A 72,089-nucleotide genomic window follows, 5' to 3' on the forward strand; every position below is an offset into this window, starting at 1 on the left:
TCCTAAACATCCTGGACCCGAACGGCAGTCTCCGAGATGTACTAATTTGCTAAGCCAATCTTGGGCCAATGGGCCTTGTAATGCCTGTTTTTAAGTCTATAGTTGGAAGTGAAAACTACTGACATACCCATTTTGCAGATTCTTCGCACTGTGAAATCCACGCTCAGAAATTCTCAGGCGCGCACCCATTCTCGGTGATAAAATTATGCACATGCCCATAATTTTGAGAAATTATGTTTTTGTTTTTCTTCTTTCCAAACTAACCTAAAATCACCCAATTTATCTCAGATCTCATCTTCTCTGTTCATCTCTTGATCTCGACAGCTTCATCACCATCTTAATCTTCGATTTTCCAGTAAATCGATGAAGAAGAATTCGAGCACCTGCTGATGATGAAATTGAATCGAGTTATGGGTTCTTAAAAGTTACATACTGCGGCTTTGAAGTTTTCAGATTTATTGTTAAAACCTTGCCATTTGTTTGCTTCCATAATCATGGCTATTGCTGCTGGTACTGCAACTTCATCATTAATTCTTCAATCCACACATAGAAAAACACTATTTCAATCAAAACCCATCAGTTCAATTAGCTTCCCATCTTCAAAATTCTTCAAGGAGAATACAAATATGAGATTACATGGAACGCCTTTGCTTTCAACAAGATTTGAGGTCAAGAAACAGTTGAAGGGTTCTCGAAATAGGGCTTGTGGTGGATCTGAAATGGAAGAATTTCTGTTGTTGTTAATATGAGAAGGGGATCTGATGCATAGAAGAACAACAAGTTGTTACCGTGATTTAATGGGTGTTGTGGTTGCAGGGAGGAGATAACTGTTGTTGTTGACCTGAGAAATTATGGTGTTTGGTGGTACAAGAAGCTACAAATGCAGTGACTATTGGTGTTGATTGAACTGTGACTGAAATGAATTCAAATGGCATTGGATTGTGGTGATTATCATGGGTCCTGGTAGATTTCAAAGGAAAAAGGGAGGAGATAGTGATGTTGTTGTTGTTGCTAGTGATGAAGTTGCATCTATGGAGATGCAAGCATGAATTGGAACTGATGTTGATATTGGTTGCAATGGGGTATCAATGAGGTGGGATTTGCACTGGTGCTTATAAAGATGCAAGTAACTGAAGTCACTGCAGCTGGATTTGCAGCTTAACTGAAGCTATAATTGATATGGTGCTGCGGTAATTGAAGCCGCATAGATGGAGGTTTGTTGTTGATTTTTGGAAGTGACAGAGAAGTGGTGGCAGTGGCTCTGGAGATTGTTACAAGGGTAGCTAGCTAGATTGCAGTCGTTAAGACTGATGTTGTGGCTACAGAAATTGCAGGTGGTACTGATGAGGATTGTTGAAGCTTATGGCACTGTTTAGATGAATGTTAGGACTTACAGGTGGAGTTATGGCCGAATTCTGATGCTACCGGTGAGAGTATGAAAGAAGTAGGAAAAAGCGTAGCTAAGTTGCAATGACAATTGCGCAAGAATGGTTAGTTTGGAGGTATTGCAGCTGAGGTGGTGATGCAGTGTGCATCTGGTGTTGGTTGGATGTATTGTGTGCAGTATTGCGAAAATGGAGGTGTGAATAGTGATACATAGCAGGTTATGCATCTACAAAATTTATTGCATAACTTGTTATGCATTCTCGAAATTGGTTGCATAACACGTTCTGCAACTTTTTTTTTTTTTGCATAACTTGTTATGCAGTCCAGAAAACGGTTGCATAACACGTTATGCAACTACTTTTTTCTTAGTATTGAAACCAACAAAAAATAAGGCTGCATAACTTGTCATGCACCTACAATAATATCTACATAACATGTTATGCAGTCGTGAAAAATGGATGCATAACCTGTTATGCGTCCGAAAATATGACTGCATAATGCATTATGCATCGAGAAAATTGTTGCACAATCTTTTATGCATCGAGAAAATAGATACATAACCTGATATTCATCCGTAAATATGGGATGCATACTGCATTATGCATCAATTTTTTTATGAACGCACTAAAATCAACCAAAACAATGGTTACATAACTTGTTATGGATGCATAACTTTGTTATCCAAATGCATAATTTTTTATGCAGTGGAGAAAATGGTTGCATAATTCGTTATGCGTCTGCAGAATGTGTTATGCATCTTTTTTGGGGCTGCATAATAGTTATGTATCAAGTTTTCGAAAATTTTGCCTAAAATGATGATCACCTCCGATTTTTTTGTGAAAAACAAAAAACTTGTTAGTACTCGTTGCGTAGCTCTCTTAAAAAAATTTCCAACGATATAAATTTGTAAAATTCTAAGGAGCGGAGCGGATTTTTAGATATGTTATATCCAAGTTGCGTTGCCAATTATACCCCTGATGCATAACCCGTCATGCAGATGCATAATCCGTCATGCAGACATTTTTAATAATTTCATATAATTATGGGTGTCACAGAAATAATGATGGGTGTCACGGTACCTAAAATTAATTGTGGGTCTGACAATGAGAATATTATTTTTTTTGGGCTTGTGCCTAATTTTCCCGGGTAGGAATTGTGTTCGGGAAATTTCCTGGTTAGTCCAAAAACCCGTTACCAGTTTTTCTATAATCTAGAGGGTAAAAGCTTTTAACCGGAGGTCCAAAAACTTCTTGAAAACTGAAAATTACTTCCCTGTCCAAGATACGGTTTTCCCCAAACCTCTTTATTCTCCTTCTTTCTTCTAGTTTCTTCTTTAGTCAAAAATTCACGAAAACCTAGTTCTTCAATCAAATCATGTGATGATTATCAAAACCTAGATTTTTTTTTTGAGAAGAATCAAAACCTACATCTACAATGAAGACATTATATGAAATCCTCGAAAACCTTATCTTTTAAAGTATCACAAGCAACACGACCTTAGTTTGCTAAGAAGAGTTAGCATAATACGAGATTCTTCTCCCAAAAATTAGTAAAAAAATTAGCATAACATATTTTGATGCCGTTTTAACAGGTATTTGCTGTAATTTTGATCTGCTTCAGTTTTTATTTCTAGGATTTCATATATTTTTGAGAATTTCTATTACAATTTTTTTTTTTAATTTATTTGAGGATTTTGCAATTACGACATACTTTTGTTCTATTTTGGATTTAATTTTAGGATTTTTCAGTTTCATTTTAATTTTTGCTGTTTTTGTGAATGTACTGTATAAACCCCTAGTTTATGCTTGAATACGATCGTACAGTACATATAAATATGTACTTGGGGAACGAGTGATTATTTGATGCAGTACATATCATTATGTACTGTATAACCTAGACTGGTTTATACTTGAATATGATCATATAGTATAGTATGTACGGACATGTACTTAGGGAAAAGTGACGTGTTAATGCATTACATATCGGTATGTACTGTAGCCTATGCCTGAATATGATCCTAAAGTTTATATCAATATATACTTGGGGAAAATTGATTGTTTTATGTAATACGTATCATTATGTATCCTTGAATACCAAAAAAATAATATGTAGTATGTATTAATACGATATATATATCAATATGTATTGTATTATTGAATACAAGTAGAATCCGTAGCGATATAATATGTGATGTTGAATACTTGAATTACATATGTATTAGGTACATATATATAAATATATTTTTATAATCCTACCATACATATCGATATGTACTTATGGAAATAGTGATTCGTTTGTGCATATGATTATGTACTATATAAATCCTAGTTCTAGTTTATGCTTGAATATTATCCTACAATACATCTCAATATATTTTTGGAGAAAAAGTGGATTTTGATGATTAAATACAACAATATATATCAGATTGTATGAACATCTATTGTTGGAAAGGCTACAAATGTATTAGGTACGTACCAAATGTACTGTTGGATAGGTTTCGTATGTATTTTGGACACCTTTATTTATATATCACCCATGCCGATAAAGGATGGTGTTCAATATAGTAAGTCATTTCATGATTTTTTTCTTTTAACATTATTTCAAACCGACTAAAAATGTACCATTTCCAATGACATTTCTTTTACCTTTTGAAGGTAACCATATGAGGAAAGGTGTCAATCCACCATCTGTGGTACATATTTACTTCACTAGTAAATAACTTACCACTGGAATCAGGATCAATGCAATGGCTGGTATGGTAGCGTTGGCGGTAGGCGCCAATTTCACATTTCCCTTACAATTGTTTTGACAATAACTTCCTTTATATTTCATATTAGATTGTACGTACTAATACTGCAGTACATATTTAAATGTACTAGCAGAAGATGGATGGTTTTAGACAGTGTCAAGTGTCAGTACATATTTGGCTATACTTGTAAAAACTGCAGTAGGTATTCCAAACACTATCATCTTGCATGTTTAAAGTTTATTTAATTATATTTTATTTTGGAAGTTGACTTGCAATATCTAATCATCATGGATTATATATGTACTGCATTATGCGAAATTTGTTTTTTGATATCTCAAGCTTGTTGTTAATGTTAGATTATCAAAAATATTTTTTGATTTCTAGTCTACTAAGTCAAGTCTCGGACTAGGTTAGAATTTGGTAGTTGAGTATCAGACACCACCCTCGAAGACTGAAGATCGGCGAAGACATTTGAAGAAAATCTGTATCAGGTATGTGAATACTTAACCATTCTATTTTACTCACTATCTTACCATTCTATCTGTTGAAACTATGTCATATGACTTCTAGTAGATTTACAGAGAAGAAATTTCGAGCCAAGCTTGTCTTGTTAAAAATCTCGAAATATGATTCTAGCATAGATGTTCAAAGGTCTTTAAAAATATTAGTATGAAACAACTTATTATTTGAGAATTAATTTATGGATCAACTGAAATAACCCATACAATTGATTTTAACATTTGTGAATGTTTCAAACATCATAAGAGAGAAATTCATGAACTTCTGATATTTCTGCTAAGGGTAGGTTGGCAAACCACTAACCATGGATATTTGATTTTCATAACTACAAGGAAGGTTGGCGAACTATTTCGCAAACCACAAGTTTAGTTGGGAACAGTTCACCAGCCGTTGGGAACAGTTCACCAGCCGTGGTGAACTGAATTTTTGGTATTGGTATAAAAGGCTTGAGGTTGGCGAACCCGGTTGGAGAACTGTGTCCATCTGAGTTTATAAGCCAAGTATGGTTGGAGAACCCAGTTCGGGAACAGTGTACATCTAAGTTCTCTAGCCGAGTATGGTTGGCAAACCCGGTTTCCTGTAGGCTAGTGTCTGTAGCTGTTTAATACAATTTGGTGTTCAAATATGGACAAGGTCTTGGGGATTTTCTGTAGGTGTGGTTTCATCGTTAACAAAATTTCTGGTATCTTGTGTTTTTCCTTTTCCGCGTTTTATTGTTTATCTTTATAATTGAATTTACGCAAATTGTACGTATTCAATCTTAGTAGAATTCGTATCTTGAAATATAGATAACAAGTGTAATTACTTGGTAGAATTCCGATTGGATTATTTAAACACGATTAGATTGATCTTGGATATTGATTTTTGAGATCATCCAAGTACTCTTCTTAATAATCAGGTTCACAGACTCATTTCTTATATATACTGATTGAGAAGAGGCAAAGATATAAACTCTATATACATATTTTCAAGGATCATTAAGTTGATCTACTCGCAATTGTATTAGGTATCGTCCATACTGGTTACCGAACGAAAAAGTTGGTGGTGTATTTGGTACCCCGTATTTTTACAAATATGCTATAGTAGAATACAACTAAGTATTTCTCCTTCTTTTTTGTCAGCAGAATTGGCAAATACGAAAAATAAGGGATCATAATGAACTATACAAAAGAGTTATCATGACTAGAGATAAACATACCAACTTTTTACCTAGGCGATTTCACCAAGTAAGATTAGCATCTTCATCAAGGAGAATAAAGGTACACTCATCTCCTACAATTCCACTGTCGCACTCCCTACAAAGATATATCAATTAAGCACAATTTCAAGTTGAGTTCTCCCCCATTTGATGTCATTCTCAAAACAACAATACGAGCGACCATTCTCTAACTACAAAAAAAGGATTTTCTTGGACATTAACAAATGTACTCACCAGTTAAGAATAACAACTTAAAAACAATATTAAAGGGTCTATGGATGAGTTCTTAATAAATATAATTTATGATTAATAATGAACATATTTTTGTGTTTTTAGTTATGTCTCGAGATGTGTTAATATTTATGATGTATTATCCGAGGGCTAAAAGGCGCACCCTTATGTTGGTTTCCACGGGGGTGTCCTCGTCACAACAGGACTCTTGATGAATTGTGATACTCAACTACCATACTCTTATATTGGTCCCAGACTAATTTTAGTAGACTATAAATCATGAGATAGTTCTTGTACAACTATATATCATCAAAAACAAGCTTGAAATCCAAAACTTGTGAGTTTGACTGAGCTATGATCTAACAAGAACAATGATTTCTTGAGAAGTATTATTCAATCTTAGTGCATTGCATAAAGGGAATAACGTTTTGTTTTGTTTTCTATTTAATCAAAAACATGAAAATCATCAAAGGAAGATTTTTAGATTTACCTTTGGGAGTCTTCTTTTTCAGGGGAATTTTTTATTTCTTGATTTCTGTTTGATGATGAAATGAATTAGTTTAGGTTATGAAGGGATTGAATTTGAATGTAAATGCTAATTTTTTATGTTCGGGTTCTTTTGAGTTTTAACCGTGTTCATGATTTTCACTGAATATTTGTTGAAGGAAAAATTGGTAATCACGGACTTGTTAGGTTTGAACGAGGAGGAAGAAGAAGAAAATTTTGGGTCATATGTTAACTGTCAGATCGATTCCTAACAACATGATTAAACCGTAATAAATCACATGTTATTTGATTGCTCACTACGGGAAAAACATCGATCAACTGTTAGAGCATAGGTCGGTCAACCTGGCATGTGTTAGAGCATAGCTCGGTCAACTTCGCATGCGTTGCTATCTCAAGCATGTTTGTCAAAGTTAGTGATCAAAATTGTAAGTCTTGATTTCTAGCCTACATAGCTAAGTCTCGGACTAGGATATAAAAGTGTAGTTGAGTTCAAGGACTTCATGGAGATTCATCATACAACGACGAAGATCTATACAAGGAACCGTGGAACTTCATCAACAAAAAGGTATGTGGAGACTTGAACTTATCTATCACTCAAAAGTCTATCTCTTATATCTCCTACTTCTTATGAGACAAAAGTCGTATGCTATATAGACTAGATCATACACATTTGATATTTCGAGCTGAGCATTCATTCCTTTTATAGACTTTTCTGTGTGACACAGATTTGTTTATTATCAAGTCTGTGATTTTGGGTTACAACAACTCTTGGTTGTGAGTGAGATCAGCTAAGGGAATCAAGTGTGCAGTATCCTGCTGGGATCAGAGGCGTAGGAGTACAATTGTACCTTGGATCGGTAGGAGACTGATTGGGGTTCAACTATAGTCCAGTCCGAAGTTAGTTTGCAGTAGGCTAGTGTCTGTAGCGGCTTAATTAATACAGTGTGTATTCAATCTGGACTAGGTCCTGGGGTTTTTATGCATTTGCGGTTTCCTCGTTAACAAAATTTCTGGTGTCTGTGTTATTTCTTTTCCACATTATATTTTATATAATTGAAATAATACAGGTTGTGCGTTCGTGATCATCAATTGGAAATCCAACCTTTGGTTGTTGATTGATATTGATTGATCCTTGGACATTGGTCTTTGGTACCGTCCAAGTATTCCTTGTATTGGATAAAGACTCGCTATTGTTTTTAGCTTGAGTAAAAATCAAATCAAGAGAGAGATATTAACTCCTTGAGATACTTTTATCTAGATTGAGTCTGACTTTCTAGTTGATTCTCTAGCAAAGTAATTCGGAGTTAGTCCATACATATTGCTAATCGAAATATTGGGTGATGTTGTTAGACCCCCGCTTTTTCAGCATGCGTTTCTATCTCAAACATGTTTGTCAATGTTAGTGATCAAAACTATAAGTCTTGATTTCTAGCCTACATAGCTAAGTCTCGGATTAGGATAGAAAAGTGTAGTTGAGCTCAAGGACTTCATGGCGATTCATCATACAACGACGAAGATCTATACAAGGAACCGTGGAACTTCATCAACAAAAAGGTATGTGGAGACTTGAACTTATCTATCACTCAAAAGTCTATCTCTTCTATCTCCTACTTTTTATGAGACAAAAGTTGTATGCTATATAGACTAGATCATACACACTTGACATTTCGAGATGAGCATTCATTGCTTATATTTTATCTCGAAACCGTGTGTTGGTAAAGCGTTTCGCTTTGATCAAGTTTATGTTCACCTAGTGACGAAAGTTATGAAAAGTTTCAATCACTTTGAGAATTGCTCTGACGTGAATCGGTCTGTGAATAACGGCTACATAGTGTCCTCTGAGAATGTCTCAATGATTGAAATGAGAGTTTAGATTACATAACCATGTATTCCTTGAACCGAAGTTTTCGAACTTTGTTGATCAAGAGAAATCGGGAGGATTGTGGAATTGGCTTTCCAAGTCCGCGAACTGCCGGAAGTTCTTGACCGATAATTTCTGCTGGGATTTTCCAAAACTCGTTTGTGTGCTAAGTCCGCGAACTCAGTCTGCGAACCCAGTCTGCGAACTGGCGGAAGTTCTCTTCCGGGGAATTTTTGCTGAGTTTGGAAAACTCAACCGATTAACTTAAGTCCGCGAACTTGTTTGTGAACTTAAGATGTTATGACCTAAAGATGTGCTCTGAACATGAAACATTAAATTACTAAGGAATGCTTTATGCAAACCGTGGCTATAATGTTCATGAGCCAATTCAATCGAATGGAATCATCTTTGTTTCAATTGTGTCTTGTGTAGTTACATAAGATCTCATAGCAATTGAACAACTCTTTAACTAGTTCATTTGAGTCAATTGCACTAGTTATGGTGAAGAAGAACAAGGTTAACATGAAATGCTCATATGGTTAACCTTTTGGGTTACTATGTTGAACCAACATACACGTACACGTTTGGGCATGGTTTTCACGAACCCAGTAAACGTCTACCCAAGTGTGTGTGACAAGCTAAGTTTTCAATCTAACGGTTGAGAAATATTAGCTTGAATCTAAATCAGGTTTTCATCTAACGGTGAATAAGGATTGCTTTATAACTAAGGCAAAACCCTGATTTGAAGGCTAAATAAAGGAGACATCTAGCATTGTGCAAAACTAATCCCCACACGTCAGTGTGCTACTAGTGCGCCCGCTAGAGTCGATCTCCATTAACCTTTGATTTTCTTCTCTAAAATCAGGTTAACGACTTAAAGACTTCATTGGGATTGTGAAGCCAGACCGATACTACTTTATCGTAGTTGTGTGATCTGATCTTGCATCTTCTATCGTACGAGTAAAGTCGGTTGATTGGCTTGAGATCGTGAGAGTTCTCCGATAGGCAAGATAAAGAAGTCAGAAACATCTTCGTCTCACTGTTTATGATTCCTCGACAATCCGCTTGTGTAGTCAGGAAGGGTTGTAGAGAGGTGATTGATTAATCTAAGTTGTTCTTCGGGAATATAAGACCGGATTATCAATTGGTTCATGTTACCTTGATTTTATATCTAAAGACGGAACAAAACCTAGGGTTTATCTGATGGAGACAAATTTATCCTCTTATAGACTTTTCTGTGTGAGACAGATCTGTTTATTATCAAGTCTGTGATTTTGGGTTACAACAACTCTTGGTTGTGGGTGAGATCAGCTAAGGGAATCAAGTGCGCAGTATCCTGCTGGGATCAGAGGCGTAGGGGTACAAATGTACCTTGGATCAGTGGGAGACTGATTTGGATTCAACTATAGTCCAGTCCGAAGTTAGTTTGTAGTAGGCTAGTGTCTGTAGCGGCTTAATACAGTGTGTATCCAATCTGGACTAGGTCCCGGGTTTTTTTTGCATTTGCGGTTTCCTCGTTAATAAAATTTTTGGTGTATGATGTTATTTCTTTTCCGCATTATATTTTATATAATTGAAATAATACAGGTTGTGCGTTAAGATCATCAACTTTTCTAATCCAACCTTTGGTTGTTGATTGTAGTTGATTGATCCTTGGACATTGGTCTTTGGTACCGTCCAAGTATTCCTTGGATTTGATAAAAACTCGCTATTGTTTTTAGCTTGAGTAAAAATCAAATCAAGAGAGAGATATTAACTGCTTGAGATACTTTTATCTAGATTGAGTATGACTGTCTAGTTGATTCTCTAGCAAAGTATTTCGGAGTTAGTCCATACAGATTGCTAATCGAAATATTTGGTGGTGTTGTTAGACCCCCGCTTTTCCAGGTTCAATTAGAGAAAATTGTTTGATCAAGACGCATTTATCTGATCTAGACAGACTTCGTGTTGAGAAGGAGAAACTTGAAGCATCGCTTGTCTTATCCCATTGACAGTGCGAATCCTTGGAAAAGGAAAACTCTGTCTTAAAAAAAATTCTTCTGAACAATCTAATTCTCACGAGTTACTGTACAGAATGAAATTTTCTCCAGAAGAAGATTGTGTCAAGAAAAGTTTTAATAACTTACAATATTCTCCGGTGGATATGAAGTTTAAACAAGTACCAGTTATTGCTTCTCCTCCACGAATTTGTACCTTCTGTGGAAAAGGAAATCATTATGCTATCCATTGTTTTGCTAGAAAGAAACGTGTTTCTGAACTTCACAAGTTGCTTCTTTCTACTGTCAATGGAGCAAATAGTCGGATGACTACTACAGTGAAGGTCTCGTTCTAAGGAAACCACGCATCTTATAAAAATGATCTCTCTCCTAGAAATCATTACAGGACATTTGTAAATCCACGTGTTACCAATGAAAGTATGTCCTGTACTTATAAGAACACATCTGATAAATCTAAGTCTAGTGTGTGGAGACGAATTTCAGAATATCCCCTAGAACCTATTTCTAGAGGTCCTAGACTTTGTCATCAGAAGGGTTTCTCTCCTGTGATTCCCATAAGAACTGCTAGACGCACCCTTTTTCCTGGAAGCTGCAGTGAAAGGACTAGAAATGTTGTAATAAGACATCCTGAAAGAAATTACATCTACTCTCTCAGAACCTATGGTGAGACTACGTCTCCCTTTGCTACTTAGCAGCAGAATGGTCCATTCTTGTGTCTAACTTGAGAGATACAAGGATGAGGATTTGAGAGATGCTCAAGTATTGTGATATATTTTTCTTGTCTTTGATGTTTTACCCTCTTCGCTTTGTCTCTATGATTTTGGAATGGAGGATTTTTGAAAGCTACATAGTGTGCAATATCAATTTTAGGGAAAATGGTTTTTGGTCGACCCACGAACGCCCGTATCTCCTCAAAGAACTCCAGGGTTTCTAGCCAGGTCATTCACGAACATATATAAATCTTATGTGTGTTTCATTTTTCTTTAGAAAGGAGTCCAATGGAATTTGTTCCCAAAGAAGAAGTTGACCCCTTGGTTGAGGATGATCTCAAAGGATGTGATTCTGATCAAGAGTTTATACGGAAGAAGATGCTTGAAAGAAAAGATTATAACACTTGGATTGGTGAATCTGTCAAGGATTTGATTAGTGTTCAGAATGAAGTTAAGAACGAACTGGCTAACCTTCAATTGCAGATAAACCAGCTGATTGATGGACAAGCGAAAATCCTTGGTACTCAGAATATCTTGATCAGAAATCAGAAGAAAGTTATCCTTGACTGTGCAAAGGCTCGTCATTATGCTCGCACTATTGATCGAAAAGTCAACGTTCTAACTTTTAAATATGGTGTCTCTACGGTCAACATGGCCAAGGATATCAGTGACTCCTACTTTGATGGACCATTTCATAGGTATGAAATCATCAAGGAAAACTGAGTCTTATATGCATAATATGTCTTCTTTTTGGATTAGTTGGAAGAATAACTAGTGCTTTGAATAGCGATGATTGTGACTACACATAACTATTTTTTTTTTCATCTTCTTATGTTATTTTTTAGGTTTATTGTTTTTAAATTCTAAAAATATTTGGAGGATGATGTTTATTGCAGTATTTTAATGGTTTGTGATATTGCAATATTTTTATGGGATATGTATTGTTTACGTCCGTGAACTTGAAGGTCCCATATTGCAGTCAAAAGTAAAGTCGTTCATGATGAAAGGACGAATGGACTTTTGACATATACAAAAGTTATGCCTATGCAGTCATGTATTTGATGGAAAATAGGATAAAATCTTTTGTTCAACAAGGATAAAGTCTATTATGTCGTTATGATGGAAAATATAATAGATCCTTGTATGTTATCCACGGTATTGATCTTCATTGATCCATTTATTATGTTTTACCATGAAGGCTCCATTGTGTGTCTTATGTTGAGCACCTTACAACTAAGTTGATTTACCTTGGATTTGTTGGTTGTTCCATAAGATGCTATATGTCGAGCATTATGAACTAATTTAATCAACTAGTTTGGTTATTTAGTTAGTACTCCATAAGTCTTCCTTCTTATGTTGAGTACATGTACGGTTAAGGTTGATATATTCTATGATGAACTTAGTCGGGGTTCCATAAGTTCTCTTATGTTGAGCCCAAAATAATTAAATTGATTACTTCGGTGATTAGTTTGGTTGTTTGTATTCCAATTAGATTAATTATAGGTTCTCTTGTAATTAATCTAGTTGAGTTTTCATATATTCCACAAGTTCTTTTGTTGAGTATATGAAAGGCTACACTATCATGTTCTTTGGTTAATGTAGTCATATATTCCGTAAGGTTTTCCTTATGTTGAGTATTTGAAAGGTTAAGTTAGTCATCTCCGTGTGATTGACTTAGTCGTAGCTCCGTGAGTTTACTTTTTTGAGCACTTTCAATTAAATTGATCACTTTTGTGGTTTGATTTAGTTGCGTATTTAAATTGAATTAATCATTGGTTTACTTGTGATTAATTTGGTTGAGCCTTGGATATATAACATCATTCCTATGGTTTTTGGTGTCCAATTAAAAAATCCTTATTTTCCTTCGAAATTAAGGTCGCTCTTGTTGTTCTTTCGGGAATGACATCAAATGGGGGAGAGTTCTTTTGAACTTGTGCTTAATGGTAATATCTTGCGGGTAGTGCGGCTGTGGAATTTTATAGGGGTTATCTTGTATCTTAAAACTCCTTGATGAATGATGTTAGCTTCAGCTATTAGATTGCATCTAAATTAAGATGGTATGTATTTTTCTTTTGGTCATGAAATGTCTCTTGTGGAAATTTCATTATGATCCCATTCTTGTACCTTTGCCAATTTTATTGACAAAAAGGGGGAGAAATATTGTAGTTCACACTACAAATACATATGGTTTTCGGATCATTGTGTAAGGGGGAGTGGTTTCCATGATCGAGATGGAGTATTGACTAAGGGGGAGTGATACATATCACCGTATGTTTATGGGTGAAAACTATTTCTGCTGGTTTTGGTAATTTTGGGGTGTGTGTGGATGAGAAATGAATCTAAACCCTAAACAAATGCATTGCACGGGAATGCTTTCTGATTCGAGAGATCAATCTGTACAATTCTGGCCTAAACCAAGAAATGGTCGTTCCAGACTTGCTTCGGTCACAAAGTGAAGGAGATGGGGTTGATCTTAGGGAGGGAAACGAAGAAGGTGTTGCAATTTGTGAAGGTGTTGGCTGTTTATGACTTGTATCAGAATACCGAACTGTCTTGCAAGATGTAAGCAATCAACTCTGTGTGTTTGAATACGAATTGTATCAACACTTGGTTTCTATCTTGTCTCTCTTGGAAATAGGGAGGAGAACCTATTTATACAAGTCATTGAGCCTAACCCACGTCTCTCGTGGGAAGTGGAGGAAGTAGAGTGATGGAGTAGTGGAGTCATGTTAGTGATTGTCACACGATCAGGTATGAGCCCACTCCTCCCATCATCACTAACCGTCCATGTCTTCCTAACACGTTCTTGTGATGGCGCGTTGCACGCTGCACGCTATAAACCGCCATACCAATACCCCAGTATGTATCCCCCAATTTGTGACATGCTTGATGTCTCGATTGTGTGGATCGTGGGACCCACAGAAGGTAGCATACGGTTCTAGGTTAAATAACTAAGTTATTTAGGAAGACGATATTCATGAAATATCGTGTGTATTCTATACATGTAACGCATCAAATATAATCAATGTGTATGAAGCATCGTTGTTTTAAGGCTTAATGGAGTAAGTCGCGGATTAAGCGTCTTAGAACAGATGCATGATTAGCTATCTTCGAATGATAGTTTGGAGGTTGCACAGGCAAGCCCTCTCTTGTCCGATCACATGATGTGGTAGGGTGACGGATGGTAATCACCATGACACCTTATTGGCCATTTAACTCCTAGCCTGGGCTGCCTAACCAAGCTGGTAGAGTTGGACGGATGAGATGATATATGACGCTCCTCTGCGACCGTTGATGAAGTTTTAGGGTTTTGAAGAGGTGCAAGCATCACTCTTCAGCTTGGTCGAAACCAAGCATGGGAGGTGTTCTTGGGAGGACTGACCGGGCTGGCGTGTAGACGGCTTATCGGTGTGTATGTCCATACTTCACTTCCCCATGAAGATGCGATCTAGGCCACTCAAGTTTACTGGTAAAGAGGAGTGTCTGAGATCGATTAGCGACAAGAATCCTGTGCCGCAAAGGATTTCCAAAGGGGCGCGACATGCCATCTTTAGGGCGCACGAACCGAGGCATCTGGTCCTTCCTTGCTCTGGTCGGTCGGACATAGAGGTAGACGGGCCCACGGTGATCATCTAGATACTCTCTGAACCTCCTTAGTCTATTCTTGCACCCTTCATCCAGGCTGGCGAAGATGGACGCTCGTGATCGATTTACGACACACGTAATATGCCGCAAAACCCTAGTTAGGTTTTTATGTTGGTCGCGCGCATGCTACTTTAGCCGGACGAATTTGCATGTTATGCTCTTCATTTGGATTGGCCGACCACTGGGACCAACATTGGGCCGGTGGTGAACATGGTGATACCTGGATGATGGTCATAGGCCTGATCTAAGCCATCCAAACATGCTGGTGAAGTTGGATGGTCGTGATCAATCTGAGACCCTTAGTGGAATTTCCTGCGACCCTTTAAGCCTCACGCCGGCCCAACTTCAGGAAACCGCACGTCATTCCGTGGCTAAGTCAGGGAAGGATCGATTAAGCAAGTAGGAAGGGGGCCCGTTGGTGTGCACCACGGTACTTGTCCGACCGGAATTGGAACAATCTACGACGTCCAACCGTGCCGGTGAAGTTGGACGGCCATGACTGTTTTTAAGTCTGGTTTGGCCGGCCCTTGTCGCGCGATCCTTTTTAGCTGCTCCACACCAGCCTGGACATCCAACTCTGGGCTGGTGTTCGGTGGCCATTTGAAGGGTGTGGTATGTATTCGACCAGCCAGGGCATAACCGGGCCCGCTGGTGGTCATTCTGGTGATAGCCTGCTCCTACTGAGGATCGGCTAGGCTATCGAATCATGCGGCCAACCTGCGTGGCCATGATTATTTATGAGACTGGCACGGGCAGTCCAGATTATACTTAATCGGGCTAGTATAACACGCCGAGAGGAATGCTCAATCGGGATAGTATAACACACCGAGAGACTTTACTCAATCGAGATAGTATACCACATCGAGAGATAGCTTGTACAGGCATTTCGTGCATGCCTCACTATTGACACTCGGAGATTCGTGTTACCTTGCTAGGAGCAACACTCAGTCCTCATGCCGCATCAACAGTGAGGGTTCCCGAGAACAACACAGGAAATACAAGGCTAATAAAGCATTATTTAATAATGTTATAAATCCACAGAAAATTGGGATTGTTGCTACACGCTCCGTTCCGGGTGTATTTAATTCACAGAGATTGTTGCCACATGCTTAATTCTGGGTGAATTAATAAAGTGAAGAAGTATTCATCACTCAAATGAATTTATCCTTTACAAAATGTCAGCCTATTAAAATTCGGCTTTTACAATTTTAGCCTTAAACAAAAATCCACCATCAACATTAAGTTCCTTGCCTAGCACACAATGGTTACACTATTGCGGGGTAGGCATGAGATGGTGACAATTGACATATCGAAATGACCAAGCTAAAGTAAATATATATTTACTACGAGAGAGAAGACTGTCATATGCCCCAAGCGTCCCGGAGCTGGTTGAGCCGTTCCTCCTCAACGGTCTTTTCCGATCTTAATTAGGGTTTGGAAAAGAGTACGACTTGGTTAGTCGAGCCGCTTTGACTTTTTTGGACTCCCTCCGCATGTCCCTGGACGGAACTCGGCCCGCTTCTTGGAATGGGTGTGCTTACTCTCATTATACGTCAACTTTTCCCAAACACGTCCGACAAGCATTATCTGATAAGTATTGTTGATCACTATCCCGGATCAGATTAGAGGTGGGAAGCAAAGACTCCTTTTTGTCCTGGGATCCTGTTGGATCGTGAAATATAAAGAAGACTCCGAGGACCTTCTTCATATCAAGTAATGCTTTCTTCGATATCTCAGGTGCTGCTCCGTGTCTATCTGATCCTCTGATTGACCACGATGATTTTTTTTTGACATGCAACTGTAACCTCTTTTTTGCAGTACATCATGGAAGCAGTTGGTGATGACCACTCTGTAACTTCTCCAGAAAAACGTTTCGAAGTCAACAAGCCTGAGGCTAATGCGCACGAGGAGGTGATGGCTAAAATCGACCTCCCACTTCGCGAAGTTGGTCGTGCTATACAGGGGATGTCTATTCTGCATATGCGTATTGTCAGGGGACGTATTTGTGCCCTTTCAGCTGCAATCGATATGGAGGAGCAATGGAGACATGATGAAGCGTCGCGAGTACCAGTGAGCGCGAGAGCTGAGAGGTTTGCAGCACGGATAAAGAGGCGGAGGGTTGAACACAAACGGCCTCTAGGTGATGTAAAGTGTGATTATCCAATCCACGACGGTGTGATAATCCTTGATTCCGACACGGATGAGCCCGAACGTCTGAAAGTGATTGGCACAATCTCCAATGTTGCAGTGAGTTCTGAGGAAGATACAGAGGTTGTCCCTGCTGAGGATGTTGAAGCGGAAAATGTTGCTGCAGAAATACCCGAAAAGAAGAGCGAAGCGTCTCCGAAGGAAGTGACCCACAGTGATGGTGTTGAAGCGGGTTATAATGGCGGTGAAGACACAATCAATCTTCTTGATGACTAGATCTCCCTGTTTTTTTTTTTTTTCGAATATATTTCCGTAACTTGCGAACATTTTCCTTGCACTCAGTGGCGGCTGAGTTTAAGGTCCTTTTTTGCTTGCTTGATTGAATAAGGGTTTCACACTGTTTCTTGATGTAAATCTTCCAACATGGCCATATCGGGTGCGATCATATGTTGTTCTTGCAATGAAAAAGAGAATGACATAATAAAATACCACAGACCTGTCTATGCTCCTGACCCGAGATCTCCCTGGTCTTGCTGGGATAAACGGCCCAAAACGCCTTCTTTCTTCTGCACATATCCTGTTTCCCGGACATCTTCCAGAGAATGAAAAAAATTTGTTTAGGTTTTCTTTCCAGACATGCTCTAGTGAGTAATGATGATTTAGGTTGACTCAGAATTCTGTTTCTTCTTTTAGGGTTAAAGAATTCCTAGATGGAAATAATATTTGATTAATTTGAAAATTGAAAATGGAAACCCTAATTATGAATGCAAGCAGTGCAATCATATTCTGGAGGAATTACAAATACGGCATGAAAAGGAAATTGCGGAAGAAATACGCTGGAAAAAAGAAAAGCACATCGTTTCAAATATGGAGGACGCTGGAAAAAATGGTAGCACAACGTCTTAAGTACTGTAAGGTTTGAGCCACCGTGAGTGAACTGTCACGCCTTCCAATTTGTCAGCGTTGATGAGCTTGCAGTAGCCGCCTAAGGAAACATCTTCTACCAGGTATGGTTCATCCTCCTTTTCGGTGGGTGAATCAGGCTGAGTGGTAACTCTCACCGTCATGCTCCCAACTTTGAACGCGGTTGTCTTCGTCACCAGATCTCCGATGCGAAATGGGTTTGGGTGTTTTACATATACCCGGTCCTTGGCCTTGTCGCCTTTGATCGAGACAGCTTCTAAACTCTTGATGAAACGTTTAAAGGGACCGGCCTCCCATTCACATCTCCTAGCGAGGGTTGGGTCTTCGGTTGGAGCGAGTCCCCAGGACTTACCAGAAGGAGGAGTGATTGGTTGCAGAAAAGGTTGTGTGATGAGACTTACTTGAGATCGGAACCTTTTAATGTATGCTGATGGGATCTCTCTGGGAAGTTGCGTCACACCGGTAAGCTGCAGATACGGAAACAAACAGTCTTCTTCAGGTTCAGACGGCTTGTTGGAGATTCTTTCGGGTATCGAAACCGGTAAAGGACGCGTCCCCATCACTGCTTTGTTGTTGTGTATCCACGGGCGTCCCAGGACCATCTCGTAATTCGAACATTCCTTGACTATGTGAAATTTGGCATGTCTTGGAGCATCACCGATTCTGACGTCAAGATCAGCATCCATAGGCGTCCATGAATTCTCCTTCTAATCTCATGATCACGGTCGGACTACGAGTAGCTTCTTGCTTTGAAATTTTTGCGGCCCTCAGAGTCTTGACAGTGATGATGTTGAATTCGGAGGCTGCATCGATCAATGTGCTATCGAACTTGACGTCTTTCAAATGAGTGACGGTCAAGAGTCCCCAGTTTCCCTTGCTGGAGGTGTCTTCCGGGAAAGACCGAGGTTCCGAGACAGCTTCCTTTTCTGGATACTAACGCATGCCTGATACGATATGATTGAGGGCTGCGAATATATCCTGACGTTGTGCCATGGAGAGATATAAGATTTCGCACAAATGCTCCATCATAGATTTTACAGTCTTGCAAACAGAGTTCCCAGAAATCATGAAGCTCCTGATGGGAAGAGGATCTCTATGAACACCTTCGTTCCCCAGCTGGAGTTCTCCTGCCTCTATTTTTCTCTGAAGATTTGTTTCAACTTGTTGAAGTACTTGTTCGGGTGATTGACAAACCTATGATAGCGGCAGTACTTGGGGTCCGTCATGTCCTTCTCAGTCGGCGGGCGCCTGACAGGGGGCAGCTTGATAGCGTCGTCTTGAATCCATGCCTCCAAGATTTCCATTACCTCATTCATCGGAAATGGGAAGCATGTATCTTCAACGTCTTGCGCAGGAGTTTTGCTCGTTCCTTTTCGAGACGAAGTTGTGTGCGTTGGAGCCGAACGCTTGGGTTGTTGTTTGGTTGCCGGAGCTTTCATTTTTCCGCCTTCGCCCACCACGCTCACAGAAGGACCAGTGTTATATTGCTTGTTGATAAGACACCTGCTTCCTTGATTCTCATGTGGATCCTCGCTTCGAACAACTCTGGTTCTTTCCAACAACGCTGGGGCGGTTGTGGCTGAACGCTTGGCAGCTTCATGGATCTCAGAGAATGTTTGGAAACCCAGGTTTTCTAACAAGGAACGGTATATGGGTACCATCCCGTTAATGCACAGCTCCACCAACTGACGTTCGGTAACACTCGGATCATGACAATCCAAAGCTTGAGTCCTGAAACTCTTAACGAAGTCGTTCAGATGTTCATTGTTCCGCTGAGAGACCCTCCCAAGATCTGAAAAGGTGATCTGCTCAGACACAAAGAAATATTTCCTGTAGAAAGCGTTGACCATCTCTCCCCAATTGGATATGCTGTTAGGTGCAATGTTGTTGTACCAGGTGTACTCCCTTCCCGTAAATGATTCGAGAACTCTTTCGGAGAACATGATTGTATTCGTGTTCCCCCAAGGATTCCAAAAATCGAGAGATGTGTTCACGAGCGTTACCAGTACCGTCGTAAGGGATGAATTGAGGGTAGGTGTATCCCCTGGGAAGAGGAATCCTCTGCACATCTTGGGGGTATGGAGGTTGATGCTGGTGCATGTACATCATATTTCCCTTGCCACGATTTTGGAGGAATCTCTCCAAGTCCTCACGTGTGATGAAGCTGGATGGATGGTCCCTTTCCCTAGAACACTCCTGGCCCCTGTCTCTTGTACGCTCAGTAGTAACACGAGCTTCTTCGTCCATGTAGGCATTTGTCGCCGGGGTACGCTCTTGGTCCCTTTCTATCAGACGTTCAGGAGCAACACGAGCTTCTTCGTCCATGTAGGCCTGCGCTGCTGAGGTACCCGCACCTCTTGTTGGCCCCGAGAGCTGTCTCGGATCTTGTAGCAACCGATCAGTTAGTGTCTTAAGAAAAGTGAGTACCTCTTTCTTAGTTGTATCCATGTCTGTCTGCGCTTTAGCGAGGATTTCTTGTCTCTCCATTAAATCTACCATGGTAATAGAGGGTTGTACCCCTTTGGCTCCTCCAGCCCCTTGTCATGAGGGAGGAGTGGTAGTTTCCCTGGTGACAGATGAAGGCGTCATACTCGAGGAAATGTCGGGATTTGCAGTTGCTTTGGATCTGGTGATAGTAGGCATCACACCTAATGGAATATCTCCTCCTGCTCCGCTGGTGCCGGTGGTAGAGGACGCAATTCCACGAGATACATTGATTGTACTGGCGGGCAGCACGGTAACACCACCGATTGGGATATCGACGCCAAGAGTGTTGTCGGTGCTAGCTCCGTCGGGATTGGTTGCTGATCCATACCTAAGATTCACCATTGTTGAAATCATAAAAATTGAATTGGTATTGAAGAAATTGACTTCACAACCGAGAGATTAGTCTCCCACGGTGTTCGCCAATTGTTTATCGGTGAAAACTATTTCTGATGGTTTGGGTAATTTTGGGGTGTGTGTGGATGAGAAAATGAATCTATACCCTAAACAAATGCACAGCACGGGAATGCTTTCTGATTCGAGAGATCAATCAGTACAATTCTGTCCTAAACCAAGAAATGACCGTTCCAGACTTGCTTCGGTCATAAAGTGAAGGAGATGGGGTTGATCTTAGGGAGGGAAGCGAAGAAGGTGTTGAGATTATGAAGGTGTTGGTTGTTTATAACTTGTATCAGAATACCGAACTGGCTTGCAAGATGTAAGCAATCAGGTCTGTGTGATTGAATACGAATTGTATCAACACTTGGTTTTTGTCTTGTCTCTCTTGGAAATAGGGAGGAGAACCTATTTATACAAGTCATTGGGACTAACCCACGTCTCTCGTGGGAAGTGGAGGAAGTGGAGTGATGGAGTAGTGGAGTCGTGTTAGTGATTGTCACACGATCAGGTATGAGCCAACTCCTCCCATCATCACTAACTGTCCATGTCTTCCTGACACGTTCTTGTGATGGCACGTTGCACGCTGTAAACCGCCAGAACAATACCCCAGTATGTATTCCCCAATTTGTGACATGCTTGATGTCTCGATTGTGTGGATCGTGGGACCCACAGAAGGTAGCATACGTTGTTAGGTTAAATAACTAAGTTATTTAGGAAGATGATATTCATGAAATACCGTGTGTATTCTATACATGTAACGCATCGAATATAATGTATGAAGTATCGTTGTTTTAAGGGTTAATGGAGTAAGTCGCGGATTAATACCGTGTGTATTTAGAACAGATGCATGCTTAGCTATCTTCGAATGATAGTTTGGAGGTTGCACAGGAAAGCACTCCCTTGGCCGATCACATGATGTGGTAGGGTGACGGATGGTAATCACCATGACACCTTATTGGACATTTAACTCCTAGCCTGGACTGCCTAACCAAGCTGGTAGATTTGGACGGATGAGATGATATATGACGCTCATCTCCGACCGTTGATGAAGTTTTAGGGTTTTGAAGAGGTGGAAACATCACTCTTCAGCTTTGTCGAAACCAAACATGGGAGGTGTTCTTGGCAGGACCGACCGGGTAGGCGTGTAGACGACTTGTCGGTGTGTATGTCCATACCTCACTGCCCCATGAAGATGCGATCTAGCCCACTCAAGTTTACCGGTAAAGAGGAGTGGCTGAGATCGATTTGCGACAGGAATCCTGTGCCGCAAAGGATTTCCAAAGGGGAGTGGCATGTCATCTTTAGGGCGCACGAACCGAGGCGTTTGGTCATGCCTTGCTATGGTCGGTCAGACATAGAGGTTTACTGGCCCACGGTGATCATGTAGATACTCTATGAACCTCCTTAGTCTACTCCTGCACCCTTCATCCAGGATGGCGAAGATGGACGCTCGTGATCGATTTACGACACATGTAATATGCCACAAACCCTAATTAGGGTTTTATGTTGTTCGCGTGCATGCTACTTTGGTCGGACGAATTTGCATGCTATGCTCTTCGTTTGGATTGGCCGACCACCTGGGACCCACATTGGGTCGGTGGTGAACATGGTGATACCTGGCTGATGGTCATAGGCCTGATCTAAGCCATCCAAACATGCTGGTGAAGTTGGATGGTCGTGATCAATCTGAGACCCTTAATGGAATTTCCTGCGACCCTTTAAGCCTCACGCCGGCCCAACTTCAGGCAACCGCACGTCATTCCGTGGCTAAGTCAGGGAGGATCGATTATGCAGGTAGGAAGGGGTCCCGTTGGTGTACACCACGGTACTTGTCCGACCGGAATTGGAACAATCTACGCCGTCCAACCGTGCCGGCGAAGTTGGACGGCCATGACTGTTTTTAAGTCTGGTTTGTCCGGCTCTTGTCGCGCGATCCTTTTTATCTGCTCCACACCAGCCTGGACATCCAACTCTGGGCTGGCGTTCGGTGGCCATTTGAAGGGTGTGGTATGTATTCGACCAGCCAGGGCATAACCGGGCCCGCTGGTGGTCATTGTAGTGATATCCTGCTCCTACTGAGGATCGTCTAGGCTATCGAATCATGCGGCCAACCTGCGTTGCCATGATTATTTCTGAGACTGGCACGGGCAGTCCAGATTATACTCAATCGGGCTAGTATAACACATCCAGAGGAATGCTCAATCGGGCTAGTATAACACACCAAGAGACTTTACTCAATCGGGATAGTATAACACACCGAGAGATAGCTTGTACGGACATTTCATGCATGCCTCACTATTGACACTCGGAGATTCGTGTTACCCTGTTAAGAGCAACACTCAATCCTCATGCCGCATCAACAGTGAGGGTTCCCGAGAACTACACAGGAAATACAAGGCTAATAAAGCATTATTTAATAATGCTATAAATCCACAGAAAATCGGGATTGTTGCTACATGCTCCGTTCCGGGTGTATTTAATTCACAGAGATTGTTGCCACATGCTCCATTCTGGGTGAATTAATAAAGTCAAGAAGTATTCATCAGTCAAATGGCTTTATCCTTTACAGAATGTCAGCCTATTAAAATTCGGCTTTTACAATTTTAGCCTTAAACAAAAATCCACCATCAACTTCGTAGTATTATTGTTAAAGTCGTGATACAATTGGACTTTGATGTTATATAATAATACTATGACACTGTATAATAATGATCGAGAATCTCGATTTCTCTCATTGTTATAGCCACGGATCTTCAACAACGATGGTGCTAAACTTACAACCTTTGGGATCATTGGAGTACTTGGAAGGACGAAGATTTCAAGGAACGTTGAAGATTAGACTATGGAATAGAATCCACTAAAGTTTATCTTTTTTGTATTCCATATGTATTAATAGTTTTATCATTAATATTGACAAAGGGGGAGATTGTTAGAGCATAGCTCGGTCAACCTCGCATGCGTTGCTATCTCAAGAATGTTTGTCAATGTTAGTGATCAAAACTATAAGTCTTGATTTCTAGCCTACATAGCTAAATCTCGGACTAGGATAGAAAAGTGTAGTTGAGCTCAAGGACTTCATGGCGATTCATCATACAACGACGAAGATCTATACAAGGAACCGTGGAACTTCATCAACAAAAAGGTATGCGGAGACTTGAACTTATCTATCACTCAAAAGTCTATCTCTTCTATCTCCTACTTCTTATGAGACAAAATTCGTATGCTATATATACTAGATCATACACACTTGACATTTCGAGCTGAGCATTCATTGCTTATCTTTTATCTCGAAATCGTGTGTTGGTAAAGCGTTTCGCTTTGATCAAGTTTATCTTCACCTAGTGACGAAAGTCATGAAAAGTTTCACTCACTTTGAGAATTGCTCTGACGTGAATCGGTCTGTGAATAACGGATAAATAGCGTCCTCTGAGAATGTCTCAATGATTGAAATCAGAGTTTAGATTACATAACCATGTATTCCTTGAACCGAAGTTTTCGAACTTTGTTGATCAATAGAAATCGGGAGGATTGTGGAATTGGCTTGCCAAGTCCGCGAACCTAGTTCGCAGAATGAAGTTCTTGACCGAGAATTTCTGCTGTATTTTCCAAAACTCGTTTGTGTGCTAAGTCCGCGAACTGGCGGAACTTCTCTTTCCAAATTTCTGCTGAGTTTGGAAACTTAACCGATTAACTTAAGTCCGCATACTTGTTTGTGAACTTAAGAGGTTATGATCTAAAGATGTGCTCTGAACATGAAACATTAAATTACTAAGGAATGCTTTATGCAAACCGTGGCTATAATGTTCATGAGCCGATTCAATCGAATCGAATCATCTTTGTTTCAATTGTGTCTTGTGTAGTTACATAAGATCCCATAGCAATTGAACAACTCTTTAACTAGTTCATTTGAGTCAATTGAATTAGTTATGGTGAAGAAGAACAAGGTTAATATGAAATGCTCATATGGTTAACCTTTTTGGGTTACTATGTCTAACCAACATACACGTACACGTTTGGGAATGGATTTCACGAACCCAGTAAACATTTACCCAAGTGTGTGTTACAAGCTAAGTTTTCGATCTAACGGTTGAGAAATATTAGCTTGAATCTAAATCTGGTTTTCATCTAACGGTGAATAAGGATTGCTTTGTAACTAAGGCAAAACCCTGATTTGAAGGCTATATAAATGAGACATCTAGCATTGTGCAAAACTAATCCCCACACGTCTGTGTGCTACTAGTGCACCCGCTAGAGTCGATCTCCATTAACCTTTGATTTTCTTCTCTAAAATCAGGTTAACGACTTAAAGACTTCATTTGGATTGTGAAGCCAGACCGATACTACTTTATCGTAGTTGTGTGATCTGATCTTGCATATTCTATCCTACGATTACAACCGATTGATTGGCTTGATATCGTGAGAGTTCTCCGATAGGCAAGATAAAGAAGTCACAAACATCTTCGTCTTACTGTTTGTGATTCCTCGACAATCCGCTTGTGTAGTCAGGAAGGATTATAGAGAGGTGATTGATTAATCTAGGCTGTTTTTCGGGAATATAAGACCGAATTATCAATTGGTTCCTGTTCACCTTGATTTCATATCAAAAGACTGAACAAAACCTAGGGTTTATCTGTGGGAGACAGATTTATCATTCTATAGCTTTTCTGTGTGAGACAGATCTGTTTATTATCAAGTCTGTGATTTTGGGTTACAACAACTCTTGGTTGTGGGTGAGATCAGCTAAGGGAATCAAGTGCACAGTATCCTGCTGGGATCAGAGGCGTAGGAGTACAACTGTACCTTGGATCGGTAGGAGACTGATTGGGGTTCAACTATAGTCCAGTCCGAAGTTAGTTTGCAGTAGGCTAGTGTCTGTAGCGGCTTAATATAGTGTGTATTCAATATGGACTAGGTCCCGGGGTTTTTCTGCATTTGCGGTTTCCTTGTTAACAAAATTTCCGGTGTCTGTGTTATTTATTTTCCGCATTATATTTCATATAATTGAAATAATACAGGTTGTGCGTTAAGATTATAAACTTCTCTTATCCAACCTTTGGTTGTTGATTGTAGTTGATTGATCCTTGGACATTGGTCTTTGGTACCGTCCAAGTATTCCTTGGATTTGATAAAGACTTGCTATTATTTTTAGCTTGAGTAAAAATTAAATCAAGAGAGAGATATTAACTCCTTGAGATACTTTTATCTAGATTGAGTCTGACTGTCTAGTTGATTCTCTAGCAAAGTATTTCGGAGTTAGTCCATACAGATTGCTAAGCGAAATATTGGGTGGTGTTGTTAGACCCCCGCTTTTTCATCAACTACACCAGAAATCAGTTGTCTTACAATGTACGACGACAGTTATTTATAGGTTGCACAAAGTGGGGGTGGGGGGTGGGGGTTGTAGAAGGTCCTCGATTCCTTGCAAATCTTCAATAATAGTTGTAAACACAGTTGTTATTTCATAATATACCACACTTGGCTCAGTTGTGAAAGTCAATCCAAATTACTGGGCAATGTCTCACACAACTCTTCAACTAGTTGCCATCATTAGTTTCACAACTAAGTTATATGTCTTAGAAATTTCTAACGCAACTCCACTAACATTTGTGTATACACTCTTCTCCGACACTTATTTTAGTTGTATGACATACTCAACTCTTGTTTCACAACTGAAGGTATGTGTATCAGAAACTCGTATCACAACCTTTGTTAGTGTAGTATAAGCTCTTTTCACAATAATAATCTTAGTTGTAATTATTTCTTTCACAACCAAAGCCCGTGTAGCAGAAATAGGTATCATAGCGTTTCTTAGTGTAGTATAACCTCTTTTCACAATTATTATCTTAGTTGTAATTATTCTTTCACAACCAAAGCCCGTGTAGCAGAAATAGGTATCACAACCATGTTTTGTGTAGTATAACTTTAATTTCACAACTCTTTTATTGTGTAGCAAAAGTATGTATCACAACCATTATTTATGTAGTATAACTTTATTTTCACAACTTCTAGTTTGGTTATAATCAATTGTTCCACAACCAACACTGTGTAGCAGAAAAATATATCACAATCCTTGTTTATGTAGTATAACTTTATTTTCATAACTCCTAGTTGGTTACAATCAATTATTTGACAACCAATACACTATGTAGCATAAAAATGTATCACAATCCTTGTTTGTGTAGTATAACTCCATATTTTTTATTTTTTTTTTATTTTTTTTATTTTTTTTGGATAAATAAGGAACCTTTTCATTAATGAGATTTCAAGGTTACAATGAGTTTAAGAACGAAAATAAGAGAATACAAAGTAACAAGAACATACCGTAAGAGTACAATACCGCGAAATCCGACAAGAGAAAGAGAAGGATTACCGGAGTAAGACAAGTATGAATAAGATCCGATTAAATCGGAAGAAGGATGGTTTTTCTCGGAATTAAATTCCAACAATTTAGTTTATTTTTCTTCTTTAGAAAGAAATGCTTCCAAAGTAGGAGTGATTTGCTCAAATCTCTTGTAACTAGTGATGAAGCTTTCGTCGTCAAAAAGACCACCGATGAAGATTTCGTCGCCGGATAAGTTGATGATGAAGATTACGATGAAGAGTTCATCGGAGACAACAAAGATGGAGATTTCTTCGTTGGAGAGCATCACTTTTGATCTTATAACCCAACTCAATAACCAAGAATCGCCATTAAAGCGAAGATAAACCTTAAAAGAGTAGATAAAACCACCAAAGCGGTGTAGATAAGTAAAAAACATAAATAAAAACTAAACGAGTCTAATAAAAAACCTAGAAATCAAATAATAGCAAAGATATCTGCTCAGATCTAGATCTGAGCAGATAAGGGTTGTTTTTCATGGTTTTGTTGGAGAAGAAGAAGGAGTGAGAGAAAGGAGAGAGGTTAGTGAGACTAAAGTTCAATTCCTAGTTTAGTTGTAATCAATTGTTTGACAACCTATGCTCTGTGTAGTAATAACCTTTTTTCCAGTATAGGTATATCCAATTACAACCTCTTTTAGCAATTGTGATTCATTTACATTTTATAAAATAAAAATAAAAAATGGTTTTCAATTCACTAAAAATGTACCACCATTCATTCAAATTAATATAAATCACTTAAACCAGTGCAAGATCATTCACAACCTTGAATGATTCATGAAACATTGTTTCCACAAAAAAAAAACACATTGTTTCACTGATAAGAGCAACAAAAAAAGAACCAATTTTTTTTTAGAAGCACTCCCCAAACAGATTAAGTCAGATGGCAGGGAATATCAGATCCTTGGCTCATGTGATATAAGTTCCTATAGCATCTGCGACACACTTCAACTGACTGTTTTGCCCGTAAAGAAGAGCATCATCAACACGAGAAGCAGTCACAGTTACCTTATATGCTCAAAAACCTATTGGCATTCCATGGCACATCATCTTTGGATCTGTTTCAGCAATAATCGCGTCAGCAACAACCTCGTTCTTATTTTACCAACTGAGTAACCTGCAAGCTTTATCCTTCCCTAGCACTTCCTCCACCCTTGGTATGCTGATTGGACTGTCATTTTCATGGTGGGGAACAGTCCTGCTAGTGCTATCAATAGCATGGTTGTTGCTAGCATTTCCAGACTACAGGAAAAATACAACAACAACATAAGAAATTTGCATAATGCAAAGAAATAAATTTGAACTGACGTTGTGCAAGTGTACAAACATATAAACACACTTACCTTTTGACTGGCGCTGTGCAAGTGTGAGCCACCACAGCAGAGACAGCTCTACGTCTTTTCCTATACCATCACCAGATCGTCAGTATGAGAGGCAAGTTTCGATTCATCAACTAAAAGAAAACTAAATGAATGAGTATGTTCTCACCTCTAACAGTGCAAGTCTCTCGTTCACCTCCTTCATATTATTCCGACATTCTTTTATGATCTTCTTATAATGGATCTTGACAACCATCTTTATCTTTGTCGCTCCATACCCAATTCCTCTCAGTCTCCCTGGTTTGTCGTCACCAAGATCTTTGCAAGAAGATCATCTGTCACAGATGATCCAACATCAGCACCATGCTCTTCTACTTCTCTTTCAATATTTTACTATATTAGTGTATATGTAACCCGACTAGTCAAATTTTTGCATAATTCGAACATATATAAGCCAAAGAAAGAAACAAAGAAAGAAGATAAATATGAGTTGACTTCTCACAAAAGTTTTAGCAACACCAGGATTAGGTTCCTTTCCTTCCTTCTGTTTGTGACCCACTTTCCAAAGTTCGACTCTATCAATTTCTTCTTCCGTGTTCAGTTCCTTTTTCTGTAAACAATATGTTAATCCATCTAGTTAACATATGAACATAAAAATACAGTGAACCTATAATTAACATAGGAATAAAAATACAGAACATACCATTTCTGTTAGAGCACTTCTCGGTCGAACTCACAATCATTGTTATCTCAATCTTTTTTGTCAAGTTTAGTTGCCAAAACTATAAGTCTTGATTTCTAATCTTCTTATAGCTAAGTATCAGATTAGGATAGAAAGTGTAATTGAGCTTTAGACTTCACGACGTTCATCAATTGAAGACAAAGAACTACTAAGGGGAGCTTGTGGAACTTCATCAACAAAAGGTATGTGGAGACTTGAACTCATCTATCACTCAAAAGTCTATCTACTCTATCTCCTATTTGAGACAAAAGTCGTATAGATATATAAACTTCAATTATACACATTTGATATTTCGAGTTGAGTTTAACTCGCTTACATATTTCTCGAAATATGTGTGGGTTAGCTTTCGCTTTAACCAAGTTCATCTTATATTCTTGACGAAAGTCAAAAGATGATCATGTGAAAATTGCCTTGTAACATCTTACATGATTTGTGTGAGACGGTCATTTGATGTAGAATCGTAATGTTTCGTATTGATCATTCGATCACTTGAAAATTGCTTTGAAGCTAATAGTTTGTATGAGACAACTATTTTCGTCTTCTAAGAATGTTTCAATGATTGAAATGGGAGCTTAGAACAAATAACCATGATTGGATATAACACATTATGCGTACTTGTATGCTAACTGTTGCAAGTTATTCCAAGTCCGGGAACCATTGTATGAATACTCGTATGCTTACTGGTTGGTTAATGAAAGTCCGGGCACTTAGTATGCATACAGGTATGCGTACTGGCATGAGTTTCAAGTTCTGGGATTTAACTGAGTTTGGAAGGTATGCGTACCCATTCACATACTGGCGAACCCAAACTTAGTCCGGCCACTTAGGTATGCGTACCCGTATGCATACTTGAGTAGGTTATGTTCTAAAACCGGTTTGTTCGTGAACTAATACATTTAAGTAATAAGGAATGCAATATTTTGCAAACCGTTGCTATAATGTTCATGAATTGATTCGAGTGAATCAAAATCGATTTATTTAATTTTGTCTTGTATACTTCTATGAGAATATAAACAATTGAAAAACTCTAGAACTAGTTTCATTTGAGTCATTTGAACTAGTTATGGTTAAGATGAACAAGGTTTATATGAAAACGTTCATATGGCTAACTTCGGTTAACTATTTTTGAGCCAACAAAGGTGTAAACTTTTAGGTACGGTTACTCATATCTAAATGAAGTCACTTTTCATTTTTGTGTAACAAGCTAAGTTCGATCTAACGGTTGAAAGATATTAGCTTGAGTCTAATCAGGTTTTCATCTAATGGCGAATATTGGATGCTTTGTTACCAAGGTAACATTGATTGCAAACCCTGATTTAAAGACTATATAAGGGAGACCTCCAGCAACTGGGAAATCTAACCCCATACCTCCTGTGTGATGCTAGTTGCGACTAGAGTCGATTCTCCTTTAACCTTAGGTTTTCTCCAAAACCTTGTAGGTTAGCGACTGAAAGACTTCATTGGGATTGTGAAGCCAGATCCAACTATTTCTCTGTAGTTGCATGTTCTGATCTTGTTTTTTTGCTCGAGATTTAATCTCCGATAGGCAAGATAAAAAATAGTCACAAACATCTTCGTCTCATCGTTTGTGATTCCACAATATCTTGTTTCGCTACCATACAGTTAAGATTATTGTGAGGTGATTGATATTACTAGGTTGTTATAGATGGTGGATTTCGATAAATGCTAAAATCGTAAAACCATAATTGTACATATTCCTGATCCAGCAATCAGATGAGTATTGAGGCTCATGTCTCTCATTGAAGCATAAAAACTTATGCTGCAAGAGTCTCTGACTGAGTTTATTGTGTATCAGAGCATACTTGAATATGCAGTCTCTCAACTGAGGCAACGACATATCTCATGAATACTGAGCAATTTCAGTAATCACTTTTTGTTTATGGGTGAAAATTGTTTCTGCGGTTTTTGGTAAATTTGGGTGTGTGGATGAGAAACGAATCTAAACCCTAAACAAATACACTGCACGGGAGTGCTTTCTGATTCGAGAGATCAATCTATACAATTCTGGCCTAAACCAAGAAATGGTCGTTCCAGACTTACTTCGGTCACAAAGTGAAGAAGATGGGGTTGATCTTAGGGAGGAAAGCGAAGAAGGTGTTGAGATTGTCGAGGTGTTGGCTGTTTATGACTTGTATCAGAATATCGAACTGGCTTGCAATAATGTATGCAATCAGCTCTGAGTGTTTGAATACGTTATATCAACACTTGATTTCTGTCTATTCTGGAAATAGGGAGGAGAATCTATTTATACAAGTCATTGAGCCTTACCCTCGTCTCTCGTGGGAAGTGGAGTGATGGAGTAGTGGAGTCGTATTAATGTCTCACGATTAGTCTTGGCCCACTTCTCCCATCATCACTAACCGTCCATGTCTTCCTCACACGTACGTGTGTTGGCGTGTTGCACGCTGCACGCTGCAAACCGCCAGACCAATACCCCAGTAAATATCCCCAAGTTTGTGACATACTTGATGTCTCGATTGTGTGGATCGTTGGACCCATAGAAGGTAGCATGTGATGCTAGGTTAAATAACTAAGTTATTTAAGAAGTCGATATTTATAAAAATATCTTGTGTATTTTATGCATGTAATGCATAGAATATAATCAATGTGTATGAAGCATCGTTGTTTTAAGGCTTAACAGAGTAAGTCGCGGATTAAGCGTCTTAAAACAGATGCATGCTTAGCTATCTTCGAATGATAGTTTGGAGGCTGCACAAGCAAGACCTCCCTTGGCCGATCTCATGATGTGGTAGAGTGGCGGATGGTAATCACCACGAAATCTTATTAGCCATTTACTCCTAGCTTGGGCTGCCTAACCAAGCTGGTAGAGTTGGACGGACGAGATGATATATGACGCTCACCTGCAACCGTTGATGAATTTCTAGGGTTTTGAAGAGGTGCGCAAGTATCACTCTTCAGTTGGGTCGAAACCAAGCATGGGAGGCGTTTTTAGCAGGACCCACCGGGCATGCGAGTAGACGGCTTGCCGATGTACATGTCCGTACCTCACTGTCTCATGAAGGTGCGATCTAGGCCGCTCAATTTGGCCAGTAAATAGGAGTGCCCGAGATCAAATTTCGACACAAATTCTATGCTGTAAAGGATTCTTAAAGGGGCGCGGCATTCCATCTTCAAGGCACACGAATCGAGGCATCCGGCCATGGCTTGTCTTGGTCGGTCGGACATAGATATAGACGGGCCCACAGTGATCATGTTAATACTCTCTGGACTTGCTTAGTCTATTCCTGCACCCTTCATCCAAGCTGGCGAAGATGGACGCTCATGATTGATTAACGACACATGTAACATGCCGCAAACCCTAATTAGGGTTTTGGATCAGTCGTGCGCATGCAACTTAATCCAAACAGTTTGGAAAGATATGATTCTCCCTTGGGGAGGCCGATCGTGTGGGGCCCACGTTGGGCCGGCGGTGAGCATGTGTGTACTTGCTCCACGGTCCTAGGTGTGATCTAAGCCATCCAACCATGTCTGCGAAGTTGGATGGTCGTGATCAATTTAAGACACTAGTGGACTTCCACGGTTTTTTAAAGCATCACGCTAGCCATGTTTTGAGAAATCGTGTATTGCTCCATGGCTCGGTCGTGAGAGATCCGATCATGTAGGTGAAAAGTGGGCCCACCAATGTGCATACCAGCACTTCACTGATCAATCGCGGGATGATCCAAGCCGTCCAACCATGCTTGCGAAGTTGGACGGTCGCGACTTCTTTGAGACTGTTTTTAACAGCTTTGCGCATACAAGCCACTCCATACTAGCTCGACCATCCTTCTTCAAGGTTGGCGTTTGGTGGATGCTTAGGGACATGGAATGCGTTCGACCGGCCAGGGCATAAACGGGCCCGCTGGTGGTCATTATAGTGATAGCCTGCTCCTATTTCGTGTATGCCTCACTATTGACACTTGGAGATTCGTGTTACTCTGCTGAGAGCAACACTCAGTCGTCATTCCGCACCAATAATGAGAGTTCTGCAGGAACAACACAGGAAATACAAGGATAATCATGCATTAACTAATAATTCTATTAATTCACAGAATATCGGGATTGTTGCTACATGCTCTGTCCTAGGTGAATTTTGTGTATTTAATTCACAGAATATTGGGATCGTTGCCACATGCTCCATTCTAGGTGAATCAATAAAGCGAAGAAGTATTCATCACTTATCAAATAACTTTATCTTCTGCAAGATGTCAGCGTATTAAATTTGTCTTTTTACAATTTTAGCCTTGAACTAAAATCCACCATCAACACTTTTATATAGAATCAAACGATTGGACGGCTCCTAGACAGCTCACCTTCTAGTATAGAGCATAACGTCTTCAGGATGTAACAATGTTTTCCCTGACTATATAAAAAACATGCATATAGAATCTTAACGATTGGACGGCTCCTAGACAGCTTGCCTGCTATTATAGAGCAATAATGTCTCCAGGATGTAACAATGTTTTCCTGACTATATAAAAAAAATATGACGCTTCAACAAGCTCATATCGCTCAATTCTTGAATAATTAATGCTCCTAGACGATCGTGCTAGTATAGAGCCATCAATTAATTATTTCTAAATCGTTAGATTCATTCACTGAATTCTTAGAAAATATTCTACGTTCTCCATAATATTTCATTACTTCAATTCATGGTTCTTCCCAGCAGAACCATGGGTTAGTGATAAATATTCAACGTACGGGCATCTGAGCCGTTATCGAGTAAGCCCCGACCAAAATGGTACAAGTGTATTCAGCAATAATGCACTAACGAGCACCTGAACATACGAACGAGCATTCAAAAATACGAAGGAACGATGAACCTACACAAAATAGTTAAAAAAATAATAATAATAAAATATTAAGCTAAGGCGCTAGGGGACTGGGCCCACCGTCCGGCCAGTCATGCCTTGGCCATTCCCACGCCTAATTATTTATTTTATCGTATTTTATTATTTTTCCTCCATCTCATGAAAATCCCTTCATTTGCATAAATATCCTTCATTTTAAGGAAACTCCTCGGTTTCATGGTGTTTCCTCCGTATCAAGGAAATAATAAAAATTAGGAAAGGTGTTGCGGGATCGAGCTCACTAGCCGGCCGGTCATGCCCTAGTTGTGGCCGGTCCCACACCTTGCGCGCATTCCTTACTATTTTATTATTATTATTTCCTTCATCCCATGAAATCCCTTAATTTCATGATATTTCCTTCAATTCATGAAAATAATATAAATTTAGGGAAGACTCACGGGACCGGGCCACTAGCCGGCCGACCATGCCCTAGCCATGGACGGTCTCACACACCCCTTATTTTTATTATTATTATTATTTTTTATTTATTTTTATTTTTTATTTTTATTTTATAAAAGAGCCACTCAGGGCATTTTGTTAGTAAGACGACAATGTGTATATTACAAGTCGGTAGAAGGCAACCGAGCAACAAGCTGGCCGCCAACACCTTTTTGAATAATAATACATAGCCTATGGAGCAAGAACTGCCTATTTTGTAATTAACATCGTGACAACTCAGGGCATTTTTATTATTATTATTATTATTATTATTATCATTATTTTTTTATTATTATTATGAATGAGCCACTCAGGGCATTTTATTAGCAAGACGACAGTGTGTATATTACAAGTCAGTAGAAGGCAACCTAGCAACAAGCTGGGGGCCAACACAAGTCAGTGAATTTTATTATTGTTTTGTTCATCTCATGGAAACTCCTTCACTTCAAGGAAACTCCTTAGTTTCAACAAACTCCTTGATTTCATGATATTTCCCTAAAATCATGAAAATAATACAAAATTAGGAAAAAGTGTCATGGGACCGGGCTTATTGGACGGCGGGCCATGCCTTGGCCATAACCGGTCCCACACTTCATGATTTATTATTTTATTATTATTATTTCCTTCATCTTATGAAGTTTCCTCAGTTTGAGCAAAAACCTTGATTTCTTCATATTTTCTCAAATGAATGCTCAAATGCACGCCAGAAAATATCAAAATTCTCAGGACTGAGGCACGAACACTTTGGTGACATGAGCATATTACCTTGACCGACCAAGGTTGGCTCTTTGGCTTTCAAGAGGCCGGTCCCACACTTTTTCATCATTTGACCTAATTTGTTCACATTAGGTTCAAACTCTTCCTTTGGAATTTCATAAAACGATCGTCAGTCGGTCCCATGACCAACGAGGGTCGGTTTCATTGACCCCTTGGTCGGTCCTTCATCTCTTTATAATTTATTAGGTTTTATCACCTAAGGTTCAGATGAACATTATTTTAATGAATAATTAAACTAGCATTTAATCATCTTTTCACCAACTGGTCTTCAAGAGACTTTGGTATTAGATCACTCGAGAATATGGGAGTTACATGGTCGATCCATCATCCTATGTAGCCATTCCCTCCTTCAGTCCGTGGTTGATTTTCAATAAATCATCAATTAATCAACAATTGATCAAAATTAGGGTTTCGAATCCAAAGCTCCGCAAAACATAATTCTGAGCAGATTCAAACACTAATAATTTTACGTTGATCCCGTGATCAACATTTTAATACTCGTTTCAGTTGCCAGTATTTTAAATTAATATTTTATTTGGTCCTGTTACCAATAATTCATCAAACGAGCAACATTCGCTAAAATGAGCAATATTTGCTCAGACTAAGGAACATTGGTTCAACTATCAGTATTCAACAATTCATCAAGTGAACAATATTTGTTCACCTCAATTATCAACATTTATTCGATAATTATAACTCTGTCACAACAGACACGCTCAATTCATGAGTCCCGGAACATTTATTCAACTCAGCAATATAAAGACTCATCGTCTCATCAAGTCAGCAACTTACTAACTAAAATCACGAGACATCAATCGTGTTACATGGGGGGATATTAACTAGGGTTTTGTTCTGGCGGTCTACGACACGTGTGTTCATCCACATGATGAGAATGTGAGCAAGTCGTGCAATCAGTTGGAGGAGTTAGCAAAGTAGTGGATGGAAAATCAACCAAGTCTCCGCATAACAAGATTTCCACTTCCCCACTCTTTGACTCCAACAACTGTCACACTTCATGGTATCAAGGTGTTTTCAATTCTAGCAATATAAATAAATTTCCGAATCATGATTGAAAAACAAGACATTCTTTCGTCGACAAGACACACTTTCGTCGAACAAACAATTTTTCGGGGTACAAAAACTCATCGTCTGAACAATTACTCTCAACAGAACAAAATTCAATCAATCATAACTTATCTTATTTCTTCACGCAGAATACACAACACACCTACAGTTTCGATCACCATTGATCTCACACATTTATCAGCTTCCCTCCTACAGATCGACTCATCCTCTCTTGTGACCGAATTGAATGTGGAACGACCATTGTCTTGGTTTAGGCCAGAGTCCTACAGATTGATCTCTCGAATTCAAAGCACTCCCTCTTGCAGTGCATCTGTGTGAGGTTAGACAATTCGCTCGGTTCAAGCAGTTTCCTCCGCACGGTCGTCTCCTCAATTCCTTAAAAACCAGCAACTCTTTTTTCCCCATCTACAGTTGTTCTTCGCGAATATAAGTCCGGTGTATCAATTGGTTTCATGTTCACCTTGATTTATCAAAAGACATAACAAAACTGTGGATGGGGAAAAACGATTTGCTGGTTTTTAAGGAATTGAGGAGACGATCGTACGGAGGAGACTCCTCGAACCGAGCGAAATGTTAAACCTCACGCAGATGCAACGCTGCAAAGGGGATGCTTTAGATTTGAGAGATCAATCTGTAGTACTCCGGCCTAAATCAAGACAATGACCGTTCCAGAGTAAATTCGGTCACAAGAGAGGATGGGTTGATCTGTAGGAGGGAAGCTGGGAAATGTGTGGAATCAATGGTAATCAAAGATTGTGGGTGTGAGAATTCTGAATATGATAAGCTCTGAATGATTGAAATTTCTCAATTGAGAGTAGTTGCTCAATTGATGAGTTGATGATCTCGTGTTGTCGATGAGACGTGAGATTGATGATACTGTTGATGCTCATGATTCAATAATGATTCAAAGACTTATTTATATTGCTGGAATTTTAGACACCATGATTCCATGAAGTGTGACAGTTGATGGAATCAAGGAATGGGGAAGTGGAGATCGTGTTTGAAACCAGTTGCTCAACGTGTGGAGACTTGGTCGATTTTCCACCCACTACATCGTGAATTCTTTCAACTGATTGCACGACTTGCTCACATTCCATCGTGTGTTTGAACACACATGTCGTAGACCGCCAGACCAAAACCCTAAGTGATATCCCCCAAAGTGACACGATTGACGTCTCGTGGTTTGTTAGTCAATTGATGACTTCGTGGTTTGATGGGATGATGAGTCCATGTAGCTGCTGAGTTGAACATGATATTCTGAAACTCATGAATTGAACATGTCATGAGACAGAGGTATAGTTCTTACGATGAAGTGAGCAAGTATTTCTCATTCGATGGATCGTTGAATATTGATTATTGAACCAATATTCCTTGGTTTGAGCAAATATTTATCATCTGAGAAAGTGTTGCTCATGTGATGAATTGTTGAATATTTGATCGTCTGAGCATGTGTTGCTCATCTGATGGCTTATTGGCAGCGTACCAAAAATATTAATTAGAACACTGGTGTAGAACCGAGCATAATTAATAAAATTAATGACCATGAGGCCGTCGTAAAACTATTAAGATTGGAATCTGGAATGATGATCCTTGGATTCAGAAACCCTGATTTGATCAATTGATGATCAGTTCATGGTTCGTTAGAAGTTTAACCATGGGATGAAGGAGGGAGAGACTACATGGGACCGTGGATCAACCATGTAGTGTCCATATGCTCATGTGAGAAAATACGAAAGACTCATGAAGAGTTGACGATTTGTTGGTGGAAGAATGATTAAATGCTGGCTTAATCATTTATTCAAAATACTCGTCTGAGCCTTAGGTGAGAAAACCTAATTAATTATGACGAGGCAAGGGACCGACCATGGAGTCATGAAACCGGCCATGGGTTGTCACGTGACCGCCTGACGATCACTTCATGAAAATCCAAAGTGTTTGGAAGAGTTTTGGACCTAATACGAGCAATTGTGCAAATTAAGTCAAAACTGTGAAAATTGATGGGACCGGCTTCCGTGAGCCAAAGATCCAATCTTGGTCGGTCAAGATAGCGTGCTCGTGTCCCCAAGGCGTCCGCATCTCAGTCCTGAGAATTTTGATATTTTTTGGCGTGCAATTGAGCATCCATTCGAGAAAATATGCCAAAATTAGGGTTTCGACGAAACTGAGGAAAACACCATGAGATGTTGAAAAATAATTATAAAATAAGGAATGAGGAGGCGTGGGACCGCCATGGTCAAGGCATGGTCGTACGGTCGTGACCACGGTCCCATGGTGCCTTTTCCTTAATTTTTTAATATTTTGATGATTTTATGAAAAATTCATGAATTTTGAGAAATTTGATGAATTTAAAAAGTTTCCATGGGCGTGTGGGACCATGGAGGCATGGCCGGCCGGCTATGGACCGGCCCCACGAGTATTTCATAATTTTTTTAATATTTTTTAGGTATTTTTGATGATTTGAGGGAATTTTTCCTAATTTGAGAGAAATACCATAAAATCAAGGAATTTGATGAATTCAAGGAAAAATAGGATAAATAATAATAAAATAATAAAGCAAAGTGCGTGTGGGACCGACTAGGGCATGGCCGGCCGTCTAGTGGTCCGGTCCCACAAGTTTTTCATAATTTTATTTTATTTATTATTATATGATGATTTGTGCAAAAATACCATGAAATCAAGGAGTTTTTTCATGAAATTAGAGAAATAATAATAATAATAATAATAAAATAATAAGGAACCGTGGGGTGTGGGGCCGGTTGGGACCAAGGCATGGTCGGTTGGCCAATGGTCATGTCCCACACTCCTTTCCTTAATTTTATATTATTTTTTATGGATTTATGGAAGTACCATGAAACCGAGGAGTTTCCTCGAGACGAAGGAGATTTGATAAAATGAGAGAATTTTCATCAAATCATGGAAAATAATAAAAATGCATTAAAAATATAAAACCGGCGTGGGATTGACCACGACATGGTCGGTCGGTCATGTGTCCGTGTTCCCATCACCCTGGTCAATATTTTTAATTATTTATTATTTTCTTCTCTATTTTGCATAGGTTCATCGTTTCGTTGTATTTTTGAAATACTCGTTCGTGCGGTGACTGTTAGTGTATTGTCGTTGAATACACCTTCACCATTTGAATCGGGGCTTACTTAGAGGTATCTCAGACGCCCGGTTGTTGATTATTTATTACTAATTGTGGAATTACGTGGAGAATAATTCACAAAACTGAACAATAAGATGTTTATTATTAATTCATAAGATCAGCTGAGGATTCGACTACGAATTCAGAATAATAAAGTGAGCATTACCATTCCATGGGATCGTAGATTCGACCATAGAATCAGAGTAATTAAGATTTATCTATTACCATTTATGAGACCAGTTATGGATTCGATTATGAAATCGGAGTAATGAGATAATATAATTATTGTTATTCTATGAGATCAAGCTGTGGATTCGATCATAGAATCAGAACAATTGTTTATTGCCATTCCGTGGGACCAGTCTTGGATTCGACCATGGAATATGAGAAATAATATATTATTCCGGGAATTCAGTAGTGAATGTCACGGCAGAATTAATCTTAATTAGGAATAATTAACTTTGTGGATCTATACTAGCAGAGCAAGCTGTCTCGGAGCATTAATTATCCCGATATAAGCTTGTCGGTAAGTCATATCCTTTATATAGTCAGGGTAAACTTGTTGTTTGTTCCTGAAGACGTTATCGCTCTATACTAGCAGAGCAAGCTGTCTAGGAGCCGTCCATCTCGTGATACTATATAGAAATAATCACTGAAAGTATTCAGTATTCATGAGATATGTCGTTGTCCAGTCGTGAGACTACATATCTACACGTATTCTGAGAGAAAGTACTCTCCGTTGAGAATTCGATGAGAGAGCCGTGTCTCGATACTCACGTCTGATTGCTGAATCAGAGCTTCGTATAATTATGAGTTTACGATTTTAGACTTTGTCAAAAATACACCATCTACATTAAGTCCCCTTCTTACTGAGGAAAGTTGTGTTCCTCAGTCAGCATTAAATGGTGATTTTCCGGCCATAAATAATAATACCAGTAATTGAACTTAGTCGTAAGTTGAGACGTTACCGGATTTAGAGAGCATGAGCAAACCACGACTTAATGAAGGCTTCAATGTCATGATTGGAGCGACGTTTGATGAGCATAAATTGGTGTTGAACCGCTGGTTTGGACGACGAGTCCGTGGTCGGTTAGGATTCGTGGGTCGGGCCTAATAAGGAAATCCTTAGAAAATTAGGTTTTGGAAATAAAATTGATATAAAAGGGATTAATCCTTTTTTTTAACTCCACGACCAGTGCTTCCATCACCCCTCCACCACCTTCACGTCAACAGGAGCAGGAGAAGTTCTCCGCCGATCAGCGCCGCCGATCAGCGCCGCCGCCGTTGTCGCCGGCCAAATTCCGGCCGACCAGGTGCGTTTTTTTTTTTTTTTTTGATGATGTCCATGAGTATCATGGGTTGTTAATTCTTTGATCATGATTAAGTTAAATACATGTGTGTATATTAGTGTGAGTTTTATGAAAAACCCTCGTTGTTTTTTTTGAAAATGTATGTTCGTTCAATCGTTAGTTTTGAAAACTAACTATAATCCCTGATTTAGGAGAGATTTTTTTTTAGTATATGGACCTAGGTCCAGTGATAAAACTTAGTGTATGAGCTTTCATGTGTACCACGGTTTTATCATAAAAGGAGTAAATTTTCACGAAATCGAAATAATCCTTCGTTTTAAAGACAAATTACGACGACTCGAAGGAAAATTCATATGATGAACTTGTGTCCAGTGATAAAATTTTGCTTATGAGCTTTCATGTAAATATAAAACTTTATCATATGTATGAGATGTGAGCTTTCACAATATTTTTGAAATAAACCTTCGTTTTAAAGACAAATAATGACGATACGAAGGAAAAATAGTTTTTTTTATATATATGCAGCCGTGACATATATTGTGCAAAATATGATGATATATTTTATTTGCATGAGTTTGTTTTCGTTAGATAAAATCCTTGAGAATTTATGTATGCAAGTTGCATTAATTGCTGTTTTTTCGAAAAATCAAAACGTGGGTTTTGAGGATTCTTCAAAGATAGACGATATATTTATGATAGAATATTGTATTGTTACCAAATTCATAGGTCAGTTGTGTGAATGTTCACATTATGAAAATTGTGTCCGTGATTTTATGAAAATCAGTTTGGAAATTAATAAAGTTTCGTTCGTTTTTGTAGTTTTTCGAGGAGACAAGCGATTTTGAGGTGTAACTATACCGTTACTATCACTATTGTTAGTGGGAGTACAAAAGGTAAGAGTTAAGAGTTACCATTTTTTGCCGTATTCCCTTGATTCATGTCTGGACAGCATCCTGAAGTAGAATGTAATGTGGAATTTGCAGTTGTTTTAGCAAAATGACCAATTCCTCAGCCGACAATACTTCAAGGGACGAATCACATTCTGATGATGACATCTCCAGGGATGATGCACGCATGGACGAGACCTCCATCGGTGAAGAAGAGGAGGATGCCACTGGCTTGAAGAAAATTCTAAATATAGACAACGCATTCTTTGAGGAGGATCCAAAAGGAGCTGAAGCATATCTCAATTCCCCAGTATATCGTCTTCTGATCAACCCTAGGACTGTGACTCAGAAGAAATTGGTGACCCCGAAGAATGTAATACAACTTTGTCTCGAACGAGGGCTTTTCCTTGCATCGACCATAGAGTTTAAGCTTTCTCGACGCCCTTTGGAAAAACTTTCTGGATGGGCAAGGCATATGTTGGGTTTCCCTCATGTCAGGGCTAGGCTCAACCAGGCGAAAGTGACGAGAGCTATTCAAGCTTCTAGAGACTTGTCTATTAATCATGATATGAAAAGCATCGTGGCTTTGCTGGCTCGTTGGTATGTTCCCACTTATACCTTCATATGTAGATGGGGAGAATTTACTGTTAACTTAGAAGATGTGGCTGTTTTGATGCATCTCCCGATTACAGGTAATTTCTCTGGAGGTCTTTCGGATGAGGAAAAAGTGGTTTTTGATACTCTTACAGCTGCGATGGAAGAAGTGAACAGGGCGTCTGGTAGTAAAGGTTGTTATGCCCATTGGTTGACACGTTGGTGGCCAAGAGATGAAGTTTCTGATAGTCCCATCACCGGTATGTTACCTATTGCCGCTTTCTTATGCTTATGGTTATCCAGAGACGTATTCAAAGACAATGGACATTTGTTGAAGCCTTTCGTAATCCCTTTTTCTATTAAGATGGCTCAAGGTGAGAAACTCCCAATAGGTAGCTTATTCCTGGGTTCCTTGTATTTTAACTTAGACTCCTTGGTGTTAGATTCCAGCGTGTAGAACGGCTTCATGAAGATTGAGTGTTATGTTAACACGATGTTTCTTCAAGCTTTGATGTGGGAGCACTTCAAGAATTATGCGCCTATCCCACGTAATATCCTGCAAGGAACAAATACTGATGCCCGTCACATCTTCGCCGAGAAAGATAATGCCTGAATCATGCGTTGGTCTACAAAGCAGCCTCGGTGTAAAGCACGCCTCATTGATCTGTTGGATGCAGAATCGGAGTTCGACTTTCGTCCGTGGGTGTCGGTTCCTGATTATGTTTCTCAACCAACGACTTTCAATACTGGAGAGAGCACGACTCTGAAATCTGGTGTGAACCCGAATGATGGTGAGAGATCCTTCATGTTGAGCTGTACTCCTGGTCACTTGTTATCCGTTATGCATGGAGAGTGGGCCATAGAAGAATACAACATTGATAGGGCGGGTCGACAAATGGGTATGGATCAATGTGTTCCAACTATCCGGAGAAGGAAACCATCAGTTGATCAGCTTGCGTCTCGTTTAGATCACACTCACGTGGAAGGGAGTAGTTACTGGTTTCCTGGTTCTGATAGATTTGCATATGTAACCCCAGGTTATATAGAATTCTGGCATCAACAATTCGAGAGATTGCATGAATTCGTGACAATTAGTCAGCCTCCAGTGAAGATTCCTCCATCTGCTGAGATGATCTCTGGTCGACCAAGACTGAAGTACCTTTCTGGTGATAAATGAAAATTATCTCTAGGATGTTCTCAAGTAAGATTCTCCACATATCTTTTATGAAACCATGGTAACTGTATTCTGATCATGTTATTGAATTATTTACAGGACGGTCGTAGCGTAAGACCGCGAATCCATGCAGATTTTTCAGATATTGGAGAAGTTGTTCACGGCGGAGAAGGAATGAACAAAAGTTATAAGTTGTTACCTAATACCGTGAAGTCCCCAGTTCGTTCTTTGGTGAGTTCCCAATAGCTCTCACCGTGACTTTCATTGCTATTAACATTAGAATCATGAAGCTAATGTTGATAATTTCGTTGCAGAATTTTACTCCATCAAGTCTTGAAGGTCTTCAATTTTCTGCTACTGAACAAGTAATCGCTGATTTGAGTGACGAAGAAATGTAAGTATTTCTTCACATGTTCAAATGTGGTGCTTCATAGATGAAAATATTGATTGTAAAGGACGTGTACAGGAGGATGTCGTCATGGAGATGAAGAATTCTGGGACTCAATCATCCTCTGGGAATGGGAATGGAGGTAATTCCCAAGATTCAGAGCCGGATGGAAGTGATGTTCCTCTTGTCGTTGATGTGGACAATTCCAACCCCTTAGACACTTTGGAGACTCCTCAAGTAAGTATACATCCTGTATATTCTTCATAGAAGTATAAAAGTGATGACTTGTGAATGAATTAATGATAACCCATGTGAATATATGAAAACTTAGTCGAACTTCGTCGTCAGAAAATTCAGAACCCAGCTTTTTAGTAAAAACGCTGTAGAATCTTTGTCCGGAGTCGGATTTTGATGATCAGCATGTGAAAATTCAAGCCCGGAAAATTTCCAAGCTTTTTCAAGGAAGATTTTTAAGTTTTGAGCACGTTCAGAGCCTAAAAAAGGCAAAATAGTAAACTTCCAGGAGACTTCCAGAACTTTTTCAGATTGCGCATCACTTGATATTTTGGCCACATATACTCGCTCGTTCATCGGATTGTCATAAAAAATTTACATGTCATAGAGGACATCCATACGAAGAGAATGTCATATGACCCATCATCAGATTCCTCGTATATTGTTCCCAGTTCGTCTCTTAGTACAGGGAAGAGTTTAGTTTCTTCAGACGGACTCATCGTAAAATGTGTTTTCATGACTTTCATGTTATTTGATCGTGCCTTGAATGTAGTATGATGAAATTTGATGATATTTCCTTGCGGTTATACTGTGTTTCATAATCTCCTTTGGCTTCGTGACTCTAACCTCATGTAATCTTCGTATTAGGTGTTAAATACCGAAGTTGAGGATACTGGAGCCAATGATGATAACTCGAACCCTTCTGAAGTTATTGATGAAGAGACAGCCATCCCTGCACTTCGGGGCCATGAGAAGGTCGCTTCTGATGTTATGGAAAACCAGATGGTTGTTGCCTTAGTGATAGAAGAAATCGAGATAGCAGCGGAGAATACCGAAGGAACTGTTGCTTTGGTCGTGGGAGCCGCTCCAGTGACTGAGAACCGTATAATAGTGTATGAATATCCAACTGCAGGGGTTGCTTTCGATCCTCCCTTTAACAGTTCACTCCCGTATCATGAACTGGTCGGTGGATTCAGCGTTCTCATTGGATATGCACGCTTGTACGAGACGATATGGAAGAAGTTTGGCCACATGATCGTTGACAGGAACCATGGGCGTGCTTATGCTTTAACCATGCAAGTAGGCGTTATCTTGCGTGTCGTGAGTGATATGCATACGAGACCCAGGAATACTGTGACTCCAGATATACTCTTTGATTGGGAGTTTAACTTGGAGAATTCACAAAGACTTGGTCTCAACGTGAAATGGCTTCGTAAGAAAATAAACGTTATCAAGGATTCATGTGAAAAGAACATACCCTTTCCCAGTGACGCTGTGAAGGAGAAGGAGGACAAGATTTCCAAGCTGACCGGGGAGTTGAACAAGGAGAGGGCGGCTTTGCAAATCTTGAAGGATGATGATGAGCGAAAGCCTTTTCTTGCTGATCTCTTGAACTTCTGAACTTCTGAGAGATGTGAGGTTTATACTTGGGTTTTGATATTTAGATGGTTTTGGTTTGACTGATGGTTAAGGATTTTCTGGTAGATTTGATAGAGATTTTCTTTTACGAAATATGAACTGAATTTTGATAAATTGCTGAATTCAAATACCGATTGCAAGTATTGCAAATGTTTTGGAGGAATTGAAATACAAATGAAAGAAAATCCTAAATGTTAAATCCCAATTCCATGAATGCTTTGAACTCCCAATACCTTAAATGTCCAATAATTTCAGATAAACGCCTTGAGCCAATTTTCGTGAATTGCTGGTAGGGTTCTGCCATCTGTGTTGATCAATTTGTAGTATCCTCCGGCCACGGACTTAGCGACCATGAATGGTCCTTCCCAATTGGGTTCTGAACTGCTTTGAGAACCATGTCTCCTTCATGAAACTTATTAGGCTTGGTCGATCGTGCCTTGAATATCTTCCGCTGAGTCGGAATTCCCTGTTTGATAGAATTCCACGATTGTGGCACATATGGACACTCGCGCGGAAGAGAGTATCCAGCATAGTGTTGATCATGCTTATCCAAGTCTTCAGCAATAAATCTCTCGATGGAGTGACCGATTTGAAGAAGTTTCGAACCCAACTATTGAGTGTAATATTGCTGAGGTGAAGTTACCTACTCGTAGCTTTTGATGACTGTTAAATTGTTCATGGGGAGAAGTCCCTGGACCATAGTAGCGTATTTGAACATTGGTAATATTGGAGCAAGAGGAGGAATAAGACTTGCTTGAGCTCGAAACCTGCTGACAAAGGTGTGTGGATTTTCTCCAAGTTCCTGCGTAAGCCCCATCAGAGTTTTTACTTCTTCCAGATGCTCAAACGGTGGTGTGTCTTCTGCTTCGTCTTCCAACTCGGAATCCTTGTCGATGACAGGATGTGTTGAAGGCGTCGTCATCCTTCTGGCATGAGTCGAAGTTCTTCCAAGGACCATGTCGTACCCAGGGTCTTCCCGGATTATGGAAAACTTGGCCTCAATGCAGATCAATCTTTTCGTAACTTTGAGAGTGATGAAGCCGTATGCGTCTCTGGAGATTCCTTCGTGGTCCCTAATTGCTATGGGAGCGTGGGTGGCTTCTTGTCGAGTAATACCGACAGCTCTGAGAGTTTTCAAAGGGATGATGTTGACAGCGGTACCAACATCGACGAACGCCCTTTTGAACTCATTTCCTTTAATGTGCACTGTGGTGAGCAGTCCCCAGTCATACATTTCTTTGTCGGTGGATGAAGATTCGGTGGTGGTTTCTTGGATCAGCAGGCATTTTCCGGACACGATGTGGTTCAGTGCAGAAAACATGTCTTTCCTTAAAACTTTCGAAAGATACAACAACTCGCAGACATGTTCGATCAGAGATTGAACTGCTTCCTTGACAGGAGGTTCAGAGATGGTAAAAGTTCGGACTGGGAGGGGGTTTTTGTGCACTCCCTCAGTCCCCAGGTTGAGATCTCCTGATTCGACCTTTTCCTTGAATATGCGCTTCAAAATTTTGCAATCACTTGTGGGATGGCTGACGTATCTATGGAAACGGCAATACCGAGGATTTTTCATGGCCTCTTCAGTTGGTTCCTTCTTGACATAAAGTAATTTGATTGCACCATCTTGAATCCAGGCATCGAGTAGTTCATTAACTTCTTCGATTGAACAGGGAAAATTAGGTGCTTCTGGATCTTCCGTATGCTGAGGAGGGATTTTCGAATTCTCCTTCTTGTGTGTCTTTAAAGGGGTGGAGGAAGTCTACTTATGATGTGGTTATGCTTTTCGCTTACTCCCTTCCGCGACAACATTTTTTGAAGGTTGCAGGTTGTACTGCTTGTTGATCAAACGCCTGCTTCCTCGAGTGTCTTTTGAATCCTCAGTCTTTGTAGACTTTGCTCTTTCCAAAAGAGCGGGTGCAGTGGTTGCCTACCTCTTCGCAGCTTCGTGAAGCTCTAAGAAAGTCTGGAATCAAAGGTTTTCTAGCAAGGCCCTGTAAACCGGGATCATGCCATTGATGCACAAGTCCACCAGTTGTTGCTCCGTGACGTTTGGGTCATGACAATCCAGGGCTTGGACTCTGAACCTTTTCACATAATCATTGGGATTTTCACTGACCCTCTGAAACATCATTCCAAGGTCGGAGAGGGTGACTTGTTCTGACACGAAGAAGTATTTTCTGTAGAATGCGTTAACCATTTCTCCCCAATTGTTGATAGTCCCTGGTGCGATGTTGTTATACCAAGTGTATGCTCTGCCTTTCAGAGATTTTGAGAATTCCTTGAGATGAACGACATGATTATGTTCATGTACTCCCAGGGATTCGAGAAAACGAGAGACATGTTTCCTAGCATTGCCAGTTCCATCATATAAGGTGAAGGTTGGAGAAACGTAACCTTTGGGGAATGGAATCCTCTGCGTAGCGGCAGGATAAGGAGGTTGATGACGACGGACATGCGATGTTTTGTCTTTTCCACGGTTCTCCAAAAGGTGCTCCAGATCCTCGCGAGTGATGAAATTCGATGTTCCCTTCGCTGATGAGTTGTCTGCAGCAGTTTTGTGAACTTCGTCATCTTCTATTGTATGGATTGGAATTACTTCAGGATCGTCGTCTGAGGATTTCTCCTTCTCCTTTCCGTTCTCTTGAGTCTTATCTTACATCTTGTCAGTAAGAGTTTTGAGATAATTATACAGCTCCTTATGTGTAGCAGCCATGTCAGTCTGATTCTTTGCAAGAGTCTCCTGCGCTTTGATAAGATCAACAATGGTAGGTGGTGGATCTCCTCTGACTTCTTCAAGGTGTCGTCCGGACAGTGGATGACCTTCGGCGTGAGGAGGAGTAATGTCACCACTCTCAGTGTTGGAGGTCAGAATTGTCTCCGGGATATTCTGATTGTTGTTGTTGCTAGTGCTAGCACAGTTTGTGTTAGGATTCGTAACTGAACCCGACCTGAGATCAACCATCTGTGAAATTGTGAGATTGCAACCGAGAGAATGATCTCCCACCGTGGTCGCCAATCTGTGGATGGGGAAAAACGATTTGTTGGTTTTTAAGGAATTGAGGAGACGGCCGTACGGAGGAGACTCCTCGAACCGAGCGAAATGTTAAACCTCACACAGATGCACCGCTACAAAGGGGGTTCTTTAGATTCGAGAGATCAATCTGTAGTACTCCGGCCTAAATCAAGACAATGACCGTTCCAGAGTAAATTGGGTCACAAGAGAGGATGGGTTGATCTGTAGGAGGGAAGCTGGGAAATGTGTGGAATCAATGGTAATCAAAGATTGTGGGTGTGTGAATTCTGAATATGATAAGCTCTGAATGATTAAAATTGCTTAATTGAGAGTAGTTGCTCAATTGATGAGTTGATGATCTCGTGTTGTCGATGAGACGTGAGATTGATGATGCTGATGATTCAATCATGATTCAAAGACTTATTTATATTGCTGGAATTTTAGACACCATGATTCCATAAAGTGTGACAGTTGATAGAATCAAGGAGTGGGGAAGTGGAGATCGTGTTTGAAACCAGTTTCTCAACGTGTGGAGACTTGGTCGATTTTCCACCCACTACCTCGTGAATTCCTTCAACTGATTACACGACTTGCTCACATTCCATCTTGTGTTTGAACACACGTGCCGTAGACCGCCAGATCAAAACCCTAAGTGATATCCCCCCAAGTGACACGATTGACGTCTCGTGGTTTTTTAGTCAATTGATGACTTCGTGGTTTGATGGGACGATGAGTCCATGTAGTTGCTGAGTTGAACATGATGTTCTGAAACTCATGAATTGAACATGTCATGAGACAGAGGTATAGTTCTTACGATGAAGTGAGCAAGTATTGCTCATTCGATGGATCGTTGAATATTGATTGTTGAACCAATATTCCTTGGTTTGAGCAAATATTTATCATATGAGAAAGTGTTTCTCATGTGATGAATTGTTGAATATTTGATCGTCTGAGCATGTGTTGCTCATCTGATGGCTTATTGGCAGCGTACTAAAAATATTAATTTGAACACTGGTGTAGAACCGAGCATAATTAATAAAATTAATGACCATGAGGCCGTCGTAAAATTATTAAGGTCGGAATCTGGAATGATGATCCTTGGATTCAGAAACCCTAATTTGATCAATTGATGATCAATTCATGGTTTGTTAGGAGTTTAACCATGGGACGAAGGAGGGAGCGACTACATGGGACCGTGGATCAACCATGTAGTGTCCATATGCTCACGTGAGAAAATACGAAGGACTCCTGAAGAGTTGACGATTTGTTGGTGGAAGAATGATTAAATGCTGGCTTAATCATTTATTCAAAATACTCGTCTGAGCCTTAGGTATGAAAACCTAATTAATTATGACGAGGCGAGGGACCGACCATGGAGTCATGAAATCGGCCCTGGGGTGTCACGTGACCTCCTGACGATCACTTCATGAAAATCCAAAGTGTTTGGAAGAGTTTTGGACCTAATACGAGCAATTGTGCAAATTAGGTCAAAACTGTGAAAATTGATGGGACCGGCTTCCGTGAGCCAAAGATCCAATCTTGGTCGGTCAAGATAGCGTGCTCATGTCCCCAAAGCGTCCGCGTCTCAGTCCTGAGAATTTTGGTATTTTCTGGCGTGCAATTGAGCACCCATTCGAGAAAATATGTCAAAATTAGGGTTTCGACGAAACTGAGGAAAACACCATGAGATGTTGAAAAATAATTATAAAATAAGGAATGAGGAGGCGTGGGACCGCCGTGGTCAAGGCATGGTCGTCCGGTCGTGACCACGGTCTCGTGGTGCCTTTTCCTTAATTTTATAATATTTTGATGATTTTATAAAAAATTCATGAATTTTGAGAAATTTGATGAATTTAGGGAGTTTCCATGATATGAAGGAGTTTTCATGAGTTCATGGAAGAAAAATATTAAAATAATAAAAACATGGACGTGTGGGACCATGGAGGCATGGCCGTCCGGCTATGGACCGGTCCCACGAGTTTTTCATAATTTTTTTAATATTTTTTAGGTATTTTTGATGAGTTGAGGGAATTTTTCCTAATTTGAGAGAAATACCATAAAAAATCAAGGAATTTGATGAATTCAAAGAAAAATAGGATAAATAATAATAAAATAATAAAGCAAAGGGCGTGTGGGACCGGCTAGGGCATGGTCGTCCGACTAGTGGCTCGGTCCCACAAGTTTTTCATGATTTTATTTTATTTATTATTATATGATGATTTGTGCAAAAATACCATGAAATCAAGGAGTTTTTCATGAAATTAGAGAAATAATAATAATAATAAAAAAATAATAAGGAATCGTGGGGTATGGGGCCGGTTGGGACCAAGGCATGGTCGGTTTGCCAATTGTCACGCCCCACACTCCTTTCCTTAATTTTATATTATTTTTTATGGATTTATGGAAGTACCATGAAACCGAGGAGTTTCCTCGAGACGAAGGAGATTTGATAAAATGAGAGAATTTTCATCAAATCATGGAAAATAATAAAAATGCATTAAAAATATAAAACTGGCGTGGGATTGACCACGACATGGTCGGTCGGTCGTGTATCCATGTTCCCAGCACCCTGGTCAATATTTTTAACTATTTATTATTTTCTTCTCTATTTTGCATAGGTTCATCGTTTCGTTGTATTTTTGAAATACTCGTTCGTGCGGGACTGTTAGTGTATCGTCGTTGAATACACCTTCACCATTTGAATCGGGTCTTGATTAGAGGTAGCTAAGACGCCCGGTTGTTGATTATTTATTACTAATTGTGGAATTAGGTGGAGAATAATTCACAAAACTGAGCAATAAGATGTTTATTATTAATTCATAAGATCAGCTGAGGATTCGACTACGAATTCAGAATAATAAAGTGAGCATGACCATTCCATGGGATCGTAGATTCGACCATAGAATCGGAGTAATTAATATTTATCTATTACCATTTATGAGACCAGTTGTGGATTCGATCATGAAATCGGAGTAATGAGATAATATAGTTATTGTTATTCTATGAGATCAAGCTGTGGATTCGATCATTGAATCAGAACAATTGTTTATTGACATTCCATGGGACCAGTCGTGGATTCGACCATGGAATAGGAGCAATTGTTATTGCCATTCCATGGGACCAGTCGTGGATTCGACCATGGAATAGGAGCAATATTAGATTATTCTGGGAATTCAGTAGTGAATGTCACAGCAGAATTAATCTTAATTAGGAATAATTAACTTTGTGGCTCTATACTAGCAGAGAAAGCTGTCTAGGAGCATTAATTATCCCGATATGAGCTTGTCGGTAAGTCATATCCTTTATATAGTCAGGGTAAACTTGTTGTTTGTTCCTGAAGACGTTATCGCTCTATACTAGCAGAGCAAACTGTCTAGGAGCCGTCCATCTCGTGATACTATATAGAAATAATCACTGAAAGTATTCAGTATTCATGAGATATGCCGTTGTCCAGTCGTGAGACTACATATCTACACATATTCTGAGAGAAAGTACTCTCTGTTGAGAATTCTATGAGAGACCCGTGTCTCGATACTCACGTCGGATTGTTTAATTAGAGCTTCGTATAATTATGAGTTTACAATTTTAGCCTTTTTCGAAAATCCACCATCTACAAAAACTCAGAGGTATATCTGTGGGAGAAAAATTTATCTATTCAATAGACTTTTCTGTGTGAGACAGATTGGTTTATCAAGTCTTCGACTTTGGGTCGTAGCAACTCTTAGTTGTGGGTGAGATCAGCTAAGGGAATCAAGTGCGCAGAATCCGGCGTGGTTCTAGAGGCGTAAGGAACGCGACTTTACCTTGATCAGTGTGAGATTGGTTAGGGCTCAACTACATTCCAGTCCGAAGTTAACTTGGAGTAAGCTAGTGTCTGTAGCGTCTTAATACAATGTGGTGTTCAAATCTGGACTAGGTTCCGGATTTTTTCTGCAGTTGCGGTTTCCTCGTTAACAAAACTTTTGGTGTCTGTGTTATTTCTTTTCTGCATTATATTTTCTATATAATTGAAATATCACAGGTTGTGTGTAAGTTCTATCAATTGTGAATCCAACCTTTGGTTGTTGATTAAATTGATTGACACTTGGATATTGGTTTTTCATACCGTCCAAGTTATTTCTTATATTCAATCGGGATCGCAAATTCCTATTTGTTTGATTGCAGATTCAATTAAGAAATTGAGATATAACTCTTGGATATACTTTTCTTAAGATTGAGTCTGACTGTCTAGTTGATTCTCTTGAAAGTATATTGGATTTAGTCCATACAGATTGCTAAGGGAAATATTGGGTGTGGTTGTTAGACCCCGCTTTTTCAATTTCTGTCTCGAGTCTCGCATAACCTTTTTTTACTGATAGTATGTGGAGTGGTGTGTTTCAGTCTAATTTGTTGTATCTGCAATCTTTTTGGCTGATAAATTATGGAACGTCGTTAACTAACAAGACATCACCAAGAACAGTGAATGTGCAAAGGTTGAACGCCAAAAAAATTAATTGATCTTAATATAAACACTTACTCTGAATTCTTCCGAGCAAACATGTATTACGAACTCTTCTCACTCATTGACAGTGTCATTCTCTGGTTTCAGTGTTGCTAGCCTCTTCTCTCTTTCTTTTTCCTCTAGCTCATCTAAGGCGAGTATCTTACCAGATTTCCTAGACCTAGCCTCTTTAAGATAACTTCCCATCTTTCCAAGATAGTAGTCTTTGTAAAACTCATCGATAATAAACCTTTGTTGCAAATACAAGCAAAAGAGTTAAAAGAGTTATAAAGAGAATGTATAAATCTTCTCAATACATTATAAAAGTAAAAGAGTTTAAAAGTTGAAGAGTTAAGAAATTACAGTGACGATCGCCCATAAGTTATCTTTGGCCTCTTTAGGGACAAGTCTTCAATCCTTGTGTTTTAATGGGATGTTTCGCCTAATTAAAACACCCAAAACACTTGCAAGCTGCACCGAAGGATCACCAATGGGTCGATCCTTATTGTTAAAGCTAACAGCTTCCTTGCCATTCTTACCAGTTGTTATCCCTAATGCACTCATCCTTGTTGGGACACGTGTAACGTACTTTCTTTTGGTTTTTGCCTGCAAAACCCAAGTGTTTTTGCAGTTATTAAGCAAAAGAGTAAGGATGGAAAAACTAACATAAAGATACAACTGAAAATCTTGGACAAAGAGTCATACCTCAGCTTCTGTTTCATTTTCATTTCCCGTGTCATGCTCCTCGCCATCGTTTTCATTTTCCTTGTCTTCATTTTCCACCTCTTCATTTTCCTTCTCTTCTTGTTCATTATCTTCTTCTTCTTTGTCGTCTTGAAGATCTGATAAAGTATCATTCACATTCATGAGTTGCACATTCAGCCATGGTCCTGTGTACAATTTCCGCTTTGCAGTTTTATACTTGTTAACAACTTCACTAGAGGGTGCAGCTTGAGATGCTCCTGATGTGGAATGTAGTGGTTGAAATTCTTCTAGTTAAACTGAACATTCCCTTTTCCTAAGTGATGATCGTGTTTGAGTTGTCTTTTCAGCGGCTGGTTCAACTGCACTTTTAGTTTTCCGAGGTGATGATCGTGTTGGAGTAGTCTTTTCATCATTATGTGGTTCCTATGAACTGTTCTTAAACCTAGGGGATGATTGTCTTGGACTCCTTTCGCTATCATGATGCTCCGAACTCTTCTTCTTCTTCTTCTTCTTCTTAGGAGTTTGTTTGTCATGAGACTTTTTACTCTTATCTTTTAAAATGATCAGCAAAATAAACTAAATTAGGTTCATGAAAAGGAGATAGTAAATAAAATGATTGATACAAGTAAAAAGAAACTGAATCATAAGAGATTTTGTATTACCTTGAAAGGAGACAAACATACACTTTTGGCTTTTTTGTTTACTACCTTCTTGGGAGATGTGACCGAATAGTTGCTCTTAGCTTCATTGGGAACCTGTAATATAAAGTAAAGTAAGTTAATCAAAAGGAGAGAAAGAACATCATTTACACTAAATACATAAACTGAACCATAAGATATATAAGTCTTTACCTTTTTGTTTACCATTGCAGACAAACTGGTTTTCACCTCCTTTCACACGTGCGCAGCTACTACAAAAACAGAACCAAAAAATCAAAACTATAAACATTCCACCGTACCTCATCAAATAAGAAATCACCACAACACGAACATTGTACAAGAAAAAACAACACATGTGAGTCACTGAAGCTATGCGACAACTTTACTTACACTAGCAATCTTCAAAACAAAACAAAACAAAATCAAGCAACCACCAAGCAAAATATGACCACATATTGCATTCAAACATCAAGAAAATATTGTACTGATACCAAATTAGAAGGATTTCTAAATGATCTAGTGCACTCACTATCTTATGATTAAGTCGACCGCTTAAAAACAAAGCAATTGTCTCACTCATATGATAGAGAGTGTTCTAGATCTCATCAATCCTTAACCACCAAAAAAAATCTAGCTCTCATGAATCCTTAACCACCAAGCAACTTACAACAGGAGGTTGGAATACCGAAGCCCTGCAACATTCTCAGTTGAGAATGAGCCAGGGGTTCGGGACTACAACCTCCTATTCTTACAGAATTACTTGATAGCTGACATGTTAAAAACAACCTATCATGTTAAAAACAAGAAGATAAAAATACTTTAGCAAAATATGAGTTAACATGTTTATCCATGTTTATTCAAAAATTAAACTTTAAATCAATCCACATACCATTATGACAACAAATAAGATTCAAACAAGAACCAAAAAACTAACAACTTAAGAGACAAACATATCTCAGTATATTTGGTGTAATATTATTTAAACTACATCAACTGTACTTACATGGATACTAAATTTCCCATACATGATTTAAAACTATCATGTTAAAAACAAGTCATTCTTAAAATTGAAAGGAATAAACTCAAAACAAATGAATAAACTCAAAATAAAACAACATATAATTAATAACCGCAAAGAAAATGACACCTGCTGGTTGGAATACTGAAGCCCTGTACAATTATCAGTTGAGACTGAGCCAGGGGTTTAGTATTCCCATCAGCAGGTCTTACAGATTCACTTGATGGTACAAAAGACAAGCATCATGTTAACAAGGTTAAGAAGAAAACACAAATTTAGTAATTTATTCAAAAATCAAACTACTGCATGTTAAGAATATTAACTTTAATTCAAAACTCACATATTTCATGTCAAGAATCAGGTCAGAAAACACAACAATCAGTAAACAATATTGAAGAACAAGCATGAATCGGTTCTTACTCGTCCGAGTCACAGAATTTTAAGATGTTTTCAGGAATAAATCATACTATCTCTGATGATTATACAACTTATTACAAAGGGTGTTAGAACATAGCTCGGTCGACCTCGCATGCGTTGTTATATCAAGCATGTTTGTCAATGTTAGTGATCAAAACTATGAGTCTTGATTTCTAGTCTACATAGATAAGTCTCGGACTAGGATAGAAAAGTGTAGTTGAGCTCAAGGACTTCATGGCGATTCATCATACAACGACGAATATCCACTCAAGGAACCGTGGAACTTCATCAACAAAAAGGTATGTGGAGACTTGAACTTATCTATCACTCAAAAGTCTATCTCTTTTATCTCCTACTTCTTATGAGACAAAAGTAGTATGCTATATAGACTGGATCATACACATTTGATATTTCGAGCCGAGTATATATCCCCTATCTATATCTCGAAATCATGTGTTGGTAAAGCGTTTCGCTTTGATCGGGTTTATCTTCACCTAATGACGAAAGTCATATTGTTTCAATCACTTTCAAAATCGCTTTGACGAAAAATAGTGTAACAACTATATAACGTCCTCTAAGAATGTTTCAATGGTTGGAATGAGAGTTTAGGTCTATATAACCAATTATGGATATAAGCATTGTGTGGAAACACATATGTGCATATGTGCATATGTCCTATTCCTTAATCCGAAGTTTGCGAACTTTGTTGATTGAGAGAAACCGGAGGAATTGGCTTTGCCAAGTCCGCGAACTCAGTTTGCGAACTCAGTCCACGAACTGACGGAAGTTCTCTTGCCGAGAATTTCTGCTGGGATTTTCCAAAAACTCGTTTGCGTATTTAGTCCGCGAACCTAGTCCGCGAACTGGCGGAAGTCTCCTTGCCGATATTTACTGCTGAGTTTGGAAAACTCTATCGGTTGTCTTAAGTCGACGAACTTGCTTTCGTACTTGAGTGAGTTATGATCTAAAGATGTGCTCTGAACATGAAACTTAAATTACTAAGGAATGCAATATGCAAATCGTGGCTATAAAGTTCATGAGCCGATTCAATCGAATCGAATCATCTTTGTTTCAATTGTGTCTTGTGTAGTTACATAAGATCTCATAGCAATTAAACAACTCTCTAACTAGTTCATTTGAGTCAATTGAACTAGTTATGGTGAAGAAGAACAAGGTTAATATGAAATGCTCATATGGTTGACCTTTTTGGGTTACTATGTTGAACCAACATACACGTACACATTTGGGCACGGTTTTCACAAACCCAGTAAACGTATATCTCAAGTGTGTGTGACAAGCTAAGTTTTCGATCTGACGGTTGAGAAATATATCAACTTGAATCTAAATCAGGTTTTCATCTAACGGTGAATATTGATTGCTTTGTGACTAAGGCAAAACCCTGATTTGAAGACTATATATAGGAGAATCTAACATTGGACAAAACTAATCCCCACACGTTTGTGTGATACTAGTGCGCTTGCTAGAGTCGATTCTTCTCTAACCTTTGGTTTTCTTCTCTAAAACTAGGTTAACGACTGAAAGACTTCATTGGGATTGTGAAGTCAGACCGATACTACTTTTATCGTAGTTGTGTGATCTGATCTTGCATCTTCTATCATACAAGTAAAATCTTATTGATTGTCTTGAGATCGTGAGAGTTCTCCGATAGGCAAGATAAAAGAAGTCACAAACATCTTCGTCTCACTGTTTGTGATTCCTCAACATCTGCTTGTGTAGTCAAGAAAGATCATTGAGAGGTGACTGATTAATCTAGGATGTTCTTCGGGAATATAAGACCGGATTATCAATTGGTTCCTATTCACCTTGATTTCATATCTTAAGACGGAATAAAAATCTAGGGTTTTTTTGTGGGAGGCAGATTTATCCTTTGATAGACTTTTCTGTGTGAGACAGATTTGTTTATTATCAAGTCTGCGATTTTGGGTTGCAACAACTCTTGGTTGTGGGTGAGATCAGCTAAGGGAATCAAGTGCGCAGTATCCTGCTGGGATCAGAGGCATAGGAGTACAACTGTACCTTGAATTAGTGGGAAACTGATTGGGGTTCAACTATAGTCCAGTCCGAAGTTAGCTTGGAGTAGGCTAGTGTCTGTAGCGGCTTAATACAATGTGTATTCAATCTGGACTAGGTCCCTGGGTTTTCTGCATTTGCGGTTTCCTCGTTAAAAAAACTTCTGGTGTCTGTGTTATTTCTTTTCCGCATTATAATTTTTATATAATTGAAATAATACAGGTTGTGCGTTAAAGATCATCAATTGGAAATCCAACCTTTGGTTGTTGATTGATATTGATAGATCCTTGGACATTGGTCTTTGGTACCGTCCAAGTTATCTCTCTTTGATAAAGACTCGCAGATTTCCATTTGCTTGAGTAAAGATCAAATCGAGAGATTGAGATATAAACTCTTTCATATATCTTTTTATTGATTGAGTCTAACTGTCTAGTCTATTCTCATAAAAAGTATATTGGAGTTTCTCCATACAGATTGCTAAGCGAAATATTGGGTGGTGTTGTTAGACCCCCGCTTTTTCAATTGGTATCAGAGCAGGCAAATACACTAAAGACCTCAAAAGTCTGTGTTTGTAGCGATCTGGCTATATGGACCATAAAGTCTCAATTGACGCTTCACCAGGTCTAAAAAACAACCGCAAGAAAAGGTCTGACAAACTGATGTCTCTTCAAAAAGGGTTGGATGAACAAATCCGGATCAACCATGGTCTTGTTGCATAAATTGCAGTTCTTAAGGATTTGATATCTGGAAATACTGCCTTTGAGAATTTGAAAAATCTCAGTTGTTCCTCTCTCAAGAAATGTCATAAGACAGACAGTAATCAACGACAAGTTGTTGAGAAAACTGATATGACAAGGAACCAGTCAGACAATCTTCAAAGCATAGGCTCATGTTGTGATCCATCCGATCATATACAGCAAGCATGTATGTCTTTTCAAAATAGTCTTAACGTTGCAAGTAATCTTTGTAAGAAAGCTAAACAACTGTATGATTCTCTAAAAATTCATACAACACTACCAGGAAACTCTAAATCGAGAAGTACTAGTAGTATGAGTGCCTTTTCTTTAAAATCTACATCTCCCTTTCGATGGTTTCTTGATAGTGGATGTAATCGACATATGACAGGAGACCTCACATGGTTTGTTTCGTCAGTTGACTATGAAGGAGGCCCTGTAACGTTCGGAGATGGAAGTTGTTGCTACATTAGCAAAAAAGGAACGATCAAGCTACCCGGCGTTCCAGAAATCCATGATGTGGTATACATTAAAGGTATGACTGCTAATCTTCTTTCTATTAGTCAAATTTGCGACAAGGACCATCGATTTATCTTCAATGCAAATGGATGTGACATTGTTGACAAATCCGGGGAAGTGATTTTCCAAGGAACTCGTGGTAAAAACAATTGTTATCTTCTTGATACTCAGTTTAGCAACCGCTGCAATTTGACTAAGGTGGAATCTACACATCTTTGGCATGAGTGTTTTGGTCACATCAATTATCGCCTTCAAACTAAGATCATTAACAAAGAACTTGTTAGAGGCATTCCCAAAATCAATGCAAAGGTTGATGGTGTATGTGGTGCCTGTCAAAAGGGTAAGCAAACAAAAGTTCACCACAAATCATCTCGAGATATTCTCACTAAAGCTCCACTTGATTTAATTCATATGGATCTCTTCGGACCAATTCAACAACTCACGGTTGCCGGTAATAAGTATGCTTTAGTTATGGTAGATGATTACACCAGATTTACTTGGGTTGCATTCCTATCCCATAAGAATGAAACCCTTGGTGAATTCAAGATTATTGTTAAAAGGATCCAGAACGAACAAGGTCGCAAACTAAAGAAAATTAGAAGTGATCGTGGCACTGAATTCAAAGAACCAAGGTATTTGAGTTCTGTGACGAACTGGGGATCATTCAACAATACTCACCGCCGATTACTCCTCAAGCTATAGGAACATCCAGGAAATGCCCAGGGTAATGCTCCAAAACAAAAACTTACCTTTAAGATTTTGGGGAGAAGCTGTCTTTACAGCATGTTACTTGATCAACCGTGTGTATTTGCGGTCTAAAACCCTTAACACGCCTTATGAGTTATGGTATGGAAGGAAACCCAACCTACACTATCTCAGGGTGTTTGGAAGTAAAAGTTATATTCTGAAAGATCGAGAACAGAGAGGGAAATTCGACACCAAAAGTGACGAAGGTATCTTTCTTGGCTATGCGTCTGATAGTCGTGGTTTTCGAGTTTTTAATCTCAGAACACAAGTCATGATGGAATCTGTTAATGTTATCATCGACGACATTAGTAATTTTCGTCAAGATAGTTCTCCTGCTGAGTTGCCTCCAACAGAGACAATTGAGAAAGCCAAAGAAATTACAGAATCAGTTGAAGTTATCCCAACAGTTACTTATCCTAATCTTTCGGGCAATTGAGTCTGAAACTCCAGTAGGTACTTTCCAGCTCAGTTTCTGTAGGATTTTTGTTATCTTTTTAGTATCTTTTTTGTGCTTCAAAATCCTTCTTTTCTTTCGAAATTAAGGTCGCTCTTGTTGTTCTCTCGAGAATGACATCAAATGGGGGAGAGTTCTTTTGAACTTGTGCTTAATGGTAATATCTTGCGGGGTGTGCGGCTGTGGAATTTTATAGAGGTTATCTTGTATCTTAAAACTCCTTGATGAATGCATTTAGCTTCGGCTTTATGATTGCATCTAAATTAAGTTGGTATGTATTTTTATCTTTTATTCTATGAAACGTCTCTTCTCGGAAATTTCATTAGGATCCCGTTCTTGTACCTTTGCCAATTTTATTGACAAAAAGGGGGAGAATTAATGTGTAGTTCGACTACATATACATATAGTTTTAGGATCATTGTGTAAGGGGGAGTGGTTTCCATGTGAGATGGAGTATTGACTAAGGGGAAGTGATACATATCACTGTAGTATTATTATTAAAGTCGTGATGCAATTGGACTTTGATGTTACATAATAATACTATGTCACTGTATAATAATGATCGAGAATCTCAATTTATCTCATTGTTATTGTTAGAGCATAGCTCGGTCAACCTCACATGTGTTGCTATCTCAAGCATGTTTTTCAATGTTAGTGATCAAAACTATAAGTCTTGATTTCTAGCCTACATAGCTAAGTCTCAGACTAGGATAGAAAAGTGTAGTTGAGCTCAAGGAATTCATGGAAATTCATCATACAACGACGAAGATCTATACAAGGAAGCGTGGAACTTCATCAACAAAAAGGTATGTGGAGACTTGAACTTATCTATCACTCAAAAGTCTATCTCTTCTATCTCCTACTTCTTATGAGACAAAAGTCGTATGCTATATAGACTAGATCATACACATTTGACATTTCGAGCTGAGCATTCATTGCTTATCTTTTATCTCAAAATCGTGTGTTGGTAAAGCGTTTCGCTTTGATCAAGTTTATCTTCACCTAGTGACGAAAGTCATGAAAAGTTTCAATCACTTTGAGAATTGCTCTGATGTGAATCATTCTGTGAATAACGGCTACATAGCGTCCTCTGAGAATGTCTCAATGATTGAAATGAGAGTTTAGATTACATAACCATGTATTCCTTGAACCGAAGTTTTCAAACTTTTTTGATCAAGAGAAATCAGGAGGATTGTGGAATTGGCTTTCCAAGTCCGCGAACCTAGTTTGCAGACTCATTCCACGAACTATCGGAAGTTCTCGACCGAGAATTTATGCTGGGATTTTCCAAAACTCGTTTATGTGGCCAGTCCGCGAACTGGCGGAAGTTCTCATCCCGAGAATTTCTGCTGAGTTTGGAAAACTCAACCGATTAAATTAAGTCCGCGAACTTGTTTGTGAACTTAAGAGGTTATGATCTAAAGATGTGCTCTGAACATGAAACATTAAATTACTAAGGAATGCTTTATGCAAACCGTGGCTATAATGTTCATGATCCGATTCAATCGAATCGAATCATCTTTGTTTCCATTGTGTCTTCTGTAGTTACATAAGATCTCATCGCAATTGAACAACTCTTTAACTAGTTCATTTGAGTCAATTGAACTAGTTATGATGTATAAGAACAAGGTTATTATGAAATTCTCATATGGTTAACCTTTTGGGTTACTTGTTGAACCAACATACACGTACACGTTTGGGCATGGTTTTCACGAACCCAGTAAATGTCTACCCAAGTGTGTGTGACAAGCTAAGTTTTCGATCTAATGGTTGAGAAATATTAGATTGAATCTAAATCAGGTTTTCATCTAACGGTGAATATGGATTGCTTTGTAACTAAGGCAAAATCCTGATTTGAAGGCTATATAAAGGAGACATCTAGCATTGTGCAAAACTAATCCCCACACGTCTGTGTGCTACTAGTGCGCCCACCAGAGTCGATCTCCATTAACCTTTGATTTTCTTCTCTAAAATCAGGTTAACGACTTAACAACTTCATTGGGATTGTGAATCCAGACCGATACTACTTTATCGTAGTTGTATGATTTGATCTTGCATCTTCTATCGTACGAGTACAATCGATTGATTGGCTTGAGATCATGAGAGTTCTCCGATAGGCAAGATAAAGAAGTCACAAACATCTCCGTCTCACTGTTTGTGATTCCTCGACAATCCTCTTGTGTAGTCATGAAGGATTGTAGAGAGGTGATTGATTAATCTAGGATGTTCTTCGGGAATATAACACGGATTATCAATTGGTTCATGTTCCTTGATTTTATATTTAAAGACGAAACAAAACCTAGGGTTTATCTGTGGGAGATATATTTATCCTCTTATAGACTTTTCTGTGTGAGATAGATATGTTTATTATCAAGTCTGTGATTTTGGGTTACAGCAACTCTTGGTTGTGGGTGAGATCAGCTAAGGGAATCAAGTGCGCAATATCCTGCTGGGATCAGAGGCGTAGGAGTACAAATGTACCTTGGATCGGTGGGAGACTGATTGGGGTTCAACTATAGTCCAGTCTGAAGTTAGTTTGCAGTAGGCTAGTGTCTGTAGCGGCTTAATACAGTGTGTATTCAATCTGGACTAGGTCCCGGGGTTTTTCTGCATTTTCGGTTTCGTCGTTAACAAAATTTCTGGTGTCTGTGCTATTTCTTTTCCGCGTTATATTTTATATAATTGAAATAATACGGGTTGTGCGTTCGTGATCATCAATTGGAAATCCAACCTTTGGTTGTTGATTGATATTGATAGATCCTTGGACATTGGTCTTTGGTACCATCCAAGTTATCTCTCTTTGATAAAGACTCGCAGATTTCTATTTCTTGAGTAAAGATCAAATCGAGAGATTGAGATAATAACTCCTTGAGATACTTTCTATCTAGAATGAGTCTGACTGTCTAGTTGATTCTCTAGCAAAGTGTTTCGGAGTTAGTCCATACAGATTGCTAATCGAAATATTGGGTGGTGTTGTTAGACCCCCGCTTTTTCAATTGGTATCAGAGCAGGCAAACACGTTCAAGACCTTACAAGTCTGTGTTTGTAGCGATCTGACTCTATGGACAGTAGTGCTATCTCAATAAATGCACCACCAGTTCCAGGGATTTCAGAATTATCTTCCATGACTGATTTAATAAAATCTGTAGAAGAAATTCTATCTAAACCTCCTCCAGGTTTAAAATCCCTTGAAGTGTTTTCAGGGCTTGAAAATAAGCTTGAGAGCTTATCTCTTGATGTTGAGTTATACCTCCAGAAAGAGCAAGAATCTCTTGACAAGCTAAATCAAGTTATGATGAATAATATTCATGTTGAGGTTGATATTGATTTATTAATCAGTGAAAGCAATGCTCCTCCTCTGAGTAATCCAATTAGTTGTGATAAACTAAACGAATTACAAGAGGAGTTTAAATCTCAGTCATCTGAGTGTATCACCTCAAAGCATGAATTGATTCGTTACTCAATTACGGATACTTCCTATCAAGATAGTAGTATTGTCTTCTGTTATGAAGAATCTAGGACGTCTCTTTTCATCAAAAGAGTTTCCCTTCGCAGTACTAAAAACTATCTGCAGAAACTGTTTTTTATAAGTTGGAAAACAAGAAATCAGAAACACAAATCTTTTTGGGTTCTCTTGAAGTTCTTTGATAGACTTATAAAAGCAGTTCCTTGGGTGTTTCTCAACACTTCAAGATTTAAGAGTTGTTGGAAAGAAACTTTTTCTTGGTGCCATGGTGAGCAAGACATTGTTCACCTCAACACAACTTGTTTGTGTTGAAAGTGCATCCTCACCTAGAAATGCCCTACTATGTATACGGTGAGGGAAGCACAAGAATCTGAGGCTCACATATTATGTTTGGTAAGGATGTAAATTTCAATTGGATTATTCTAAAGGTATGTCTATAAACTTGATCAATTTGTGTGTTTTTACTTGCTTATAGTACTTATAATGATCCATGTACCTTACTTATCGTTCATTTTTACCTAACTTGATATGTGTTTAAGGTTTTTATATGTGTAGGTTTGAAAATAATAGTTCGGGATGTTTTGACTTCATGGTAGACATACCAATTATGCATAACATATTTTAAAATCAAAATCCAGGGGTTTAAGTTCGCAAACCCAGTTTGCAAACTGCTCAAAGTCATGAAAATTCGTTTGCAAACCCGTATGCATACTTGTCTGTAGACGTCGATATTCGGTAAGCTTGTTTTGGCCGTAATTTCTTCGTCCGAACTCGTAATGACCTCATTCTTTTTGCATTCTCTTATTCTTTGAATTCTCTTCAAAAATGGAGATGAGAAACCTTGATTTTGGATGAGTCAAGATTGGTATTTGTCCTGACTCTTGTTTTTGAGTAATTTGCTCCGTTTCGTTGCACTTGTTCCACTTCTCTTGAACTTGGGAACTTGGATTCTTGGAGTACTACTATTCTAAGCTAATTTTTAGCTTTTACAAGAATGTTTTTGGTGAATCACAAATAAGGAAGTTCAAGAATGGAAAGTAGTACGCAGTGCTATGGAATTCTTGAATGTTCACAATCATCCTATGTGAACTATGGTGCATGGTCGTTATTGACTTTGTATGTTCTTCTTTGTTAAGAAAATCTTTTTATACGCCTTTGGTAGCTATTCTTGGTATAAATACGGGCGAAAAAGATTGATTCTACCCTCTAAGGACAAATCATCTTGTATGTGCATTACTAAATTGTCTTGATGCCTAGGAAACTTCTTATGAGAATTTATTCTTATTTTTGAGAAGGATTACTAGAGTTTGGAATAGCAATTATTGTGATTACACATATCTATGTCCAACGTTTTCATCTTCATTTTTTTAGATTTATTGGTTAATATTCTAAAACTGTTTGAAGGATGATGTTTTGCAATATTTTCTATTTGTTATATCGCAACTTGTTATGGGATATGTATTGTTTACGTCCGTGAAACTTGAAGGTCCCATATTGCAGACAAAATTAATGTCGTTCATGAATCGGTATTCGTATTGATGAAAGGACGAATGGACTTTTGACATATACAAAAGTTAAGCCTATGTAATCATTAATTTGATGGAAAATAGGATAAAATCTTTTATTCAACAAGGATAAAGTCTATTATGTCGTTATGATGGAAAATAAAATAGATCCTTGTATGTTGGTATTGATCTTCATTGACCCATTTAATTATGTTTTACCGTGAAGGCTCCATTGTGTGTCTTATGTTGAGCACCTTACAACTAAGTCGATTTACCTTGGCTTTGTTGGTTGTTACATAAGATGCTATATGTCGAGCATTAAGAACTAAATTAATCAACTAGTTTGGTTATTTAGTTTGTACTCCATAAGTTTTCTTTCTTATGTCGAGTACATGTACGGTTAAGGTTCTCATATTCTATGATGAACTTAGTCGGGGCTCCATAAGTTCTTTTATGTTGAGCCCAAAATAATTAAATTGATTACTTCGGTGATTAGTTTGTTTATTTGTATTCCAATTAGATTAATTATAGGTTCTCTTGTAATTAATCTAGTTTAGTTTTCATATATTCCACAAGTTCTTGTGTTGAGTATATGAAAGGCTACACTATCATGTTATTTGGTTAATGTACTCATATATTCGGTAAGGTTTTCCTTATGTTGAGTATTTTAACGGTTAAGTTAGTCATCTCCGTGTGATTGACTTAGTCGTAGCTCCGTGAGTTTACTTATGTTGAGCACTTTCAATTAAATTGATCACTTTTGTGGTTTGATTTAGTTGCGTATTCCAATTGAATTAATCATGGGTTTACTTGTAGTTAATTTGGTTGAGCTTTGGATATAGAAAATCATTCCTATGGTTTTTGGTGTCCAATAAAAAATCCTTCTTTTCTTTCGAAATTAAGGTCGCTCTTGTTGTTCTCTCGGGATCGACATCAAATGGGGGAGAGTTCTTTTGAACTTGTGCTTAATGGTAATATCTTGCGGGGAGTGCGGATGTGGAATTTTATAGGGGTTATCTTGTATCTTAAAACTCCTTGATGAATGATGTTAGCTTCGGCTATTAGATTGCATCTAAATTAAGTTGATATGTATTTTTTCTTTTGGTCATGAAATGTCTCTTGTGGAAATTTCATTATGATCCCATTCTTGTACCTTTGCATATTTTATTGACAAAAATGGGGAGAAATATTGTAGTTCACACTACAAATACATATGGTTTTCGGATCATTGTGTAAGGGGGAGTGGTTTCCATGATCGAAATGGAGTATTGACTAAGGGGGAGTGATACATATCACCGTAGTATCATTTTTAAAGTCGTGATACAATTGGACTTTGATGTTATATAATAATACTATGACACTGTATAATAATGATCGAGAATCTCGATTTCTCTCGTTGTTATAGCTACGGATCTTCAACAATGATGGTGCTAAACTTACAACCTTTGGGATCATTGAAGTACTTGGAATGACGAAGATTTCAAGGAACGTTGAAGATTAGACTATGTAATAGGAGCCACTAAAGTTTATCTTTTTTGTATTCCATATGTATTAATAGTTTTGTCACTAAAATTGACAAGGGGGAGATTGTTAGAGCATAGCTCGGTCAACCCCGCATGCGTTGCTATCTCAAGCATGTTTGTCAATGTTTGTGATCAAAACTATAAGTCTTGATTTCTAGCCTACATAGCTATGTCTTGGACTAGGATAGAAAACTGTAGTTGAGCTCAAGGACTTCATGGAAATTCATCATACAATGACGAAGATTTATACAAGGAACCGTGGAACTTCATCAACAAAAACATATGTGGAGACTTGAACTTATCTATCACTCAAAAGTCTATATCTTCTATCCCCTACTTCTTATGAGACAAAAGTCGTATGCTATATAGAATAGATCGTACACATTTGACATTTCGAGCTGAGCATTCATTGCTTATCTTTTATCTCGAAATCGTGTGTTGGTAAAGCGTTTCGCTTTGATCAAGTTTATCTTCACCTAGTGGCGGAAGTCATGAAAAGTTTCAATCACTTTGAGAATTGCTATGACGTGAATCGGTCTGTGAATAACGGCTACACAGCATCCTCTGAGAATGTCTCAATAATTGAAATGATAGTTTAGATTACATAACCATGTATTCCTTGAACCGAAGTTTACGAACTTTGTTGATCAAGAGAAATCGGGAGGATTGTGGAATTGGCTTGCCAAGTCCGCGAACCTAGTTAGGAGACTCAGTCCGCGAACTGTAGGAAGTTCTCGACCGAGAATTTTTGCTGGGATTTTCCAAAACTCGTTTGTGTGCTCAGTCCGCGAACTGGCGAAAGTTCTCATCCCGAGAATTTCTGCTGAGTTTGGAAAACTCAACCGATTAACTTAAGTCTATGAACTTGTTTGTGAACTTAAGAGGTTATGATCTAAAGATGTGCTCTGAACATGAAACATTAAATTACTAAGGAATGCTTTATGCAAACCGTGGCTATAATGTTCATGAGCCGATTCAATCGAATCGAATCATCTTTGTTTCAATTGTGTCTTGTGTAGTTACACAAGATCTCATAGCAATTGAACTCTTTAACTAGTTCATTTGAGTCAATTGAACTAGTTATGATGAAGAAGAACAAGGTTAATATGAAATGATCATATGGTTAACCTTTTGGGTTACTTATTGAACCAACATACACGTACACGTTTGGGCATGGTTTTCACGAACCCAGTAAACGTCTACCCAAGTGTGTGTGACAAGCTAAGTTTTCGATCTAACGGTTGAGAAATATTAGCTTGAATCTAAATCAGGTTTTCATCTAACGGTGAATATGGATTTCTTTCTAACTAAGGAAAAACCCTGATTTGAAGGTTATATAAAGGAGAGATCTAGCATTTTGCAAAACTAATCCCCACACGTCTGTGTGCTACTAGTGCGCCCACTAGAGTCGATCTCCATTAACCTTTGATTTTCTTCTCTAAAATCAGGTTAACGACTTAAAAACTTCATTGGGATTGTGAAGCCAGACCGATACTACTTTATCGTAGTTGTGTGATCTGATCTTGCATCTTCTATCGTAAGAGTACAATCGATTGATTGGCTTGAGATCGTGAGAGTTTTCCGATATGCAAGATAAAGAAGCCACAAACATCTTCGTCTCACTGTTTGTGATTCCTCGACAATCCGCTTGTGTAGTCAGGAAGGATTGTAGAGAGGTGATTGATTAATCTAGGATGTTCTTCGGGAATATAAGACCGGATTATCAATAGGTTCCTGTTACCTTGATTTTATATCTAAATACGGAACAGTGGGAGACAGATTTATCCTCTTACAGACTTTTCTGTGTGAGACAGATCTGTTTATTATCAAGTCTGTGATTTTGGGTTACAACAACTCTTGGTTGTGGGTGAGATCAGCTAAGGGAATCAAGTGCGCAGTATCCTGCTGGGATCAGAGGCGTAGGAGTACAACTGTAGTCCAGTACGAAGTTAGTTTGTAGTAGGATAGTATTTGTAGCGGCTTACTACAGTGTGTATTCAATCTGGACTAGGTCACGGGGTTTTTCTGCATTTGTGGTTTCCTCATTAACAAAATTTCTGGTGTCTGTGTTATTTTTTTTCCGCATTATATTTTACATAATTGAAATAATACAGTTTGTGCTTTCGTGATCATCAATTGGAAATCCAACCTTTGGTTTGTTGATTGATATTGATTGATCCTTGGACATTGGTCTTTGGTATCGTCCAAGTTATCTCTCTTTGATAAAGACTCGCAGATTTCTATTTGCTTGAGTAAAGATCAAATCGAGAGATTGAGATAATAACTCCTTGAGATACTTTCTATCTAGATTGAGTCTTATTGTCTAGTTAATTCCCTAGCAAAGTGTTTCGGAGTTAGTTTATACAGATTGCTAATCGAAATATCGGGTGGTGTTGTTAGACCCCCACTTTTTCAGTTATAGCTACGGATCTTCAACAACGGTGATGCTAAACTTACAACCTTTGAGATCATTGGAGTACTTGGAAGGACGAAGATTTCAGGGAACGTTGAAGATTAGACTATAGAATAGGAGCCACTAATGTTTATCTTTTTTGTATTCCATATGTATTAATAGTTTTGTCACAAAAATCTACAAAGGCGAAGATTGTTAGAGCATAGCTCGGTCGACCTCGCATGCGTTGTTATATCAATCATGTTTGTCAATGTTAGTGATCAAAACTATGAGTCTTGATTTCTAGTCTACATAGCTAAGTCTCGGACTAGGATAGAAAAGTGTAGTTGATCTCAAGGACTTCATGGTGATTCATCATACAACGACGAAGATCTACTTAAGGAACCGTGGAACTTCATCAACAAAAATGTATGTGAAGACTTGAACTTATCTATCACTCAAAAATCTATCTCTTCTATCTCCTACTTCTTATGAGACAAAAGTCGTATGCTATATAGACTGGATCATACACATTTGATATTTCGAGCCGAGTATATCTCGCCTATCTATATCTCGAAATCATGTGTTGGTAAAGAGTTTCGCTTTGATCGGGTTTATCTTCACCTAATGACGAAAGTCATATTGTTTCAATCACTTTGAAAATCGCTTTGACGAGAAATAATGTAACAACTATATAACGTCCTCTAAGAATGTTTCAATGGTTGGAATGAGAGTTTAGGTCTATATAACGATTGATGGATATAAGCATTGTGTGGAAACAAATATGTGCATAAGTCATATTACTTAATCTGAAGTTTGCGAACTTTGTTGATTGAGAGAAACCGGAGGAATTGGCTTTGCCAAGTCCGCGAACTCAGTTTGCGAACTCAGTCCGCGAACTGACGGAAGTTTTCTTGCCGAGAATTTCTGTTGGGATTTTCCAAAAACTCGTTTGCGTGTTTAGTCCGCGAACTCAGTCCGCCAACCTAGTCCGCGAACTGGCGGAAGTCTCCTTGCCGAGATTTTCTGCTGAGTTTGGAAAACCCTGCCGGTTGTCTTAAGTCCGCGAACTTGCTGGCGTACTTGAGTGGGTTATGATCTAAAGATGTGCTTTGAACATGAAACTTAAATTACTAAGGAATGAAGTATGCAAACCGTGGCTATAAAGTTCATGAGCCGATTCAATCGAATCGAATCATCTTTGTCTCAATTGTATCTTGTGTAGTTACATAAGATCTCAAAGCAATTGAACAACTATCTAACTAGTTCATTTGAGTCAATTGAACTAGTTATGGTTAAGAAGAACAAGGTTAATATGAAATGCTCATATGGTTGACCTTTTTGGGTTACTATGTTGAACCAACATACACGTACACGTTTGGGCACGGTTTTCACAAACCCAGTAAACGTATATCTCAAGTGTGTGTGACAAGCCAAGTTTTCGATCTAACGGTTTAGAAATATTAGCTTAAATCTAAATCAGGTTTTCATCTAACAGTGAATATTGATTGCTTTGTAACTAAGGCAAAACCCTGATTTGAAGACTATATATAGGAGACATCTAGCATTGGGCAAAACTAATTCCCACACGTTTGTGTGATACTAGTGCGCTCGCTAGAGTCGATTCTCCTCTAACCTTTGGTTTTCTTCTCTAAAACCAGGTTAACGACTTAAAGACTTCATTGGGATTGTGAAGCCAGCCCGATACTAATTTTATCATAGTTGTGTGATCTGATCTTGCATCTTCTATCGTAAGAGTACAATCTTATTGATTGGCTTGATATCGTGAGAGTTATCCGATAGGCAAGATAAAAGAAGTCACAAACATCTTCGTCTCACTGTTTGTGATTCCTCAACATCTGCTTGTGTAGTCAAGAAAGATCGTTGAGAGGTGATTGATTAATCTAGGCTGTTCTTCGGGAATATAAGACCAGATTATCAATTGGTTCATGTTCACCTTGATTTCATATCTTAAGACGGAACAAAAATCTAGGGTTTTTCTGTGGGAGACAGATTTATCCTTTGATAGACTTTTCAGTGTGAGACAGATTTGTTTATTATCAAGCCTGCGATTTTGGGTTGCAGCAACTCTTGGTTGTGGATGAGATCAGCTAAGGGAATCAAGTGCGCAGTATCCTGCTGGGATCAGAGGCGTGGGAGTACAACTGTACCTTGAATTAGTGGGAGACTGATTGGGGTTCAACTATAGTCCAGTCCGAAGTTAGCTTGGAGTAGGCTAGTGTCTGTAGCGGCTTAATACAGTGTGTATTCAATCTGGACTAGGTCCCGGGTTTTTTTTTGCATTTGCGGTTTCCTCGTTAACAAAACTTCTGGTGTGTGTGTTATTTCTTTTCCGCATTTTTTTTATATAATTGAAATAATACAGGTTGTGCGTTAAAGATCATCAATTGGAAATCCAACCTTTGGTTGTTGATTGATATTGATAGATCCTTGGACATTGGTCTTTGGTACCATCCAAGTTATCTCTTTTTGATAAAGACTCGCAGATTTCCATTTGCTTGAGTAAAGATCAAATCGAGAGATTGAGATATAAACTCTTTGATATATCTTTTTATTGATTGAGTCTAACTGTCTAGTTGATTCTCATAAAAAGTATATTGGAGTTTGTCCATACAGATTGCTAAGCGAAATATTGGGTGGTGTTGTTAGACCCCCGCTTTTTCAAAGGGTATTTGCTATAACCAAACAAAACGGAAGAAATCATATGAATCGGTTCAGAATATAAACCCTAACTCGGTTTAGAAAATAAAACCCTAATCAGAAAATCACGAAGATAATGAAAAACAAATTCAAATCAGAAATCAAACCAATAGAAAAATTGAAAATACATCTTTACAGGTGAGATTTATACCTGAGTTTGAGTTGAGATGTAAATCGGCACAGTC

The sequence above is a fragment of the Papaver somniferum genome, chromosome 5, assembly GCF_003573695.1.
Source record: "Papaver somniferum cultivar HN1 chromosome 5, ASM357369v1, whole genome shotgun sequence".
NCBI lineage: Eukaryota > Viridiplantae > Streptophyta > Magnoliopsida > Ranunculales > Papaveraceae > Papaver > Papaver somniferum.